The sequence below is a fragment of the Eurosta solidaginis genome, chromosome X (genome assembly GCF_040869045.1).
Source record: "Eurosta solidaginis isolate ZX-2024a chromosome X, ASM4086904v1, whole genome shotgun sequence".
NCBI lineage: Eukaryota > Metazoa > Arthropoda > Insecta > Diptera > Tephritidae > Eurosta > Eurosta solidaginis.
In genome coordinates, this window is record NC_090324.1 from 169,587,389 (window position 1) to 169,659,477 (window position 72,089).

General features: G+C 38.4%; 1 protein-coding gene across 1 annotated transcript; it reads right to left on the reverse strand.

Moving 5' to 3' along the window:
- Positions 1 to 42,066: 42,066 nt before the first annotated feature.
- On the reverse strand, positions 42,067 to 42,846 carry LOC137234730 (uncharacterized). Its single transcript, XM_067758180.1, has 3 exons — positions 42,739 to 42,846; positions 42,463 to 42,650; positions 42,067 to 42,300 (listed from the first exon to the last, which is right to left on the reverse strand). The coding sequence occupies exons 1-3, from the start codon at positions 42,788 to 42,790 to the stop codon at positions 42,067 to 42,069; spliced, it is 474 nt and encodes a 157-aa protein (XP_067614281.1). The 5' UTR covers positions 42,791 to 42,846.
- Between the last annotated feature and the right edge of the window lie 29,243 nt (positions 42,847 to 72,089).

Below are 72,089 nucleotides of genomic sequence, written 5' to 3' on the forward strand. Positions count from 1 at the left end.
GAGCAGTTACGGCGGATAAAAGCCAACGTAGCGTACGCTTTAGAAACTATATGCCTTAAGTGTGTGGTAAAAGTCAGCTTGGTATCAATCGATTTTCACTCATCGTGTTTCTCAAATAGTTCTTAATCAGCCTAAGAGTTGAAAAAGATCTCTCGTTCGTTGCCGTTGTTACTGGAGGCGTACACAAGATTTTCAACAACATGTGAACATTAGGAAAAGCCACAGAATCGCATTCCTGTAATATTAATCATAGATAATTTGATTAAAAAAAAAACCGAAGTACCTCCTTCAGGAATAAGTGGAATTCATGTTTTGAGCCTATGCATGAGATCTAACGTATACGTATATAAAATTCAAAATAAAGAAACTGATCGAATAGAAAAAAATTTTATTTAAAAAAGTCATATCTACACGGAAAACACAATAATGTATTTTTTACATTTTAAAATATGAAAAACACATTATTTTTTCATTTATCAAATAATTTGAATTTTACATTTTTGAAATATGTTTTGGCATAAAAAAAAATATAGATATTACATTATAATAATGTGTTTTCCTCATGGAAAGTAATGTCAAATTTGCATTATATTTCAAAATAGGAAATGTGTACTTCGAAAAAATGCTGTAAATTTAGTATTATTTAAATATGGAGAATAAAATCAAAGCACGAGAATTAGTATCGTTTAGTTCGGCAAACAAACAGAACCGTAAGCAATGTTTATATGTAAGTTTATATGTAGCTTGTCGCCGTGACGTAAGGGCAGAAGAATCATACAAATATTCACACGCATGGAGTTTTCATATTTGCTTTTTCATTCCTGTATAACTTTCAATGGCTCAGCACTATAAAAAAGAAGCGGGACGAGTTATTATTTCTTTTGAATTACGATTTTTATTATTTAAATTGACTACAATATTTTTTTGGCATATACATGTGTATATATATATTTATAAACTCCGATTTGCGGGAACGATCGGTGCGTGATTGCAGGTTGGTAGTTAAGATAAAACTAAACTGAGAGTGAGCGCGGTGGTGGTTGGCAAGCCATAGCTGAGGTGAGGTCAGAACACACTTCTAAATGAACAGCCTTTGTGGAAAAACAGACGAACACACAAACGTAAGCTTTGACATACGAAGCTTGGCGAAGGGGAAACGTTTTTACCATAAATGGTCCAGCAATGTCGACTCCTGTTGTATGAAAGGGTAGGGAATATATTGACCTCTCGGGTGCCAAAGCTGCCATTATCTGCGTTTTCATCTGTTGTTTGTAGATGGTGGAGGTTTTGCAGTGGAAGATGAGCTTTTTGACCTTTTGCTTCAAACGTGAAAAGTAGTACTGTTGCTGTACCATTCGGATCATCAGCTGTTTGTCGGCGTACAGCGGGTTCGAATGGAGGAAGTCCAACAGAAGAGAATAAAATCGAGAATTTTCGGGATTGATAATTGGGTGCCGCTCATTAAAGCTATAGGTGGCATATGCTAATCTTCCAGAAACTCGTATGATTCCTGATTCATCTAGCATGGGGTTTAATGTCAGAAGGGTGTTCTTTTTGGGTAAGGGTCCTGACGTTTGAAGCAGCTCTATCGTCTCTCCGTACTGATTCCGTTGAGTTTGAATGATGATTTTGATTTTGGCATCATTCACCTCGGCGTGGGTGAGGTTGAGCGTGGCTCTTGCTTTCTTGATAAACCGCAACATATAGGCCACGACTCTAAGCGCTCGAGAAAACGACGAAAACCGGTGGAGTATATCTATATTTTCTTCCTGCAGGGTGTGGAATACTTCCACATGTCGTTGTTCGGGGGGAATTGGGTGGTGAGATATATCCTTTTGCCACGAAGTTGATGGACTGACAACCCATTTAGGTCCTTCCCACCATAATGGACATTGGACTAAATCCTGAGGCTTGCAGCCTCGAGTCCCCAAATCCGCTGGGTTATCCTTACTGGAAACGTGCCTCCACGTGGCGTTGTCGACTTTCTTAAGAATTTCGGATGTCCTGTTGGCGACCAGTACGATGGCAGAATCGCACCAGAGGGTGAGTTCATGTGGGGGTAGGTTCAGCTCACTTCGGAGTTCTTTCACTAATTTGGAGAGTAAGACTGCTCCACAGAGTTCTAACCGTGGAAGACTCACGGTTTGAGGGGGTGCTACTTTGCTTTTAGCAGCTAGCAAATGGGATGAAAAACTAGTTTAATGGGTTTGTACGCGTAAATATACACAGGCACAAAATGCTTTTTCGGAAGCATCTGAAAATCCATGCAGCTGGATGAGTTTATCCGGGGAATACTGTACCCACCTAGGGATTTTAATTTCTCTGATGTGAGGTAAATTTTCGTATATTAAGGTCCATTTTTGGAAAGCCCCGGGCTTCACGTATTCGTCCCAATCCGTTCCTTCCATCCAGAGTTGTTGCAGCAACATTTTGGCAAGAATCATTATTGGCGATAGCCATCCTGCGGGGTCAAACAGTTTCGCAACTGCTGATAAAATCTGCCTTTTCGTAGTCGTGTTTTCTACTGATGGTGGATCGTACGTACAGGTGAAGGTGTCGGGCAGCGCGTTCCACTGAATTCCGAGGGTTTTTGTGGAACTCGAATCATGGAATTTAAGGAAGTCGACGTCTAGCAAATCAGGGTCAGGAACGGGTTTTAAATTTCAGGGTGATTTGCCGACATCTTCCTCAAAGGGAACCCTGCCGATTTTAAGGCTTCGATAACTTGAGTTATGGAGTTCAAAGTGGACTATATATTATGACCGCCTGACAAAATATCGTCAACATATGTTTCATTCAATAAAATGTTTTAATCGAGCGGATATTCATCTTGACAGTCGTGGGCGAGTTGGTGTAGGGTTCGAATTGCCAAATATGGCGCGCAATTTACACCAAAGATAACTGTTTTTAGTCGAAAATCTTTTATCGGCAGAGTTGGGTGTTTTCGAAAAACGATTCGATGAAAATCTTTATCTTCTTCATAGATGAGTATTTGGCGATACATTTTCTCAATATCGCCGCTAAAAACAAACTTATAAAGTCGCCATTTAAGTATGACGAGCATTAAGTCATTTTGTAGTATGGGGCCTGTATGGAGGACGTCGTTCAACGAGTTGTCAGAATGCGACATTTTTGATGCGTTGAAGACGACTCGCACTTTTGTTGTTTTGCTGTCGGGTTTTATGACAGCACGGTGGGGTAGATAAAACGATAGATATTTACCATCTCTAATTATGTCTTGTTGGGAGGCGGGTTCCATGTGATCCATGGTTAAATATTCATTAAGGACTTCGAAATATTTATCTCTTAATTCTGGTTTTCTTTCGAGTGTGCGTTCGATGCTGATGTACTGCTGTTGTGCTGCGGGTCGTGAATGACCGAGTGCCAGATTGGCTGGAAATTCCGATTTGAATGGTAGTTTGACTCTGTAGCGTCCATCTTCCTCACGAATTGTGGTTGTCCGGTAGAGTGCTTCGCAGTATTCATCATCTGCTGATCGTTGTTGGGTTTGGTGAACTTCTTCCTGTCCCAAAATTGTCTCAAAAGTTGATTGATGGGGTCATCGGTGCATTCCGTGACATGAGTGCTGAAGGTTGATACCTTTTCAGCTACAGGGCCGCTTAATATCCATCCGAATATTGTGTTTTGGGCAAGTAATGTTCCACTCACATTTCGTAGGAGCCCTTCGGTGAGGATTTGCGGGGTGATGTCGCCGCCGATTACCACATCGACTTTCGATGGTATCGAATACTGTGGATTGACTAACGGTAAATGGGACAGTTCTTCGAGATCGATGCTTGAAACTCTGACTGTGGGCAAGAATTTAGTTAGTTTTGGCAAAATTATTGCTTGCGCGTCTATCATTTGGGTTAAGTCTGCTGAACAGAATGTTATCTGGCAGACTTTATTGGCATTTTTCACAACCGTTCCGCTCATTCCAGATATCTGGTGGAGAAACTCCTATGTGGGTAGACCAAGAAGCTTTTGTACACGGGATGATACAAAAGTTTTTTGTGAACCTTGGTCTATTAGGGCACGAATTTTATGAAATTCGGCAGCATAGTATACTGATACTACTGCTGTTGGTAGTAGGGTGGTTCCATGATTACTCGAAAAGAGTGTAGAAACCGGGTTTTTGTCCTGAGACTGTTGGGAGGAGGTGGGTCTTGCGGCGGCCTTCGATGTTGAGGCTCGCTCGTCGCCCGTTCTCCTAGGGGTGCCGGCTTGGGTATTTTGAGCTCTGGGGTTCGGTTGTGATTGCTGGGGTTTGGGCTGCAAATGCAGTGGTGAATGATGACGATTTTGGCAATAAATGACCGTGAAACTACTTTTACATTCGTTCTTGGGGTGTGACGTTGATAAACGGTTTTCGCAGTAACTATTTTCTCTCACAAATTTGATTCGGTCTGATACCGATAAATTCCTAAACCTGACGCAAGATTTGACAGCGTGGTATTGGTTGCATAATCTACACGAAGCCGTTTTATTGAACTCCGTGTGATATGAGTGGGTTCTGTTATTGTTAGATTGGGTAGAGTTTTGATTCACCGTTCGTGGTGTAAAACTCAAAAATTGGGGTTTCGCCTTGCCTGGTCGATTGGTACTTATTCTCTCTACTACCTCGTATCTGCTGGTCAAAAAATTTATTCATGTCATCTCAAAGTGGGAGTTCTTTTCGGGAGCTAAGGGAAAGGCTTTCACTTGGCAGCTTGGATGAGCAGAGGTAAACGAGGATTGGGTCCCAGTCCGTTGTCGGGATTCCTTGGGTATTAAGGGTTGAGATGCAGTTGTTGATTGTTGTCTGCATCTTCTGTATTTGTTCTCCGTTTTCAGCGAATATTGTGGGCAGGTTGAACAGTGTCTTCAATTGGTTGTCACAGAGTATCCTTTTGTTCTCGTACCTAGATCTGAGCGCTTCCCAGGCAAGATCGAAATTATTATTGCTCAGTGGGTGTTGTTTTACAATAAGTCCAGCTTGTCCTTTTGTTTTCAGGCGTAGGTGGTATAATTTTTGAGCGGGTGACAATTTAGGGTGGTTTTAATAGACTGCCGTGAACATATCTCTGAAGGATGGCCAGTCTTCGTATCCACCATGAAAGACTTCGGTGTCACAGGCTGGTACTTTCAAATAACAACCATTTGAGTTTGAGTCATTTATTGGGTGGGCGGGTATTTGTTGTTGGATGGTGCTAACAATGTTGAAAGTTTGTAAGGCTTCTATAATTTCAGATTTGCATGTTTGATAGGTTTCCATGCATTTAGCGAATTTTTGTTCAACCGAGCCGCTAATATCTGTGTAATTATCTGAGAAACTTACTTCTCGATGGGACTCTAGCACCTTTTCCCATATTTTATCAAGGTCTTCTAATTTGACCTTAAGCATACACTCTGATAAATCGGTAGCTTGTGAGGGTGACCATCTTGAGCAGTAAACCTCTAATTGGTTACCGCCATATATAAATTCTTGCAGGCATTGGTCTGCAGTGGTCAATTTTTGAGTTTCGTTTGTTTTTGGCATTATAATTTAATGTAAATTACCAAAAAATGGGAGATTTTTTTAAGCTGTGAATGTCGAAAAAAATTTTGTCAAAAGGGCAAAAAAAAATGTTTTTTTTGAAACCAGCCTAATGTACGCTTGGTTTTTATTATGGGCTTGTCAGCGCTCCTGAGTACAAATATGTGGGTATATGTATATGTAAATGGGTGTTAACTGGGGTTTTTTTTTTTTTTTTGAGACCCGCCTAATGTATGCTGGGTTTTTTGTTATATGAACTTGTCTCAGCGCTTCTGAGTACAAGTAATATGGGTACATATGTATGTATATATATATATATATATATATATATATATATATATGGGTAAAATATATTTGCCGGTAAACTGTGGTGTACCAACAATACATTTTTGGTTGCAAATGCCAATGTAATTGATCTGTATTAACAAAGTAAATGTATGCAAAATATGTAACCGATGATCTTCTTTGTTGATCCCTTCTATTATGTAGTTACATATGGTCATGCAATTACTTTGTTGAGGGTGGGTTTTTGGCTTATGCAAAAAGATATACAAGTGCGTGTGGGTGATATGGGTGCATATACTTGTAGATTTGTATGCAAAGTTATCTTGGGTGCACCAGTAAAATAAACTTTGAGAGAAGTGAACAAATTTGGCAAAGTTCGTTGCTATGGGTTTTTTATAATATATATTTTATGTAATGTATGTATATATGGGTAAATTGGGCAGCGGTGAATTTCACGCTGGAAAATATATATAGCTCGTGGATGATTACCGAACTAAGTGGGTATATACATATATTACATATATACGTATATACTTTTATAATTAAGTAGGTATTTAGCACAACGAACTTTTTGGGTATATAGAACCGGGCAGTGGGTTTTCCGTTGGTACGGGAATAAAAATGTATGTATTAGGTAGCTGTTTTTTTGGAAACAAAAATCTAAGAGTTTTGTAAGCGACTGTACTTTTTTGTACCAGTGGGTAATAATGTGAAATAATGAAATATTTTGCCGTTTAGGCTTTGTAATATTGTTAATGTAACAAGGGTCCAGGTCTTTAGTTAGGAGGGATATATATATATGAGTATATATATATAAATGTATGTGTGTTTTTACGTGAAAGAGTCCGGATCCTAAGATCGGGGGGATATATATGTGTGTATATATATGGGTAACAAAGTACTCACTCTGACTTGTTATTTCTTTTTACGTGTTTGTGTCCTGGTTTTTGTAGAAATTCTTCCTTGTTGGTGTAGTTATTTAATGTTGTTGTTGTATCTTCTTTGATGTTGTGTGTCTTTGTTGTATTGTTGTGATGATGATGTGTGTTTTTTTCCCATTAACTTTTACAAACAAATTTTTTTAAAAAACTTTTTCTTTTTAGTTGAGTTTCTTTAAAATATATAGTAATTTACCCTTTTTTTGGTTTTTTCTTTTTCTTCAAAAATTTCCACCTGCTTTTATCTTTTCTGCCCTTTTCCAAGGATTTTATTTTTCCCTTCGCTTTTTTTGAATATAACCTTAACGTTTTTTTTCCTCAAATTTACAAATATTTCAATTTTTATTTAAAAAAAAATTTTTATTTTCTTTAAACTTTTCTTTGCCCTTTCACCTTCACGCACTTTTTTGACAACTTAATTTTGTTTAATGTTTCGTGTAAATAAATCTTGTGTTACGTTTTTTTTTTTTTATTTAAATTTTATTTTTATTAGCAAAAATTTTTCTACTTTACACTTTTTTCCTTTTCCGTGTAAATGTTTTTTTGTTTAAATTATTTCCAATAAATAAGTTTTGCTTTTGTTTTTTTTTTATTTTTTTTTGTTTTTTATTAAATTTTTTGAATTCTCAATTTAAAACTTTTTTTTTGACACCTTAATGTTGTGTTTTTGTGCATAAAACTTAATTTTTTGTTATGTTGTTATTACGTTTTGTTCTGTAAAATAATTTTTTTTTTTTATCACACCTTAATGTATTTTAATTATTTATGTATTTATGTATGTGCACATACCGAGCGCGTATTATTTAATGTAAAAAATTTAGTTTTTTCGTTTTTATTTTTGGGTCGTTAGTTGCCTTTTTCAGCACAAAAGGGCCATGTATAACTTTCAATGACACAGCACTATTATTGTTTATAAAAAAGAAGCGGGACGAGTTATTATTTCTTTTGAATTACGATTTTTATTATTTAAATTCACTACAATATTTTTTTGGCATATACAAAATACTCCGATTTGCGGGAACGATCGGTGCGTGATTGCGGGTTGGTAGTTAAGATAAAACTAAACTGAGAGTGAGAGCGGTGGTGGTTGGCAAGCCACAGCTGAGCTGCACTGCCTGCGCTTGGCCGCACTGGCCGGGTGTTGCCAGATGGAGGGGGCGGACTTAATCCGAAAATTGGATCATGTCTTCAACAATTCCGATGAATGTAATCGCGGTTGAGGCAAAAGAGCAAACGCCTGAATTGATTATATTCACGCATGAAATAAGTTAGGTGATTTTAAATCAATGTCGATTATGTTCGTTTAAGTAAGTTGGATCATTGAACATGATCATGTTGCCGAATGTAATCGAACGATGTTGTGTTCGCTTTTTGCTGTTCTCTAATATGTATGTAGATGGTCGTTAGGCAAATTTACAAGGAAACTTCTTTATGAAATTATAGTAAAAGTTAACATGTACATTTGTATATTGAATAAATTGCAGAATTATTATGAAACAGAATATGATTGAAATATAAGTGTTCACTTCGTACATCCATATGCTTGCATATTAAAAATATAATATCACCAACAAAGTAAATGAGAGCATAATTATAAAGAAATTTATTAACATAGATATAAAAACATCAAATATTTGAATTGTAACGACTTAAAAAATCAAATGATCCTAGGGCAAGGGGGGGAGGTGTTTAAACCATTTTTTGTGACAGTGGGTGGATAGACATATAATTTAATATGCGGCCTGAAGATACTGTCTTACGATACCAATCAGTATTGAATCTTCCGTCTTCAGTGTTCCTATGGATTGGTCATATCCAGGAACGGTAGTATATTATTATGTTCCTGTTCATATGTGAACTCGATTCCATTTTCTATATCGTTGAAAATTCCAAATACCGACGGGAGGATGTCTTCTGGTATTACCAATTATAAGTCGTCTACGTATTTTTTTATAATGGTTATGTTACTTTTTTAATGGCACGTTGTAACACGTTATCCTTTACGATTTCTGCTAAGATACAATTTATGGGTGGGCCCATAGAACCATGCTTTTAAGAATAGAATTTGCCATCGAATTGGAAGTAGGCGTTCTTTGTGCAAATGGATATCATTTCTATAAACTCGCTTTGCGACATATAAGTACATGTTTGTATGTCATTTCAGCGTTCGATAAGTACTCTTAGAATGGAATCTACTGACGCATTCTGGCCTGGTTGGTGTGTCTGTGCTGTGATGAAGGTCTTAAAATAATATGAGTTGTGTAGGTGGTACTGAGACTTTGGTATATTTGCCAGAATTGTTGCTGCATATTTTGAAAATGCCATTGTTGGTTCATTGCAGTCAGCGGAGATTGGCCTGAGTGGCATTGGGGTTGTATTTTTATGATGCTTTTGTACAAAGTAAATTCGGGGTGGTGTTGCATTGTATGTTGTAAGTTTTCTTATGGTGAGTACGTCTATTTTTCTTTTCACGAACAGCGTGCTTACAAAATTGTTGTTATACTCAGTTGAGTCCAGTTGTTGTACAGGTATAAAGGAATCGAGATAGATATAGACTTCCATATATCAAAATCATCAGTATCGAAAAAAAATTTGATTGAGCCATGCCCGTATTTGAGTAAATTTTGAGGTATCTCGATGAAATTTGGTATGTAGGTTCCTGGGCACTCATCTCAGATCGGTATTTAAAATGAACGAAATCGAACCATATCCACGCCCACTTTCTCGATTTCGAAAATTTGGAAAAACCGAAAAAGTGCGATAATTTATTACAAAAGACGGATAAAGTGACGAAACTTGGTACTTGGGTTGAATTTATGACGCAGAATAGAAAATTTGTCAAATTTTGGACAATGGGCGTGGCACCGCCCACTTTTAAAATAAGGTAATTTCAAAGTTTTGCAATCTGTAATTTGGCAGTCGTTGAAGATATCATGAAGAAATTTGGCAGAAACGTTACTCCTATTACTGTATGTGTACTAAATAAAAATTAGAAAAATCGGTGTACGAACACGCCCACTTAAAAAAAATGTTTTAAAGTCAAATTTTACCAAAAAATTTTATATCTTTACAGTATATAAGTAAATTATATCAACATTCAACTCCAGTAATGATATGGTTCAACAAAATAAAAATATAAAAGAAAATTTCAAAATGGGCGTGGCTCCGCCCTTTTTCATTTAATTTGTCTAGAATACTTTTAATGCCATAAGTCGAACAAAAATTTACCAATCCTTCTGAAATTTGGTAGGGGCATAGATTCTACGACGATAACTGTTTTCTGCGAAAATGGGCGAAATCGGTTTAAGCCACGCCCAGTTTTTATACACAGTCGGCCGTCTGTCCTTAGGCTCAGCCATTGACACGATAACTTGAGCAAAAATCGATATATCTTTACTAAGCTTGGTTCACGTACTTACCTGAACTCGCTTTATCTTGGTATAAAAAATGGCCGAAATCCGACTATGACCACGCCCAATTTTTCGATATCGAAAGTTACGAAAAATGAAGAAAATGCCATAATTCTCTACCAAATATGAAAAAAGGGATGAAACATGGTAATTGGATTGGTTTATTGACGCAGAATATAACTTTAGAAAAAACTTTGTAAAATGGGTGTGACATCTACCATATTAAGTAGAAGAAAATGAAAAAGTTCTGCAGGGCGAAATCAAAAGCCCTTGGAATCTTGGCAGGATTACTGTTCGCGGTATTGCATATATAAAAAAATTAGCGGTACCCGACAAATGCAGTTCTGGGTCACTCTGGTCCACATTTCCGTCGATATCTCCAAAACGCCTTCACTTATAAACTTAAGGGCCACTCCCTTTTAAAACCCTCATTAATACCTTTAATTTGAAACCCATATCGTATAAACACATTCTTGAGTCACCCCTGGTCCACCTTTATGGCAATATCTCGAAAAGGCGTCCACCTATAGAACTAAGACCCACTCCCTTTTAAAATACTCATTAACACCTTTCATTTGATACCCATATCCTACAAACACATTCTAGAGTCACCCCTGGTCCACCTTTATGGCAATATCTAGAAAAGGCGTCCAGGCGACCACTCCCTGTTAAAATACTCATTAACACCTTTTATTTGATATCCATATCGTACAAACACATTCTGGAGTCACCCCTGGTCCACCTCTATGGCGATATCTCGAAAAGGCGTACACCTATAGAATTAAGGCCCACTCCCTTTTAAAATACTTATTAACACCTTTCATTTTATACCCATACCATACAAAAACATTCTGGAGTCAACCCTGGTCCACCTCTATTGCGATATATCGAAAAGGCGTCCACCTATAGAACTAAGGCCCACTCCCTTTTAAAATACTCATTAGCACCTTTCATTTGATACCCATATCGTACAGACACATTCTAGAGTCACCCCTGGTCCACCTTTATGGCGATATCTCGAAAAGGCGTCCACCTGTAGAACTAAGACCCACTCCCTATTAAAATACTCATTAACACCTTTCATTTGATACCCATATCGTACAAACACATTCTAGAGTCACCCCTGGTCCACCGTTGTGGCGATATCTAGAAAAGGTGTCCACCTATAGAACTAAGGGTCACTCCCTGTTAAAATACTCATTAACACCTTTCATTTGATACCCATATCATACAAACACATTCTAGATTCACCCCTGGTCCACATTTATGGCGATATCTCGAAAAGGCGTTCACCTTTAAAACTAAGTCCCACACCCTTTTAAATAATCATTAACCCATTTTATTGGATACCCATATCGTACAAACGCATTCTACAGTCATCTGTGGTCCACCTTTATGGCGTCCTCCTATAGAACTAAGAATCCCTCCCTTTTAAAATACACATTAACCCATTTTATTTGATACCCATATCGTACAAACGCATTCTACAGTCATCCCTGGTCCACCTTTATGGCGTCCACCTATAGAACTAAGGATCCCTCCCTTTTAAAATACACATTACCACCTTTCATTTGATACCCATATCGTATAATCACATTCTAGAGTCACGCCTGGTCCACCTTTGTGGCGATATCCCGAAATGGCGTCCACCTATAGAATTATGGCCCACTCACTTTTAAAATACTCTTTAATACCTTCCATTTGATATCCATGTCATACAAACACATTCCAGGGTTACCCTAGGTTCACTTTCCTACATGGTGATTTTTATTTTTTTTTTGTCTCCATAGCTCTCAACTGAGTATTTAATGTTCGGTTACACCCGAACTTAGCCTTCCTTACTTGTTATACTCAGTTGAGCAGAGCTCACAGAGTATATTAAGTTTGATTGGATAACGGTTGGTTGTACATATATAAAGGAATCGAGATAGATATAGACTTCCATATATCAAAATAATCAGGATCGAAAAAAAATTTGATTGAGCCATGTCCGTCCGTCCGTCCGTCCGTCCGTCCGTTAACACGATAACTTGAGTAAATTTTGAGGTATCTTGATGAAATTTGGTATGTAGGTTCCTGAGCACTCATCTCAGATCGCTATTTAAAATGAACGATATCGGACTATAACCACGCCCACTTTTTCGATATCGAAAATTTCGAAAAACCGAAAAAGTTCGATAATTCATTACAAAAGACCGATACAGCGACGAAACTTGGTAGATGAGTTGAACTTATGACGTAGAATAGAAAATTACAAAAATTTTGGACAATGGGCGTGGCACCGCCCACTTTTAAAAGAAGGTAATTTAAAATTTTGCAAGCTGTAATTTGGTAGTCGTTGAAGCTATCATTATGAAATTTGGCAGGAACGTTACTCCTATTACTATATGTACGCTTAATAAAAATTAGCAAAATCGGAGAAGGACCACGCCCACTTTTAAAAAAAAAATTTTTTTTAAGTAAAACTTTAACAAAAAATTTAATATCTTTACAGTATATAAGTAAATTATGTCAACATTCAACTCCAGTAATGACATGGTGCAACAAAATACAAAAATAAAATTTCAAAATGGGCGTGGCTCCGCCCTTTTTCATTTAATTTGTCTAGGATACTTTTAACGCCATAAGTCGAACAAAAATGAACCAGTCCTTTTGAAATTTGGTAGGGGCATAGATTTTATGACGCTAACTGTTTTCTGTGAAAATGGGCGAAATCGGTTGATGCCACGCCCAGTTTTTATACACAGTCGTCCGTCTGTCCTTCCGCATGGCCGTTAACCCGATAACTTGAGCAAAAATCGACATATCTTTAATGAACTTAGTTCGCGTGCTTACTTGAACTCACTTTATCTTGGTATGAAAAATGAACGAAATCCGACTATGACCACAACCACTTTTTCGATATCGAAAATTACGAAAAATGAAAAATATGACATAATTCTATACCAAATACGAAAAAAAGGATGAAACATGGTAAGTTAATTGGATTGTTTTATTGACGCGAAATATAACTTTAGAAAAAACTTTATAAAATGGTTGTGACACCTACCATATTAAGTAGAAGAAAATGAAAAAGTTCATTAACACCTTTCTTTTGATACCCATATCGTACAAACACATTCTAGAGTCACCCCTGGTCCACCTTTATGGCGATATTTCGAAACGACGTCCACTTATAGAACTAAGGCCCACTCCCTTTTAAAATACTCATTAACACCTTTCGTTTGATGCCCATATTGTGCAAACAAATTCTAGGGTCACCCCTGGTCCACCTTTATGGCGATATCTCGAAACGGCGTCCACCTATGGAACTAAGGATTACTCCCTTTTAAAATGCTCATTAACACCTTTCTTTTGATACCCATATTGTACAAACAAATTCTAGGGTCACCCCTGGTCCACCTTTATGGCGATATCTCGAAACGGCGTCCACCTATGGAACTAAGGATTACTCCCTTTTAAAATACTCATTAACACCTTTCATTTGATACCCATATCGTACAAACGCATTCTAGGGTCACCCCTGGTCCACCTTTATGGCGATATCTCGAAAAGGCGACCACCTATACAACAACAACCACTCCCTTTTAAAACCCTCATTAATACCTTTAATTTGATACCCATATCGTACAAACACATTCTAGAGTCACCCCTGGTCCACCTTTATGGCGATATTTCGAAACGGCATCCACCTATAGAACTAAGGCCCACTCCCTTTTAAAATAATCATTAACACCATTCGTTTGATGCCCATATTGTACAAACAAATTCTAGGGTCGCCCCTGGTCCACCTTTGTGGCGATATCTCGAAACGGCGTCCACCTATGGAACTAAGGATTACTCCCTTTTAAAATACTCATTAACACCTTTCATTTGATACCCATATCGTACAAATGCATTATAGTCACCCCTGGTCCACCTTTATGGCGATATCTCGAAAAGGCGACCACCTATACAACAACCAAACTCCCTTTTAAAACCCTCATTAATATCTTTAATTTGATACCCATATCGTACAAACGCATTCTAGAGTCAACCCTGATCCACCTTTATGGCTATATCCCTAAATGGCGTCCACCTATAGAACTATGGCCCACTCCCTCATAAAATACTCTTTAATGCCTTTCATTTGATACACATGTCATACAAGCACATTCCAGGGTTCCCCTCGGCTAATTTTCCTACATGGTTATTTTCCCTTATGCTGTCACCATACCCCTCAACTGAGTATGTAATGTTCGGTTACACCCGAAACTTAACCTTCCTTACTTGTTTTTCTTTTGTATTTTGTTTGCGATATGTATTAGCATCATTGAGCATCTCATTAGCACTGTCTAAAAGTTCGTTTTTATACTCAGTTGAGCAGAGCTTTGATTGGATAACAGGTGGTTGTAAAGGTATAAAGGAATCGAAATAGATATAGACTTCCATATATCAAAATCATCAGTATCCGTCCGTGCCCCGTCTGTCCGTTAACACGATAACTTGAGTAAATTTCGAGGTATCTTGATGAAATTTGGTATGTAGGTTCATGGGCACTCATCTCAGATCGCTGCTTAAGATGAACGATATCGGACAATAACCACGCCCACTTTTTCGATATCGAAAATTTCGAAAAATCGAAAAAGTGCGATAATTCTTTACCAAATACGGATTAAGCGATGAAACTTGGTAGGTGAGTTGAACTTGTGACCCAGAATAGAAAACTAGTAAAATTTTGGAGAATGCGCGTGGCACCGCCCACTTTTAAAAGAAGGTAATTTAGAAGTTTTGCAAGCTGGAATTTGGCAGTCGTTGAAGATATCATGATGAAATTTGGCGTGAACGTTACCCTTATTACTATATGTCTGCTTAGTAAAAATTAGCAAAATCGGAGAACTACCACGCTTTAACCACTTTTTAAAAAAAATTTTTTTTATATTCTAATTTTAAAAGAAAAGTTAATATCTTTACATTATATAAGTAAATTATGTCAACATTCAACTCCAGTAATTATATGTTGCAACAAAATACAAATTAAAAGAAAATTTCAAAATGGGCGTGGCTCCGCCCTGTTTCATTTAATTTGTTTAGGATAATTTTAATGCCATAAGTCGAACAAAAATTTACCAATTCTTGTGAAATTTGGTAGAGGCTTAGATTCTAGGACGGTAACTATTTTCTGTGAAAAAGGCCGAAATCGGTTGAAGCCACGCCCAGTTTTTATACACAGTCGACCGTCTGTCCTTCCGCTCGGCCGTTAACACGATAACTTGAGCAAAAATCGATATATCTTTACTAAACTCAGTTCACGTACTTATCTGAACTCACTTTGTATTGGTGTAAAAAATGGCCGAAATCCGACTATGAACACGCCCACTTTTTCGATATCGAAAATTACGAAAGATGAAAAAAATGCCATAATTATATACCAAATACGAAAAAAGGGATGAAACATGGTAACTGTATTCGTCTATTGACGCAAAATATAACTTTAGAAAAAAACTTGGTAAAATGGGTGTGACACCTACCATATTAAGTAGAAGAAAATGAATAATTTTGCAGGGCGAAATCAAAAGCCCTTGGAATCTTGGAAGGAATACTGTTCGTGGTATTACATATATAAATAAATTAGCGGTACCCGACAGATAATGTTCTGGATCACCCTGGTCCACATTTAGGTGGATATCTCGAAAACGCTTTCACATATACAACTAAGGGCCACTCCCTTTTAAAACCCTCATTAATACCTTTAATTTGATACCCATATCGTACAAACTCATTCAAGAGTCACCCCTGGTCCACGTTTATGGCGATATCTCGAAAAGTCGTCCACATGTAGAACTAAGGCCCACTCCTTTCTAAAATACTCATTAACACCTTTCATTTGATACTCATATCGTACAAACAAATTCTAGAGTCACCCCTGGTCCATCTTTATGGCGATATCTCGAAAAGGCATCCATCTGTAGAACTTAGGCCCACACCCTTTTAAAATACTCATTAATACCTTTCGTTTGATACCCATATCGTACAAAATAAATTCTAGAGTCACCCCTGGTTCACCTTTATGGCGATATCTCGAAAAGGCGTCCACCTATAGAACTTAGGCCCACTCCCTTTTAAAATTATCATTAACACATTTCATTTGATACCCATATCGTACAAACAAGTTCTAGAGTCAGGCCTGGTCCACCTTTATGGCGATATCCCTAAATGGCGTCCATCTAGAGAACTATGGCCCACTTCCTTTAAAATACTCTTTAATACTTTCCATTTGATACACATGTCATACAAACACATTCCAGGGTTACCCTAGGTTCTTTTTACAACATGGTGATTTTCCCTTACTTTGTCTCCACAGCTCTCAACTGAGTATGTAATGTTCGGTTACACCCGAACTTAGCCTTCCTTACTTGTTATTCATAAAAACTGTTTTGTTGCCTCTGTCTGACCTAGTACAAATTATTTCTGAATTATTTTCGAAAAAGTTTATGCAGCTTTTTTGATTTTTTATTAGAAATTTTTCCAAGGCTAGGTTCTTTTGACGTTGTTTTTGAATTTGATATTGTTTGTGCTACTGTCTGTCTAATTTTATTTCTGTCTTGTGGTTCTATGTTCAGTTCTGTATAATATATTCTATTTCGGCTACGATTTATTTGTATGGCAATTTTTTTGGCGTTGTTGGTAAGCCAAACTTAGGCCCTAAGCCCATTAAAAGTACTACGTCGTTTGGTATGTTTACGTATGTTGCGTTGTAGATAAAGCTTGTTGTGTCGGATGTGATATGAGTTTGTATTTGGGTTGATTCTAAACGGGCATACTTTGTGTTTAAGCTCTGGATGGTATTTGCGTGTTTGTTGTCGTAGCTTATTTCTTGAGTTTGAAAGAACTCGTTGGGTTTCGGCACGCCGCTGGCTTGGATGGTTGATTACAGCTTATTTATTTCTTCTTGGAGTACGTTGATTTTCCAGAAGGATATTTTGATTTCTACGTTTAGGATTTTTCTTCGAAAGTCTGAAATCAGTTTACCAATTTCTCTATTATATGGTGTTTTTTGTTTGTATATAAAGCAAAACTTGACTAAGAAGAACGCAGAGATTTATAAGTAAGAAACGTTGGTCAATGAATGTCAATATATATATATATAATTTTAATAAGTCTTTATAGAACTGCGAAACTAAATTAAGTTATTTTAGTTCCTTTATAAATTGTACTAGGCCCTGAAGAAGACCACAATAAACGGTCAAAACGTCGGCAATTAAATAATAAAGGCGTTTTTTCGCCACGACGGCCACCGTGGTGTGATGGTAGCGTGCTCCGCCTATCACACCGTATGCCCTGGGTTCAACTCCCGGGCAAAGTAACATCAAAATTTTAGAAATAAGATTTTTCAATTAGAAGAAATTTTTTCTAAGCGGGGTCGCCCCTCGGCAGTGTCTGGCAAGCGCTCCGATTGTATTTCTGCCATGAAAAGCTCTCAGTGAAAACTCATCTGCCTTGCAGATGCCGTTCGGAGTCGGCATAAAACATGTAGGTCCCGTCCGGCCAATTTGTAGGGAAAAATCAAGAGGAGCACGACGCAAATTGGAAGAGAAGCTCGGCCTTAGATCTCTTCGGAGGTTATCGCGCCTTACATTTATTTTTTTTTTCTAATTATTTCGACTGAAAACCCGAATATAGAAATTTATAAAACTAATTAAATACATATGATCATATTGATATAATAATAACAGCGGAAGTATTAAAAAACAAATACTGTAAAAATCCGAACAAATGTTACTAAGCTTTCATAAGCGCGCCTAAAATCATATCCACACCATTAGGAATACACTACATACAGAGTGTATGTGCCTAAATGGTGAATAAAAGGAATAGAAACTAAAAGGCAATTCTTAGAGACCAATTGTTCAGCGAGCAATGGGACATTCATATGGCTGAGTAGCTAAAGGTATCTGCCTTTGTACTGATATGAATGTTGGAGATTCGAGTTCAATGCTCAGCTCCCGAAAGCCTAGCTAATGAAGAAGTCATATTCAGAAACATTTCCTAGTAACCATCGCCGTTTGTAATCTTTACAATTTTTCTCTAATATCAATAACAAAAACAATTGTATAAAGCAATATGAGCAAAGCTCGCAAATTAAATACACTAATGTAAAAAATATAAAAATTAAAATGTTTTTGTAATTTTTTTATTTCACTTGTGCACATTTATATATTATGTAATTGTTACTTTTAGTCATAATATCTATAATATAAACCTGCATACAAGAACTGCACCTTCGCGGGTTATATTTATATTTAAATACTTGTCGATCTGATATATAACTGTAATTTTTGTATTCAATATTTAAATAAATAAATCAATCAATCAATCAATCAATACGAAATATTACCCCTGTCCCATGTCCTTGTACGGAGAGGTCGAAAAACAAATACAGAAATTGTCGGATGACGGAATCATAAGACCTTCATGATCCCCATGTAACTCGCCCATATGGACAGTACCTAAAAAACAGGATACTTCACTAGAAAAAATACAGACTACTAAGTGACTATAGAAAACTTAACGCCATAAAGATAGTTGATCGTTACCCAATACCCGACTATAAAGACATTTTAGCACAACCAGGTAAAAATAGCTTTTTTCAGTAATAGACCTGAAAAGCGGTTTCCTTCAGATTCCATTGAAACAATCAGATATTGAAAAAACTGCTTTTTCAGTTAAAAACGGAAAATGCGAATTTACACGATTGATCAATCAATCAATCAATCAATACGAAATATTACCCCTGTCCCATGTCCTTGTACGGAGAGGTCGAAAAACAAATACAGAAATTGTCGGATGACGGAATCATAAGACCTTCATGATCCCCATGTAACTCGCCCATATGGACAGTACCTAAAAAACAGGATACTTCACTAGAAAAAATACAGACTACTAAGTGACTATAGAAAACTTAACGCCATAAAGATAGTTGATCGTTACCCAATACCCGACTATAAAGACATTTTAGCACAACCAGGTAAAAATAGCTTTTTTCAGTAATAGACCTGAAAAGCGGTTTCCTTCAGATTCCATTGAAACAATCAGATATTGAAAAAACTGCTTTTTCAGTTAAAAACGGAAAATGCGAATTTACACGATTGCCGTTCAGACTAAAAAATGCTACTGTAATTTTTCAAAGGACATTGAATGACACTGTAAGGAATAATTTTGGGAAAATTGTCTATGTTCATATCGATGATATAATCGTTATTCAGAAGGGATGAAAAAACACATGCCAATAATAACCACGAAGTCTTTGAAACCCTACAGGAAGCAAACATGAAGGTAGAGATAGACAAGTGCGATTGTTTTAAAAACGAAACAGAATTTTTGGGATTTCTGATTCTCGATTTTGTATTGACTGTAAGGAAATATATAATACTAATCTACATAAGTGTTTCTTATCACAAAACGGATTTTTACTAATTTTTAATTTTTCTTGCTTTTTACGTTATCACTATATATATTTAAAAATATAAAGTGCTGCTGGAACCGCGCCTGAACTGAAACCCATACGAAATTATCTATACGGCCCAATCAAAATTAAAATATTCACCGATCGCTAACCCCTGACTAACGCCTTGACTAATAAAAACGACAATACCAAGCTAAAATGATGGAAATCAATTTTGCGAGAATACGATTATTAACTCAAATACAAACCAGGCAAAACCAACATTGTCGCCGACACTCTTTCTCGACCTCCAGAACTTTATTCAGTAACCATTGCCACCCATTACAATGACAGTTCAGGACACAATCTAATACCGCCAACAGAAGCTCCAATAAAAAATTAAATTTGGATACTTACTGCACAACAAACTCTTATAATTTCAACATACCGTATGTACATACATATTTATGTATAGACATACAATCACTCAACCACATTACTCCAAATAAGATTTTAAAATCTGTTACAACGATATTTAAAGCCTTCTATAATCAATGGCTTAGAGGAAATAATGGGCCAAATTCTGAAGTTATACACCATACATTTTAATACCTTCAAAATTAGATCCACACAATCGCAAGTAAAAGACTTACAAACAGACCAACAACAGGAACGACAAATTTTGATTGAACAGAAAATAAGCCATAGGAGTGCAAAAGAAAATAAAAAAAAAACAAGTAAGGAAGGCTAAGTTCGGGTGTAACCGAACATTACATACTCAGTTGAGAGCTGTGGAGACAAAGTAAGGGAAAATCACCATGTTGTAAAAAGAACCTAGGGTAACCCTGTGTTGTATGACATGTGTATCAAATAGAAGGTATTAAAGAGTATTTTAAGAGGAAGTGGGCCATAGTTCTATAGATGGACGCCATTTAGGGATATCGCCATAAAGGTGGACCAGGCCTGACTCTAGAATTTGTTTGTACGATATGGGTATCAAATGAAATGTGTTAATGATAATTTTAAAAGGGAGTGGGCCTAAGTTCTATAGGTGGACGCCTTTTCGAGATATCGCCATAAAGGTGGACCAGGGGTGACTCTAGAATTTATTTTGTACGATATGGGTAACAAATGTAAGGTATTAATGAGTATTTTAAAAGGGCGTGGGCCTGAGTTCTATAGATGGACGCCGTTTCGAGATATCGCCATAAAGATGGACCAGCGGTGATTCTAGAATTTGTTTGTACGATATGAGTATCAACTGAAAGGTGTTAATGAGTATTTTAAGAGGGCATGGGCCTTAGTTCTATATGTGGACGCCTTTTCGAGATATCGCCATAAAGGTGGACCAGGGGTGACTCTAGAATTTGTTTGTACGATATGGGTATCAAATGAAAGGTGTTAATGAGTATTTTAAAAGGGCGTGGGCCTTAGTTCTATAGGTGGACGCCTTTTCGAAATATCGCCATAAAGGTGGACTAGGGGTGACTCTAGAATTTGTTTGTACGATATGGGTATCAAATGAAAGGTGTTAATGAGTATTTTAAAAGGGCGTGGGCCTTAGTTCTATAGGTGGACGCCTTTTCGAAATATCGCCATAAAGGTGGACCAGGGGCGACTCTAGAATTTGTTTGTACGATATGGGTATCAAATGAAAGGTGTTAATGAGTATTTTAAAAAGGAGTGGGCCTTAGTTCTATGTGTGGACGCCTTTTCGAGATATCGCCATAAACGTGGACCAGGGGTGACTCTAGAATTTGTTTGTACTATATGGGTATCAAATGAAAGGTGTTAATGAGTATTTTAAAAGGGAGTGGGCCTTAGTTCTATAGGTGGACGCCTTTTCGTAATATCGTTATAAAAGTGGACCAGGGTTGACTCTAGAATGCGTTTGTACAATATGGGTATCAAACGAAAGGTGTTAATAAGTGTTTTAAAAGGGAGTGGGCCTTAGTTCTATAGGTGGACGCCTTTTGGAATATCGTTATAAAAGTGGACCAGGGGTGACTCCAGAATGCGTTTGTACAATATGGGTATCAAGTGAAAGGTGTTAATGAGTATTTTAAAAGGGCGTGGGCCTTAGTTCTATAGGTGGACGCCTTTTCGAAATATCGCCATAAAGGTGGACAAGGGGCGACTCTAGAATTTGTTTGTACGATATGGATATCAAATGAAAGGTGTTAATGAGTATTTTAAAAAGGAGTGGGCCTTAGTTCTATGTGTGGACGCCTTTTCGAGATATCGCCATAAACTTGGACCAGGGGTGACTCTAGAATTTGTTTGTACTATATGGGTATCAAATGAAAGGTTTTAATAAGTATTTTAAAATGGAGTGGGCCTTAGTTCTATAGGTGGATGCCTTTTCGAGATATCGCCGTAAACGTGTACCAGGGGTGACTCTAGAATTTGTTTGTACGATATGGGTATCAAATGAAAGGTGTTAATGAGTATTTTAAAAAGGAGTGGGCCTTAGTTCTATATGTGGACGCCTTTTCGAGATATCGCCATAAACGTGGACCAGGGGTGACTCTAGAATTTGTTTGTACTATATGGGTATCAAATGAAAGGTGTTAATGAGTATTTTAAAAGGGCGTGGGCCTTAGTTCTATAGTTGGACGCCTTTTGGAAATAGCGCCATAAACGTGGACCAGGGGTGACTCTAGAATTTGTTTGTACGATATGGGTATCAAATGAAAGGTGTTAATGAGAATTCTAAAAAGGAGTGGGCCTTAGTTCTATATGTGGACGCCTTTTGGAGATATCGCCATAAAGGTGGACCAGGGGTGACTCTAGAATGTGTTTGTACGATATGGGTATCAAATTAAAGGTATTAATGAGGGTTTTAAAAGGGAGTGGCCCTTAGTTGTATATGTGAAGGCGTTTTCGAGATATCGACCAAAATGCGGATCATGGTGACCCAAAACATCATCTGTCGGGTACCGATAATTTATTTATATATGTAATACCACGAACAATATTCTTTCCAAGATTCCAAGGGCTTTTGATTTCGCCCTGCAAAACTTTTTCATTTTCTTTTACTTAATATGGTAGGTGTCACACCCATTTTACCAAGTTTTTTCTAAAGTTATATTTTGCATCAATAGACCAATACAATTACCATATTTCATCCCTTTTTTGGTATTTGGTATATAATTATGGCATTTTTTTCATTTTGCGTAATTTTCGATATCGGAAAAGTGGGCGTGGTCATAGTCGGATTTCGGCCATTGTTTACACCAATACAAAGTGAGTACAGATAAGTGCGTGAACTGAGTTTAGTAAAGATATATAAATTTTTGCTCAAGTTATCATGTTAACGGCCGAGCGGAAGGACAGACGGTCGACTGTGTATAAAACCTGGGCGTTGCTTCAACCGATTTCGCCCTTTTTCACAGAAAACAGTTATCGTCCTAGAATCTAAGCCTCTACCAAATTTCGCAAGGATTGGTAAATTTTTGTTCGACTTATGGCATTAAAAGTATCCTAGACAAATTAAATGAAAAAGGGCGGAGCCACGCCCATTTTGAACTTTTCTTTTATTTTTATATTTTGTTGCACCATATCATTACTGGAGTTGAATGTTGACATAATTTACTTATATACTGTAAAGATATTAACTTTTCTTTTAAAATTGGAATTAAAAAAAAAAAAAAAATTTAAAAAGTGGGCGTGGTCGTTCTCCGATTTTGCTAATTTTTATTAAGCAGACATATAGTAATAAGAGTAACGTTCCTGCCAAATTTCATCATGATATCTTCAACGACTGCCAAATTACAGCTTGCGAAACTTCTAAATTACCTTCTTTTAAAAGTGTGCGGTGCCACGCCCATTGTCCAAAATTTTACTAGTTTTATATTCTGCGTCATAAGTTCATTTCACCTATCAAGTTTCATCGTTTAATCCATATTTGGTAATGAATTATCGCACTTTTTCGATTTTTCGAAATTTTCGATATCGAAAAAGTGGGCGTGGTTATTGTCCGATATCCTTAATTTTAAATAGCGATCTGAGATGAGTGCCCAGGAACCTACATACCAAATTTCATCAAGATACCTCAAAATTTACTCAAGTTATCGTGTTAACGGACAGACGGACGGACGGACGGACATGGCTCAATCGAATTTTTTTTCGATACTGATGATTTTGATATATGGAAGTCTATATCTATCTCGATTCCTTTATACCTGTACAACCAACCGTTATCCAATCAAAGTTAATATACTCTGTGAGCTCTGCTCAACTGGGTATAAAAACAAATTATCGAAACATTTTACTTCCCCAAAATCTGGCTTAAATAAACAAAATAGTCAAACAGTGCAAAACCTGTGCTGGAAACAAATACATATGATAGGCACCAAGAAATTCCGAAACTAAACCAACCCCAATTCCCGAATATCCAGGACCACTACCTCATATAGACATATTCATAGCCGAAAAAAAATTAGTCTAATCCATTCTACTGCTGGACAGAAACCAATAGAAAGTTTTTCGGACGTAAAGTTTCTATTAATCCCGAACAATACAAAGAAGCTTTGCTAAACAATACATAGAAATTAAAACTTAAACAAAAGGAGGACCTAGAATACCATAGATAAAGTCTATCTGCCTATGCTAACTTCTCACTTGGACAGACTATCTACATAAAAAATAACAAGATATAGAGTACAAAACTGCCAACCCGATACAAAAAAGAAAAAGTGAAAGAAAATAAATCATCCACAGTCCTAACAAAATCTGGTAAAATCTTCTATAAAAGCCTGAAAAAAAACAACAAATAAATAAAAGAAAAAACCTAATAAAAAATTTTTTTTTTATTTTTACCACACACTTCTTTCTTATTTAGAAAGTTAAACTTAGATAAATAATTACTTTCAAAAGGACAAGAAAATTGGAGAAATCATAATAAAAAAACCCAAAACCAAAAAAAATTAGAAGAATAATATAACTAATAAATGCACACAAAAAATTAAATAATGATGACTGTTTACGCCACCAGCTTAAATTATGCGAACCATCCTAACGCGTACTTCATGTTATTGGCGGTAATTCCATAACCCGCCGAAAGCTAATTTTTGGAATTGGAATTTTCTTCTTCACTTCTTTTTCGAACGCTCGTAAGCGACCAGCAGCCACCCCAAGGTAAAGTACACTTATCCCATTTCCTATATGACACATATGATTTAATTAATTCCCAATTTGTAATTTGATTATTTGCACTTTTCATAGAATTCGCTCCCAATTATGTTTTATATTATTTTTCTTAAAATTTTTAGATTGGTTGCAATAATCAGCCCGATATTTGCAAATGTGCAAATATTGGACTACTCAACTAGTGACATAGACCCAGGACCGACAAAGCTACAAACTGGAAATTTCAAAATTATGCATTTAATAGAACTAAAGGACGACACAATGCCAGTAATCATGTAGAGACAACGATGAACGAACGACCAAATAACCACCTAATGAAACCTATCCTTATATCCCTTGTCAATTAATCTAAACATTATTTACATAGAATTAGGACAACCAAACATAATATTAAAAGGTCGTTAGACTTTATAGGATCCGTGTGGAAATGGACAGCTGGAAATCCAGACCACAGCGACTATAATTTTTTAATATAAAAAATGAATACCGTTTTAGAAAGTCCCAACATACAAGTTGTAAGAAAAAGGTTTACGATTGGAAAAATTGATGAAATAATCGAAAAAACTACATAATAACTAAACTTTACAGGAAGAAAATAAAAATCAAAACGATTTAATCTTGCAAATAAAATTCAAACTAGAAATAATAAAGGAAAAACTTATCAACGTAGCTTATGCTATACATTGGGCATAGTCTAATATAGTAAACTCATATATTTTATCTAACAAAGTAATGGAAATTACAAGGAAATTCTAAGAAAACGAAAACACTTACTTACTTACTTAATTGGCGCTTAACTATTTAAACGATTATGGCCATCCAACAAGGCGCGCCAGTCGCCCCTTCTCTCTGCCAACCGACGCCAATTGGTCACACCAAGGGAGTTTAAATCGTTTTCACCTCGTCCTTCCAACGGAGTGGGGGCCGCGCTCTACCCCAGCTTCTATAGGCGGGTTCCGATAGCAACACTTTCTTGGCCGGAGCGTCATCTTTCATTCGCACAACATGTCCTAGCCACCGCAGCCGCTGCGTTTTAATTCGCTGGACGATGTTTATGTCTGCGTATAGCTCGTACAGCTCATCGTTAAATCTTCTAAGTTACTCGCCATCGCCAACGCGTAGAGGTCCATAAATCTTTCGAAGAACTTTTCTCTCGGACACTCCCAGAGCCGCTTCATCTGCTGTTGTCATGGCCCATGCTTCTGACCCATATAGCAGGACGGGTACGATAAGTGACTCGTTTGCGTTTGCCAAGAAAGGACTTTACTTTTCAATTGCCTACCTAGTCCAAAGTAGCCGTAGTGCCAATAAATGGTAAGAGTGATTCTTCGCTGTATTTCAGAGCTGATGTTATTGCTAGTGCTGACACTGGTTCCCAAATAAACGAAGTCTTTTACTATTTCGAAATTATGGCTGCCAACAGTAGCGTGGTGGCCAAGGCGCATATGCACTGACTCTTTGCTCGATGACAACAGGTACTTCGTTTTGTCCCCATTCACCATCAAACCCATTTTTACCGCTTCTTTTTCCAGTTTGGAGTAAGCAGAGCTAACGGCGCGTGTGTTTGGGCCGATGATATCAATGTCAGCAGCATACGCCAGTAATTGCACGCTTTTATAGAATATTATTCCAGAGCGGTTAAGTTCTGCAGCTAGTATAATTTTTTCCAGCATCAAATTAAAGAAATCGCACGATAGGGGGTTACCGTGTCTGAAACCTCATTTAGTTTCGAACGGCTCGGAGAAGTCCTTCCAAATTCTGACTGAGCTGATGGTGTTGCTCAACGTCATTTTTCACAGCCTTATAAGTTCTGCGGGGAAACCAAATTCAGACATAGCGGCATATAGGCAGCTCCTTTTCGTGCTGTCGAAGGCGGCTTTAAAATCGACGAAGAGGTGATTTGTGTCGATTATTTTTTCGCGGGTTTTTTTCCAAGATTTGGCGCATTGTGAAAATCTGGTTTATGGTAGATTTACCAGGTCCGAAGCCGCACTGATAAGGTCCAATCAGCCTATTCACGATGAGCTTCAATCTTTCGCATTGATTCCGCTATAGTTGGTGCAGTTTGCTGTAGCCCCCTTCATGTGGACTTGGCAAAGAACACTTAGATTCCAATCATCGGGCATGCACTCGTACGCCAATATTTTGCGAAGAAGCTGATGCATGCGCCTTACCAACTCCTCGCCGCCGTATTTGAATAGCTCCGCAGGCAATCCATCAGCGCCCGCAGCCTTGTTGTTTTTCAATCTGGTTATTGCTATTCTGACTTCGTCATAATCAGGTGGGGGGACATTTATTCCATCATCATCGATTGCAGGATCGGATTCGTCATCTCTGTTCGGTAAATCGTTGTCTGCATTTAGGAGAGCAGAGAAGTGTTCCCTCCATTATCTAAGTAGTCCCTGGACATCAGTTACAAGGTCTCCGTTTTCGTTCTTACAGGAGTTTGCACCGGTCTTAAAACCTTCCGTCTGTCGCCGAATTTTTTGGTAAAATTTTCGGGCGTTATTCCTGGTGGCTAGCAGCTCAAGCTCCTCGCACTCACACCTCTCTGCCTCCGCTTTTTTCTTCCTGAAAAGGCGTCTCGCTTCCCTTTTTAAACCGCGGCAGCTTTCACACACTCCTCTTGTTGCGCTCGCTTTTAACGTAGCCCTGTAAGCAGCGTCTTTTCTTTCGGTTGCAACGCGGCATTCTTCATCGTACCAGTTGCTTTTCCGTGGCCGCCGGTAACAATTTTTTTTCCTCGGCGGCAGTATGAAGTGCTTTGGAGATATGTTCCCACTGCTCGTGTATTGCTTCAGGCTGAGTTGTGCTCTCAGAGAGCAGGTGTGAGAGTCGAGTTGCGAAATCATTGGCAGTCTGTTGCGATTGCAGCCTTTCCACGTCTAGCTTTCCTTGTGTTTTTTGTTCCTTGGTTTTAGCAGCGAAGAGGCGGGTGCGTATTTTGGCTGCAACGAGATAATGGTCCGAGTCGATGTTAGGCCCTCGTATCGTGCGCAAATCTAAAATACTGGAGGCATGCCGTCTGTCTATCACAACGTGATCGATCTGATTGCGAGTATTTCGATCGGAGGAAGAAAACGAAAACATACCTTACATAAATATAGACAAGGCATTTGGAATTTGCAGAAATAAAGATTACTTTATATAATTGATTTTCCAACAACGGAAAAAGACGGTTGCAAATGATTAGAACTAAGGCTAGTAAAGAAAGGCGAATTTATGAATAAAATTAAATAAAACTCAATTTTAATTTGTTAAAATAAAATATATGGAAAAAATGGAAAATGTAAATCTTTTAATCCCTCGCGAAGGACAGATATCTTGCCGCGATGCGAGGGCTTAGTCGCTGACCACGGCACTATGCCACCCAGTAGGATGCAGGTTCATATGGATCTCCATGAGTGCGGTGGCCTAGTCCTAGGGTAAGCGATGACCAAGATCTGCCCCTCCCAATCCAGGGTGTTATGCGGCACCGTGCTCATTGGATGGTTTGCAGCCGGGAGGTTAATCTGGCTGTATTTGTACGGAGCCCTCTGCCACCGGGCCGCTCCCGAGAGTAGAAATGGTCTTACCGCGGTAAGGGGCTCTGCCGCGACGAACGACACTTTTCCCCCTTTTCAATAATTTGACCCTAAGCTGGCCTCGTCTAGCAAGGGGTCTTACGAACAAGATGAATAAAAAACAAAATAAACAAGTAAGGAAGGCTAAGTTCGGGTGTAACCGAACATTACATACTCAGTTGAGAGCTATGGAGACAAAATAAGGAAAATCACCATGTAGGAAAATGAACCTAGGGTAACCTTGGAATGTGGTTGTATGACACGTGTATCAAATGGAAGGTATTAAAGAGTATTTTAAGAGAGAGTAGGCCATAGTTCTATGGATGGACGCCATTTAGGAATATCGCCATAAAGGTGGACCAGGGCTGACTCTAGAATTTGTTTGTACGATATGGGTATCAAATGAAAGGTGTTACTGAGCATTTTAAGAGGGAGTGGGCTTTAGGTCTATCGGTGGACGCCCTTTCGAGATATCGCCATTAAGGTGGACCAGGGGTGACTCTAGAATGTGTTTGTACGATATGGGTATCAAATGAAAGGTGGTAATGAGTATTTTAAAAGGGAATGGGCTTTAGTTCTATAGGTGAACGCCTTTTCGAGAAATCGCCATAAAGGTGGACCAGGGGTGACTCTAGAATATGTGTGTACGATATGGGTATCAAAGGAAAGCTGTTAATGAGTATTTTGAAAAGGAGTGATCCTTAGTCCATAGGTGGCCGCCGTTTCGAGATATCGCCATAAAGGTGGACCAGGGGTGTCTCTAGAATGTGTTTGTACGATATGGGAATCAAATGAAAGGTGTTACTGAGCATTTTAAGAGGGAGTGGGCATTAGGTCTATAGGTGGACGCCTTTTCGAGATATTGCCATTAGGGTGGGCCAGGGGTGACTCTAGAATGTTTGTACGATATGGGTATAAAACGAAAAGTGTTACTGAGCATTTTAAGAGGGAGTGGGCAATAGGTCTATAGGTGGACGCCTTTTCGAAATGTCGCCATTAGGGTGGGCCAGGGGTGACTCTAGAATGTGTTTGTATGATATGGGTATCAAATGAAAGATGGTAATGAGTATCTTAAAAGGGAGTAATCCTTAGTTCTATAGGTGGACGCCTTTTCGATATATCGCCATAAAGGTGGACCAAGGGTGACTCTAGAATGTTTGTACGATATGGGTATCAAACGAAAGGTGTTACTGAGCATTTTAAGAGGGAGTGGGCATTAGGTCTATAAGTGGACGCCTTTTCGAGATATCGCCATTAGTGTGGGCCAGGGGTGACTCTATAATGTTTGTGCGATATGGGTATCAAACGAAAGGTGTTACTGAGCATTTTAAGAGGGAGTGGGCATTAGGTCTATAGGTGGACGCCTTTTCGAGATATCGCCATTAGGGTGGGCCAGGGGTGACTCTAGAATGTGTTTGTACGATATGGGTATCAAATGAAAGGTGGTAATGAGTATTTTAAAAGGGAGTAATCCTTAGTTCTATATGTGGACGCCTTTTCGAGATATCGCCATAAAGGTGGACCAAGGGTGACTCTAGAATGTTTGTACGATATGGGTATCAAACGAAAGGTGTTACTGAGCATTTTAAGAGGGAGTGGGCATTAGGTCTATAGGTGGACGCCTTTTCGAGATATCGCCATAAAGGTGGACCAAGGGTGACTCTAGAATGTTTGTACGATATGGGTATCAAACGAAAGGTGTGACTGAGCATTTTAAGAGGGAGTGGGCATTAGGTCTATAGGTGGACGCCTTTTCGAGATATCGCCATTAGGGTGGGCCAGGGGGACTCTAGAATGTTTGTACGATATGGGAATCAAACGAAATGTGTTACTGAGCATTTTAAGAGGGAGTGGGCATTAGGTCTATAGGTGGCCTTTTCGAGACATAGGGTGGGCCAGGGGTGACTCTAGAATGTTTGTACGATATGGGTATCAAACGAAAGGTGTTACTGAGAATTTTAAGAGGGAGTGGACATTAGGTCTATAGGTGGACGCCTTTTCGAGATATCGCCATTAGGGTGGGCCAGAGGTGACTCTAGAATGTTTGTACGATATGGGTATCAAACGAAAGGTGTTACTGAGCATTTTAAGAGGGAGTGGGCATTAGGTCTATAGGTGGACGCCTTTTCGAGATATCGCCATTAGGGTGGGCCAGGGGTGACTCTAGAATGTGTTTGTACGATATGGATATCAAATTAAAGGTATTAATGAGGGTTTTAAAAGCGAGTGGCCCTTAGATGTATATGTGAAGGTGTTCTCGCGATATCGACCAAAATGTGGACCAGGACCAGAAAATCATCTGTCGGGTACTGCTAATTTATTTATATATGCAATACCACTAACAGTATTCCTGCCAAGATTCCAAGGGCTGTTGATTTTGCCTTGTAGAACTTTTTCATTTTCTTCTACTTAATATGGTAGGTGTCACACCCATTTTACAAAATTTTTTCCAAAGTTATATTTTGCGTCAATAAACCAATCCAGTTACCATGTTTCATCCCTTTTTTCGTATTTGGTATAGAATTATGGCATTTTTTTCATTTTTCGTAATTTTCGATATCGATAAAGTGGGCGTGGTTATGGTCGGATTTCGGCTATTTTTTATACCGAGATAAAGTGAGTTCAGATAAGTAGGTGGGCTAAGTTTAGTAAAGATATATCGGTTTTTGCTCAAGTTATTGTGTTAACAGCCGAGCGGAAGGACAGACGGTGGACTGTGTATAAAAACTGGGCGTGGCTTCCACCGATTTCGGCCATTTTCACAGAGAACAGTTACCGTCATAGAATCTATGTACCTACCAAATTTGAGAAGGATTGGTAAATTTTTGTTCGACTTATGGCATTAAAAGTATTCTAGACAAACTAAATGAAAATGGGCGGAGCCACGCCCATTTTGAAATTTTCTTCTATTTTTGTATTTTGTTGCATCATATCATTACAGGAGTTGAATTTTGACTTAATTTACTTATATACAGTAAAGATATTAAATTTTTTGTTAAAATTTGAATTAAAAAATTTTTTTTTTTAAAAAGTGGGCGTGTTCTTCATCCAATTTTGCCAATTTTTATTTAGCATATATATAGTAATAGTAGCAGCGTTCCTGCCAAATTTCATCATGATATCTTCAACGACTGCCAAATTACAGCTTGCAAAACTTTTAAATTACCTTCTTGTAAAAGTGGGCGGTGCCACGCCCATTGTCCAAAATCTTACTAATTTTCTATTCTGCGTCACAACGTCAACCCATCTGCCAAGTTTCATCGCTTTAATTGCCTTTGGCAATGAATTATCGCATTTTTTCAGTTTTTCGAAATTTTCGATATCGAAAAAGTGGGCGTGGTTATAGTCCGATATCGTTCATTTTAAATAGCGATCTGAGATGAGTGCCCAGGAATCTACATACCAAATTTCATCAAGATAGCTCAAAATTTACTCAAGTTATCGTGTTAACGGACGGACGGACGGACGGACGGACATGGCTCAATCAAATTTTTTTTCGATCCTGATTATTTTGATATATGGAAGTCTATATCTATCTCGATTCCTTTATATATGTACAACCAACCGTTATCCAATCAAACTTAATATACTCTGTGAGCTCTGCTCAACTGAGTATAAAAAGAAACTTCGTCCTCCTCCACAGGGAGAAGGACAACACAAAAGGTATCCATACGCCCTATTGAACTAGGGAGATCTACCAATGCTACAGGGAAGAGCGACTTGGTGGGGGTCGGCACTAGTATGGCGGCGAAGGGAGTTGCGCTGGCAACGGCGAACCCTGACGCGCTTGCTGTTGCCGGACACCGACCAAGCGCCGGAACGGCAACCATTTTTCCCACGGCTGTGGCAGGGGTCTCTGGACCTGACTCTCCGAGCCAAGGGAAAACAGGGCCGCAACAGCTACTTCAACCGGGGGAGCGACTGCGTTGGAAACGACGGTTCGGCTCCCTATGGACGACAAGAGGGCAACCTCAGGCAGTACGGTCTTAGGCGATCTGACGGGGGCAAGCACCAGTATGGCAGCGAAGGTAGTTGCGCTGACAACGGCAAACACTGACGCGCCTGCTGATGCTAGGCGCCCGTCTGACGCCGGTACGGCGACTGTTCTCCCCACGGCTGTGACAGGAGTCCCACGATCAGGTCACACTGAGCCAAAGAAGAAAAGAGCCTAAAGAAGATATCATTCGGGGGTACGAACGCGAGGGCAACTACGGGCCGGACCCCTTCTCAACAAGAGTCCCACAAGGGATCGTTCGACAGGAAGAAGAGAAGGGCTGCAAAAGTCCTGTCAAGGTATGAGGACGTTCCGGATATTAAACCACCGCCGAAAAGGCACCAGAATCACCCCGAGGTACCCCCGACCCAGCTTTGCCGAGGTAGCCAAGGGCCGAATTCTTATAGGAATCCTGGACCGTGGGAACGACCGTGGTGCAATCCCTAAAGACCAGTGGCCGTACGTCCGGAATGAAATCAGTAACGCCGTTCTCGACGTGCTGATGGAGTCTCCGGGTAGTCCGCCGCGAGGTTCTGATGCAGGATAGTACCAGGGCCAAATCAAGGTACTCGCTTGCGAGAACGCAAGTCTGTTGCGCTGTACAAGTCAGCAGCCGCAAAGCTGGGATCCCGGAGCGATTATTGAGGTCGTCGACTGGAAGGACATTCCGGCTCGGCCAAGGGCCAGGGCATGGGTTCTAGCAGTTCCAGCAGATCCTGGACATTGAGGCACCCGAAGTGGAAGCGGAAATCTCCGACGCCGAAAGCCTGGTTTCCGCGACGTCAAATTGGGCAGGGGCTCTGGGCAATTTGTCGATGGAGGATGCTCTGCTGGATAGCGACGGAGAGGACATCACGGTGATGGAGGCAGGGGAGTCTGAGCAAGCTCATGCTGAGGTTTCTCCAGATAAACCTGCACAAAAGTAAGGCAGCCTCGGCTGCTCTCATCAGTCGCCTTTATATAGGCGACGTCGACGTGGTCCTTATCCAAGAACCCTGGGTGAACAACTCAAGGATTTGTGGATTGGGGGCCATTGGGTTTAAGCTCATCCGAGCTGCAGATGAAGGTAAGGTTAGAACCAGCATTTTGGTAAAGTCTGAGCTAAATATCTTTCTCTTACCTAATTATAGCAATGGTAACGTTACAACGGCCAGCTTGGCAAGCGGAGGCACCCAATTAACGCTAGCCTCCGTTTATATGCCGTACGACGCAGAGGAACCTCCTCCGCAAAAGACGGTAAAGGATCTGGTGGCCGACTCAAGCAAAGGCCATCTGCTAATCGGGACAGTGGGGGTAGTTCCGACATAAACACTCGTGGTGAGTCACTTTTTGATTACGTTTTAACAACTAACCTGTTAGTTTGCAATGTAGGTAATGAACTTTTATTACTAAAACGCGTAAAGAGGTTATTGATCTCACTATTTGTAGCGAAAGCGTTTTGGGTGGGTTAAAAAATGGCGTGTTCTTGAGGAACATTCCTTTTCAGACCACCGGTATATTGAAGTAATGTTAGAGTTCTTCGTCGATAAGCCCATTGCGAGACTTAACCCAAGTAATACAAACTGGGAACTACAAAATGTCCTATTAGCAAGAGAACTACCAGCACTGCCCCCACAAACCCCCTCATCAACGGAGGAGCTAGACGGTCTGGTGGAAACCTTCACATCGGCATTCTCAAATGCCTTAGAACAGGCTTGTCCAATGCCAAAACCACGCGGTAAGCGTAAACCTCACTGGTGGTCCCATGATCTGGACCTACTTCGTAAATCCTGTAGAGAACAGTTTAACAAAGCCAAATTCCTTGATAACGGGTCACAATGGCTAGAATACAAGGACAAACTAAAGACCTACAAAAAAGTCCTGAGACATGCGAAGAGAAATTAATGGAGAAATTTCTGCACTGGAGTCGAAAGTGTCGTTGACACATCAAGGCTACGGTGCGTGCTTTCTAAGACGCAAAAAGTTATTAGCTTTCTGCATAGACCGAATGGTACCTGGACCAGCACAGAAGGGGAAATCCTAGAACTGCTCCTGGACACACATTTGGCGGGAAATATGACCAACGCACCGGAAGTTCATGCAGCAAACCAAACTTGTGAGGAGAGGGTGAGGTGGGCAATTAAAAGTTTTAAACCTTTTAAGGCTGCTGGATCACACGGGATTGTCCCCGCTCAACTTTCTACGCTTCGGAGTTATCAGCCAACTGGCTGCGGTACATATATACCGCTTGTTTGGCTCTGAACTATATTCCGTGTGCATGGAAGAGCGCCACGGTCATATTTGTTCCTAAGGCAGGCAAAAACTCTCACTGCGAGCCGAAGGACTACAGACCTATCAGTCTTTCATCCTTCGCACTCAAGCCCTAGAGAGAATAGTTAGCTATTTTCTCACTACAAACATTGATAGGAACCTCAACACGCGTACACCAAAGGTAAATCTGCCGAGACTGCGCTACACAGCCTAGTCTCTACTATAGAAACATCCTTGTTCGAAAAGGATTACTGTCTTGTGGCCTTCCTAGACATTGAAGGAGCGTTCAACAATATAAGCCCAGACACCGTTAACAATGCTCTAACTGGTCTGGACATAAATAGACCCCTAGTGGGACTGATTTATCTACTGCTCAGGGGAAGGGAAGTGCTTTAATCACTGGGGAAGGTTGATATAATAGGATTTGTCGCAAGGGGAACGCCCCAGGGTGGTGTCCTTTCCCCTCTACTATGGAACCTAACGGTAAACTCGCTATTAACAGATACTAGGTGGGGGAGCGGGAAGGTTGTGGCATATGCTGATGACCTAGCGATTGTCTACAGAGGCAAGTTCCCTCAAATTTTATGCGACTTGATGCAGGCAGCATTGCGAGAAGTTTCCCTGTGGGCTTCCCGATGTGGACTCAGCGTCAATTCCGACAAAGTTGAGCTTGTCTTATATACCAAACGATGCGAAATACCATCGTTAAACTTACCAGAACTAAATGGGGTGCGCCTAAGCCTGGCAGATAAAGCCACATTTCTAGGCGTAGTTTTAGACAAAAAGCTGAACTGGAAGGACAACGTTATTCAGCGACAAAAGAAAGCGTACATTGCATTATATACGTGTAAAAGAGCCATTGGAAAAAAATGGGGACTCACCCCCAACATATGCAGATGGATTTATACCGCGATTATAAGACCCATACTGCTGTATGGGGTAGTCGTTGAGCAAGGCGTCAAACCTTAACTTGTTGGGTAAAGTTCACAGATTTAGCATGATAGGTATAATCGGGGCTCTAAGAACAACGCCTAGCAAAGCCCTTCAGGTCATTCTTGACATCCTTCCATTGGATCTGGCTGGCCATCGATCAGCGGCAACGTCAGCCCTGCGTCTAAGGGAGTTGTCGTGTTGGAACAACAAGACCACAGGATACTCAAGTATACTAAACAAATACAGTTTTCTTCCTCCTAGCACGGATCGCTGTGCGACCACAACATTTGCGGGAACCAACTTTAAGATAAACATACCCAGCAAGGATGCCTGGACGGAGTAGGATAAGTGCCTTGCTATGGGCAGCAGCATTTCCATATACACGAACGGCTCCAAGCTAAACGGTAGAGTTGGAGGTGGAGTATACTCAAGGGACCTTGACCTCCAGCTCTAATTCAGACTACCCGACCACTGCAGTGTATTCCAGGCAGATGTTGCAGCCATAATGGAAGCCGCAGCTAGGATAGGGACATATAATGTCGGCAAAGAAATTTGTATCTTCAGCGACAGCCAAGCTGCCACAAAAGCTCTTGGTTCCCACTCGTTTAATTCTGAACTAGCACTAAACTGTCGCCGATCTCTTCAAGAGATGGCTCAACAGAACCGTGTACGCCTCACATGGGTCCCTGGACATAGGAATATCGAGGGAAACTGCATTGCAGATGAACTCGCTAGGCAGGTTACAACAAGACAGGTTCTTCCTGGGCAAGAACGCTTAGGTATGCCCCTGTCCACATGCAAGCTAATGCTAAAAGAGCACATCTACCGTCAAGCCGGCGAAAGATGGCTACAAATACCGGGGTGTCGAACATCGAAATAAACCTGGACTAAATGGGATCCTAAAAGATCCCGTCACGTGTACAACCTAAGAAGGGATACAATTTACACACTTGTGGGGGCACTGACGGGTCATTGCCTCATAGGTAGGCATGCAGAAAAGTTAGGAGCGCCTTATCGTCGTTGCTGTAGGAGTTGTAAAGAGGATGAGGCTCCTCCTCACGGTGGTTCACCTCATTTGCAACTGCACAGCACTAAGCGGAGCACGGCAGCGTTTTCTGGAAGCACCATTTCTTGATAATATGAGCCAGGTTGTGGAGCATGACGTCAAGGACCTGGCAGCTTTCATCAGGTCCTCAAAATGGTTGCAATAGGAAAGGTAACGGTGTTTTTCGTGGTATCACAACGGGCCTAATACTACTGGCCTAAGTGTGCGCTCGGGCAGCCACCCTAACCTAACCTAACCTAACCAAATCTTTTAATAATCTTTCCATTTGCTTACGAAATATAGTGGAAGATATAACAAACGGCACGTGCAAAGCACACCTGCCAACTAGTGAACCGATAATTGTTCTGAAATAAATAATCAACACATTAAAACGGTAGAAGAAATAGCAAATAATTTATTATTTTTAAACAAATATAATGGCTTTATAAAATTCGATACTGAAAATATGAAAATTAAGGGAACATACTTGGGGAACTAACTTGTGTTATAAGTATTGAAGTAGATCAGAGCTGCTCAACCCCTATACACTTGTAGCACTTTTGTTTTTGTTTTGCCCTGAATCATAGGCACAGATTCAAATTCACACTTTGAATATAAAAAAAAGTTCATGACACTCCCATATGCCCTTACATATAATTTCGAATCATATGAAAATGCTTGAATTTCTTATGAAGGTGCGAACAAAAAGCACTCCCGTATGAAGCTTAACCACTTGTGTATGATAAAAAGATTTACACTAACGATTTGACAACTAAAAATTATTCAAAAACATTATAGCACTGAAAAAAATTTGTTATCAAAATTGATTCATAAATAAAATTAAAATAGATAATTGACCGCGGAGCTGAAATATACATATGGGGCATATGACCAAAGAGCAAAACTGTACCAAAACAAGAGGAGCCTATTCTAACTTCATATGATATTAGTTAATTACCCTCAAGGGAAGTCAGTAACTAGTGATACAAAATTCTGGTTGAGAACTAGACCTAGAGTGCCAAATAACTATTAGTTCGTTAATAGCTAGATTTTCAGTTATAAAATCGACAAAAACTGCTACCAGCTTTAACGAGCTGTGGCTACATATGAGTATGCCTCTTTCTCAACACTATTCCACCAGTACGTAACTATCGAAAAAGTACCAAAAAGAAATTTGTATATAGTTAGGAACTAGTGAAAAATTAAAGCAGTGGGGACAATTTCCACCGCCTAGGACATCGCCAGTTGAAAACATGTAAAAGAGATAGATGGCGAACTATTAGTGGTTCAGAATGCAGTAAAAATTCACTTATTTTGAACTAGAGATTCTCTTTACGGGGTAGTTTCTGTGACTTTTTATTTCAATTCGGTATAATATTTTGATTGGTTATGAGACATTTTTTGACTGGAAGGGGCGGGGGGGGGGGGGGCGTAAAGTAACCATGCCTATCATTTACTTGTTAAATATTTTATTAAATCCAAATTCAGCACCTCAGTAATCTCTGTTGCTAATATTTGTATGTAAATTTGAACACAAATTTAAAACAAACCACCAGAACCCTCTAATTAAGCATTTCAAAAGTTGTAACACTCAATTTCCAATGCAATATTCGGGGAAATCTCTACATTCACTCTTAGTATGATTATTGAAACCCAAATTCCGACTATATATGTATGTATATAGAATATGTTCCCACAAAACTTGAGGCGAGAGGTCAACGTAATTTCTCGCTACTTTCAGAATTAAATTTATTGGCTCTTGTATGTTGGTGATATTGACGTAATATTTTAAGCAAATATTTTGTAACTTGAAACCAAATATTTAACTTTTTCCGACCTCAAACAATTAAAATTTTTTAAATATATTTTTTTAAATACAAAAAAAATTTTCAATGCGCATACAATTTTGTACATGTATTCGCACTTTCATATAAAAAATTTTGGGCAGCACTGAAGTAGATAATACGACATATTTCAAAATAGAAATTACTTTTTGTTTTTATCGGCCTATTGAACTCGAATCGAACCTTATAATAAAACACAATGTTATCTTTAAATTCTATCAAAGAATTGCAATCAAGTGAAATGAATTTCCCTTCTGAAAACAAGAAATTACATTAATGTCTCTTTTAAAGTAACATTTATTTTAGTTATTTTGCTTATTAGTACAACTGCATTGTTAAGATTTAAAAGAAATAAATTGAATAAAGTTGAAATAGCCAACCAAAACACTATCGAGATGGGGATTAAAGACCTACCTAGATTTACGTAAACGCATCGATCGAGGACGCTCGAGTTTAAGGGCGGAGGATTTAACACATTATAAGCTCACTTACAGTTTTGCGTACATTACAATAAAGCTTCTAATTATTTTTTTGATTCCCATAGTGAATAAAGTTTGGCCTGTTTTTGCCCTGGGCAGTGAATCCAGTGACGTCTGAATTGTTTAGTTTCCCAGTTACTTATAGTTTCCCTAGTGTGTGCTTTTGTGGGTTCACAAAAGGGCTCTGGACCATAGAATGTTGCTATTGCGCCCAGCTTTGCTGGGAAATCTGCATATTCATTACCTTCATGCCCTTATGATGTCCGGGAACCCATCCTACCAAAACCTTGTTTTTGGCTACCAGGTCATTAAGGATTACAGTGTAGGATTGTCAGGTGCGCAGGGCCGCCTGGCTGTCCGACATAATGTAGATTCTCTTCGATGTTTAGCCTCTCCGCAGACATTCTCTACCGCAGACTTCTGTTGAATGGATTTCTGCCCGAAATATGCTGGGGTAGCATCGCATCGTTATCGATTTTTAGTTATTCGGCCCATAGATGCCAGCTCCCGTACTTCCGTCATAGAATTTCAATCCATCCGTGATCTAGACCTCTGAGTCAGGGTCATTTTAGGGCTTCCCTGTTTCCCAGTTGGTCCTGTACACAATGGACCCTTCACAGTTCCGTGAGGTTATGAGCTTAGGGCACATTACGTCACGCAGTTGTAATGGGGGATTTCCTATGAATTTTATTATGTTTCCTGTCTTCAACTCCGAAATATTTGAGAGTCTTAGCAAGCCTAGTGTTGTTCTCTTCTCTATCAGATTAGGGGCCTCCCTTCCCACTAAACCACTAAGTGCATCAGCAGGGGACGTCCTCATTGTACCCGTTATGCCAATGCAAACTAGTCGATGCAGTTTCCTTAGTTTTGCTGTTACCGTTCTTTGCGTGGCCTTCTGCCTCCAATAATATAATTAATACGGAGTTGATGTTTAAGCGTTTGATCAGTCAAAGTGATTCTTTGTGATTCTTGTTTATTTTGAAAATGCTTCTCTTTTTATACAAAATATTCTTATTCTGCTTATACCTATTTACACTAATACTTATGAACTAAAATGTACATATTTACTGTATGTAAAGTCAGCATATTGGCTTGACCCTATTTCGGTACTTGAGCACATATGTGTGTATATGGCCAACATCATCCCCTGCTAACCATGAGTGGATAAAAATTCGGGTAATCGTATACTGACGCTATCCAAAAAATTGGATAATAAGTTGGATAATTTTGTTCGGCGAGGCGCCGATATTATCCATGGTGAAATGGGATATTTCGTGTACGTGTGATCTTTCAACTCTGTCGCACTCATTCAGAACCATCATATCAAAAGTGAATAGCTGAACTGCTCTCACAATGTAATTTTAAAAAGGTTGCATACTTTTAGGCGCTCCAGAGTTGCCAGCCCAATGATAAATTAATCCATAATGCGAATTGAAAATACCTAAAAAATTGCAAAAACCCCACAAAATAACCAAAAACCCCCCAAAAAATGACCAAAATTTTTCATTCTGTGTTTTTATTGAGAAATTACGATTTTCAACTTAAAAATACAGCAAATTCATTTTAAGTAAGTATGAATAATTTAGATAAATGCATATTTTGCATATTTACATTAAAAAATATTTACAAAAATTCGTTTCAGTTCATTCATTATGTTAAAATACATTTATGTATTAATACATTTCATTTTTCTATTAACTAGTGTTACATTTTGCTTTTCATTTAAAATCCAAATAAATATTTTTCTTATTTAAAATATAGTTCAACTTAAAAATACAACAAATTCATTTTAAGTATGAATAATTTAGATATATGCATATTTTAGATATTTACATTAAAAAATATTTACAAAAATTCGTTTTACTTCATTCATTATGTTAAAATACATTTATCTATTAATACATTTCATTTTTCTATTGACTAGTGTTACGTTTTGCTTTTCATTTAAAATCCAAATAAATATTTTTCTTATTTAAAATATAGTTCAACTTAAAAATACAACAAATTCATTTTAAGTATGAATAATTTAGATATATGCATATTTTAGATATTTACATTAAAAAATATTTACAAAAATTCGTTTTACTTCATTCATTATGTTAAAATACATTTATCTATTAATACATTTCATTTTTCTATTGACTAGTGTTACGTTTTGCTTTTCATTTAAAATTCAAATAAATATGTTTCTTATTTAAAATATAGATTAGATATCATTCTTTCAATTAAATTTAATAATATAAAATTTAATAAAATAAAAAAAAAATAAAAACTAAATACTTGGCATAAGTTGATCATAATTCAATATTCAACGAACTTTGTACAGCAAAATTTATATCGAAGAAAGCGAGGGACGTTCTATGTAAATCGGTATTGGGAATTGGAGGTTATTAACAAAAGAACAATATTATCATAAATGTTGGACTTGACTATTTATTATATTATAAATAATTTAACGTAATATTCGGAATCGGAAGTTTGAAAAAAAAAAAAAAACAAAACAAAGTATAAATAGAAAAAGTGGATTTCACAACTTATTGTTAGTTAACTATACTAATCTTAAAGTAAATAATATAAAGTAAAGAAATATTAGGAAGTTATTTACACAGTTAAAGAATAAAAAATATTTTTGTCTAATAACAGCAACTATCGCTACTTTTATTCATTTGTCTTCAGTTCAGCAGGTGATTTCATTTAATACTTTGTATATTTTACTCTCATTTACGCCATAGTGAATGCGATAGTCGCTGTTATTACACAAAAAATTGCTATGCATTAAAAATTAAATAGTAGTCAGCAATTTAACCCCAGATTTTTTTTTTCGTCTGACATGCTTAAATCTATTGCGACTTAAAAGTACATAATGCCTAATAGCTAAAATCTTATCACTATGTATACTTGCGAATGCCCCTATTGATTATTAAAAAAAGCAAATATTAATATTTAGCGACAAAAAATTACTAATTTCAAATATGTTGATACCTACCCAGAACCATATCTACGACCTTTAGACTTGTAAAGGATTTCTTCCCTAATCCGCCGTAGCAGTTATACTCCCACGCCAACTCGTCAGTAAAGAGTGACTGCATGACACTCTCGATTGAGCCTTTTGTGCCTTTTAGCCGAAAAATGATGGCCTACTATAAAATTATAAGATTATATATATATATATATATATATATATATATATATATATATATATTCAATTGTAGGGTGCTTTATTTATATATTAGATCTAGTAAAAATAGGGGCATATCATAGCATCAGCGTGAGCCTTATTGGTACGGCACTCTTCCACCTTCAGCAAAGTTTCTTCTGATGACATAGGGAGCAAACTTTGTAAAAAGGTTTGTTCCTCGCTGCACACGTCTCCGGAGATACGGCCGATGCTTCTTTGCGTTTTGGCGGAAAGCACCTTAACCTCACGCAGAACTTGGCCTTGAGTCTGCACCTCTGCACGTTCGGGCATCTAAAATTTAAGTTGAGTTTCATTAAACTAAAATTTGACTTACGGACAAATCAGGATAGCGGTAGACCAAAGCATTAAATCAAACACCAAAGATTTATCAATTGGTTGTGAATTAATGCCAGCACTACCACTCTATGGACTGAATTTATTAAAAAAACCCACCTTGTCGGCAATCACTTTTTCTAAAGCGGCTAGTCGTTTCAACATTTCTTCCTGCCGGGCCTCTATCCTTGAAACTGCAGCCAAAAGGCGTTCCATTTGAGTGACCTCTTCAAAGTCACTCTTTTCAGCCAGTGGTTGGGTGGCAGCACGTTCGTAAAATGTTTGGGAAGTTTTAAAGCGTCGTGATACTAAAAAACAAGAAGCATACAATTATAAAGAATTTAATGAGAATAATCATTATGATAGGCAGAACTAAGAATAAAAAAATTGCATTACCATTTGCCTGACTGGTTCCCGGCTCCTCTTCCTCGACAAAATTTGAATCCATATTTGACCTATGAAAAATTATAAAATAGATTATGTAATAATGGCACTAAAATAAATTTATTACCTATTGGGATTGCAAAATACTTAAAGTCTAGGTCTTCCTTACTTATGCTATAAATGCTCTCATCTATAATCTGACCTACTAAAATACCTAATCCAGATGAGGAAACAATGGGCTCTCTAAAAACGTCTGCAACTTGTGTCAAAATTACAACATTAAAAGTGTTTCCTTCGCTCTGTTGGTTGACTATTTTTAGGGAACCCATTTTACTGCTATAAAAAAAACTATCCCTGTCTTTGGTAGAACTTATAACAAATTTATCCATACTTGAAATTTTGCTGAAATCCGTAAAATTGCGCCTTTCTTCAATTCTTAAAAATAATTGCTGCAGTATATTATTTGGACTATTAATCATTTTCTTAATTTTGCATATAATTTTCGAATTTATATGCTGAAAAGTTATCTAGTGGACCGAACTGTTTAACGCAATCAGTTAAATGTAAAAGCCCGTGAACATTAAAACTAACAAAATCCGCACCGTATAATTCAGCAAACACTCTAACAAATTCTTCTAACATTTCATTCGCGACATTGGATTCTACTCTACAAGACTTCTCACAAGAGAGAAGTCTAATACCGCAATGTAATAGCAAAAAGTGAGAATACAGGTTGTCTGGAATGCAGTCTTTTAAAACGAACAAGCCTGAATACAATAAAAATTGGCGGTATTCTGTTGACTTCCAGTTTTTTACTTGATCTAAATCTCGGCTGCGTCTAGGGAATTCAGAGGGAACGTAACTGTTGAGAAACTTCAATTTTGCATTCATTCTTGTTACGTTCCCTCTTGTTACAAGCTTTTCAAGTAGTTTCTTCATTACTCCTAAGTCCATTAAATGCATAGGTTCTAAAGGGAACTGAGAAACCATGTCAATATTTACGGATTCTAACACATTTTCATTATCCCTAAATTGATCTAAATGATGTTGCATATCTACTCTATTCTTAAAAGAAATATCTGTTCTGGGTTCTGCTACAACTTGAGAAAAGCTCATCCTAGCTCCGAACCTCTGACCTACTTTTTCACATTTAGGGCAGCTTCTTGCCCCCGTGTGCGACTTGACACCAGTTACAAAAGATCGTGCTGGTGAATCGCAAGTGAAAAGCCTTATATCAAATTCTTTTAAAACTTCAACGGATCCTGCCTTTACTCCGTTTTGACGTAAATTATTTACTTCTGCGCAAAATTCCAATAAAAAACTATTTACGTCCGGCGGCTTACTCATTCCTGAGTAGCAAGCCATGAAAAAGGGCCTTGATTTGGGAAACTCTACTACGTGACCTAAAATTGGCCATAATGCCCTATTAGAACTTTTGAAAATTTTCAGTCCGTCTATGCCTACATCTATGGAAATCCGTTCCAAGTCTTGTAAAAAATTAAATTCTTCAAATGCGAAATTGTACTGTATTCCCAAATACAATAGCTCCCCCTCGGGAAAAGGTCTAATATAAACTGCTTCCCTACTTGTTCCCATAACTGTTCGAGCATCTAACGGTAGTCCTTTGAGTCCGGCGCCCTCCAAGGAACGTAGAACGTCGGTAAGGCTGATTTGAGTTGTTTTTTGCCGGATCGCCCAACCTTTCAACGCTGATCGTATTCTGTCTGTGAGGCTTAATGTCTCCTCCAAACTTTCTACCAACTCATCGTCGTCAAATAAAAACCTCTCATTGTCGCTATCGCTATCGATATATTCTTCATCAATATTTAAGTCAAAAGTAGTGGGCTCCGCATTGGGAAGTGGCTCATCATCGCTTGCTACTCTGAGAATAAAAGTATCCCTGCTAGTAGATGGTATATCATCACTGCCTACTTTGGAAGATTCGTTAAGGCCTATATGTGCTTCCCTACTAGTTGATGGTATATCATCACTAACTACTCTAGAAGAGTCGTTGAGCCTACGAAACTTGTTTACAGTTTCATTATAAACTGTCTTCTCCTTCCTCAAAAGTTTGTTAAATGTTTTCCTATTCATTTTTGTTTTAATGATAAATAGCTAATAGTTATATAAAAAAGATAAAAATAACTATGATTATAATAATGAAAATAAAACTAGTAATATTATTAATAATAATGATAAGAATAAAATAACAAATATAATAATGGCTAATATAATAATATTTGTAATAAAAATTGAAAATGTGGTGTATGTCCTTTATAATTGACCCATAAATGAACTGCAAATAAGAAAATTAAAAGAAAAAATTAGTAAAATTTACAAATAAAACAGAAACAAACACATAATGAAAGCTACAGATGAATTAAAATAAGGTCAGGAAGTCTAAGTTGGGGGAAACTGAACATTTTATACCAAGCCGATTTTAGGCACAAAAAAAAACTGAAATTGTTCAATAATATACTACTTACGGTCTAATTCTGATAGTAATCGGTAACATAGCAATGCATAGTTTCGCGATTGAAATAAAATTAAAAATTAAATAAATGCTTCTAAACTACACCGGGTACTCCAATGCTTACCCAAGGACGTCCTGTCCCAGGGCAGCAACAGCGTCCTCACCTACCACAACTCAGGCGTAGTCACCCGTCACTTACCCCTAGCGTGCTGACGCCTCCCCCGCTGCCCTTCAGAATTCTGCCGTTAAACTGTAATAGATAACTGTGAAGATCACTGAGATAGTCGATTTCATGAAGCGGTACAACATCTGCATTGCTGCGATTCAAGAGACTAAACTAACAGCAAGATCTGCATTGCAGACCTGTCTTGTGTATAATGTCCAGAGAAAAGATCGCGAGAGCGGAAATGGAGGCGGCCTTGCGTTTGTCATACACCACTCTGCGCAATATCATCTGTTTGATTCCGACATCGACTGCAAAGACAGTGTCTTAGAACGTCATGGCCTATCTGTCCGGTCAGGCGATGCAAACCTAGAAATCACCAACATCTACATCCCCCATAAAATAAAATGATAAAGTTTCCATCGCCTTTAGCAATGCGCAAGCGTTTTCTGTGGGCATTTAGTAATGCATCTTTCTGTAGGCAAGGTTATAGACGTCGTGCAAGCAGACGGACGCATTAACAAAAACAAGACTCACCCATTACCATCACCTCCACAAGGCCAAGCCCTCTAAATCAATAGGCCCAGGCGAAATAGTCATACCCGTGCAAAAAACCTTCGCGCTGAAAAAATAAACAACATAACGCACGTTTTCAACCTCTCGCTGAGGTCCTTCCCGAACAATGGAAAATTGATAGTATATTTCCACCACTAAAGCCTGTGAAAACAGCAAACGAAGGCGGGTCATATCGACCGTTCTCACTCTTTTCGTCAGTCTTTGCAAAGCCACCCATAAATATTACTTCCTCAAAAAGCATAACACTACCCGCGTTAAACGCCATAAACACTCAGATAAGTTACTGACTGAACCAGGAAAAACCGCAGCATAGGATGGTGCTCGTGGCACTTGACCTGTCCAAAGCTTTTGATACAGTGAACCACGACATGCTACTCGAACACATAGAAGGTCCACACCTTCCCCTTTGACTTTACAGGAACAAAACCGGTAAACAGGTGGTGGGGTTGATGGTGGTGTCGTATCCCCGCTTATGTTTAATTTATACATACCAAAGCTCCCTTACCCACCGTTGTAACGACAGCCGTTTAACAACCTACGCCCCTGTGCACCTACGCACACGCGCACCACTGTCTCTGCAAATAACAATGCCAATTGTCTGCAGAGCTACTGCGTATTATATGTGTATGTGTGTGAGTATAGAACCAATCGTTGTAGCTAACTTGCTGGAAGCCTTCCAGGAACTTTGAGTGACTTTGGGATAAAGTGTGTTGACAGTAAACCGAAAACGGTAGTGGCAACAGGAAAAAGTTGTCTATAAAAGGGCCAACATCCCGTTCTTCTCGATCACAAAGCCTTGAATACGGTGCCCACAACGCGAGTGCAGTGAAAGTGAAGACAAAAAAAATAAAAAAAAATTAAATTAAAAGTGTATAAAGTGATAAAGTTTCAAAGTGCGAAACCGTAAGCTACCGGTTCGGTGAAAAGTGCCGCATCCAAGAGAGAAATAGTATTCCTGCCAACACCAGATCCAGCACCACCAGCAACGGTAAGTACCACCACCATTCCCGAGTATCTAAATCCCCTACAGTAGTACAGTAGTCCCATGCCTATAACCCTCCATTAACGCCCGCATAATTTATCTCATTCCCCTCTTGTCATCCATAGTTTACATTGAAGGAATCCCCAAAGGAAACCAATCACCACCGTCGGTGCTAGGCACCAAAATCCACCAACGGTAAGTAAACACATCTACCTTAGTGACTAGCCCAAAAGTGATATTGAATTTAGTGCCATTTTCTCAAGTGAACTTCATAGTTTGTCTGCTCCGTAAAGAAAATGATCTTGAAAGAAAATTGATTTATGTTTGGGCGGATAAACATTAAAGTTCGCCGGAGAAATGGCCTATAAATGCTATACATGACATTGTTATGCCCAGCTTCATATTTTTATTGTTTGGTTTTCCTTTTCTTAGCATCACCACAAGGAGACTCGCTTAAAGGAACGGTGCGAGGCACCCGAACCACCAACTACAAACCACACCGCGTCACAGCCACCAAAAGACACCACACCGAGTCACAAACACCAATAGCTACAACAACCCACACCGAACACGTAAGCCACCAGTACAACATAAAACACTCTCACTCGTCCAAACCACAAAAAAAAAAAAGGAAAAAGTAAGAAAAATCGCATCTGCACCAAAAGATTGCATACATCCATATTCACAACCACACGCATTTGCAACCAACCACCGAAACATAGATAAGCTACTACACCGCAGATCCACATTCAAAACCACAACCTCAGAAATACACGCATAACCTTAACCACGAAACATCCAACCAGCAACCACACCTGCCGATCACAAACACACCGGCGACCACCACACAACCACACCAACAATAACCACGCAACACTCAAAAACACCACACAACCACACCAACAATAACCACGCAACACTCAAAAACACCACGACCACATTTGTACATACTTTCTGATACAAAACATTCAAACACGGAAATAGTAAAACCAACATCAAGCAATTCCAGCTATCCATCAAAATACACGGTAAGCACAAACACAACCAAAGCTATTAGCAGGTGAAAGGCTATTATCCCAAAACACAACTTAAACACACGCAAAGAGAGGGCTGCACATCACATCACACCACACCGAACAAGAGCACGCAACATATCACATCACATCAGAGCACATCACTTCACGTTGTATCACATCATATCACAAACTACAATCAGCGGTGAGTTATACATAGCTGGTCGCTGATGTGGATTGCTACATCAGCGGGGCTGTGGTGAGAAGACATCTCAAAGGTAAAGAGTACACTCAGCACATTATTCGAATTCGCCGCAAATACGACAACACCAAACTACCACGGAGGGGACCGACAATATCGATTTAGGTTTTTTTTGCTGTTTAAAAATCATGTTTTAGATTGTAAGATTTATGCCCTGAATTTCCCTGTAACTCCTAAGCCTGAAATATTGTTGAATTGTAGTTTAGTTTTTTTTTAGAGTTTTCTCATTCTTATATACCTACATATTCTTTCTTTTTTTTTTAACATATTTCACTTACCGAAAAACACACATACATACATAGTATTCACTTCACACACACTTTTCATCACATTTATGTATATATGATTTTTTTGCATAATTACTTAAGTTAGTATTTTAGTATTCGCTTAATTTTTTTTCTGAATTCCTTTTTTTGCGAGCTTGATTTTTTTTCTTCCGTATTTTTTTTTTTTTCTTATACTTCGCTTTCTTAATTAAGTATTTCTATAAGAAAAAAAAAGGATCTGCCTCAAACACGCGTGGCACCTTCCTTGTTCTTTCCTAAGAAATTTGGTCGTTGGTAAACCACTTTTCGTGGTAACCACTTGTGTTCGTACCGACCAATATATTTCCACTGTACACTTCACACTTACCCCGTGATTATTTTTAATTTTTTTTTACTTTTTTAGCAAATATTTCCTTTTTTTATTTTTCTTTATCAATTACCACGAGCGCACCAGAAAAAAATGTGCATGCGCATTTTAACATTCATAAACCGGAACTGAAAGTTCCATGAGGTAATAATATATAATAGTACAAGTACATGGAATAGGGTTTTTTTTTGCTCTTTATTTCTATTTTTTTCAGCTCCCGCTGCTACAGGCTTGGTACCTAGACTGCAGATGAGCGTGAGGAGATGAGTAAGTGGATGATTATATACATATAATGAATGGTAATATTTATATAACATGGTCGTAATCTCTCCTTTTTTTGATTCTTTGCCTAACCTGTTATCGTATGCACATATTTAGGTGAGCGTTTTAACTATTTCTTAATATAAGCAAGAAATAGAGATCTTAAGTAAAGGGTGTTCCCGTCGGGGTTATTTTATGTTCTTGTTATCTATTTTATTCTTTTTCTTTGAATATTGTATGCAGTAATTGCAGTATCTTTTCTTTGTTATTTTGATTGAGTGTAGATCAGGATAAAAAAGAATAGAATTTAGAATTACCAATACAAATCACTAGATATAAGTAAACATAGAATTTGTGAAAATAAACTTGTATGAAGAGTAAATGAGTTATTTCGAATTTATTGGCTGAAACAGTGTTAGGAAAAATGCAGGCCCTCTAAGTTTTCTTTTGTGTTAGTGTGGGTGTTGCCCTTGTGGCACATTAGGAATGAGTTAGGTGTTGCAACCCACTGACGGACGGTGATTTAGACTAGACAACTACAGACGGACGAACGTCAGGACAAGGGAACTCCACTCGGTTATCGGAGTCAAAGTGGAGTTCAAGGTTGTTCATGCCTCATGAACAAGAGGGTTGGGATGACTCCACCTGACACGGACGGTCTTCTCCCGCTTGCTCTCTTCTCCTTTTCTTTCTCCTTATCTTCTACAGGTCCCTATGTTTTTCTCCCTAGGCATGATAATTATAATTTTGTTTTTGTGACTGTGGGTTGAGGAAGGTGGCAAGAACCGCGCCTCAACGCCGACGAGCCTCAGCCGGGCTACCACCATGCCTAACCGCCACCCTTCTCGCCCCGGACCAAGCAGTTACATTAAAATGGCGCCCAACGAAAATAGCCCGATCACATTTTATTTCCCATATCTTTTCATTTCTACTATACCTCTCATTTTCCGAAATTTTTTTAAATTCTTCTGACTATCCTTCAAATATCAAACGAAATAGCTATTGTAAGTAACCTTACTTCTTGCTTACCAGTTTGCTTTCGCCCTACTTTTTGTCTCTCTTAATTCATCAAATTCCACATTAATTTCAATCTCCGTTTACAGCCTACTACCTTAATCTTAATTAATTTGTTTCTATGGCTATTTTGTTAATTTTCCTGGTGGTTTTCTTTCTAATGAATTTTCCTTCTTTCGGACAGGTTAGGGTTACGAAGGTAGCATCACTTTCAAAGTCGGTGAAGTGATTTGTGCCTAAGTGACATTTAGATAGACGGGGGGTAGTGTTAGTCCGACTTCGAAGTTCCCTTTCTTCGATTTCAACGTCTTGATAAGGTGGTATTCGAAGTCGAGACTAGCACAGTCCAAGACGTTTTTTGTTTGTGGCAAAGCTGCTCAAGCTGCATGTAGATGTTCCAGCAACACCTACATGTGAGGTTTGCAGCTTTTGACCACTGGGGGTAGCATAGGGTTTTAAGAAAGAATGATGTTTTGCAACCACGGCTGGAGCAGGTGCTCTGACCGTAGATGTGCCAAACAGGGTCATTAAAGGGGAATTAGCTGACATGACCTCGGACAGGGAACAGACGGACGTTAGCAACACCGACCTAAATTTCGATTCCTTCGCAAGGTCAACACCAATACACACTAACCACTAACACATACATATTCAATTTATATATTTCTTTGCATTAATTTAAAGATTCAGAGAGCAGCTTAAATTTAGATTTAAATCTGAATTTGATTAAGTTTTAAGAAGAAGAAAACACCAGTTTCTTTTTGCATTGTAGCTTTTTATTTAAATTTTAATCTACTAAAAATAACAGAAAAAAAAAGGGGAAAACAAATCCAAAATTGTGGAGAGTCTACTTATAAATTTTTTGTGGTAAAAGGAAATATAAGTTTTTGAGTTAAATGTCAAAATACATTTAGGCTAAGATCAACATTTGAAAAAAAAAAAAACACAATTTGAATTTTTATAGCATTGCTTTTCCAGTTTTTTTTTTTACATTATTCCAATAAGTTAGTTTCTAGGAAACTATAAGCCACCGAAGTGGAGTTAAAGGTGGATATTTAGTTTTGATTTCCTCATTAATTCTCTTTACTACTTTTTTTTATAAAATTTCTTAATCATAACAATGGAGTCTAATACCAATAGAACTAAGCGAAACAAATATAGAGTTTTAGAACCAGTACTGAATTTTAATTGTTATTTTTTTTTTTTTCTTTCTTGTATAAATTTAGTTTTTTGTTTTATTTTTCCTACCACGTTTTGAATTCTGTAGAGGATACTGAATTTTCAACCTCGCTAAATTTTAATAGTCCATACGTTTAAGAAATCGACACACACACTTGCGCGTACATATTTATATTCGAATTCTATCAGAACACACATACATATATTATTCCACATATAGTAATTCATTTTATATTTTGATAGTGAACTGATTCCTATATGTAAATTTTTGAATTTTTTTATTTACACATATTTCTTTACACACACGTACATTTATATAAATAACAACGGTCAAATATAAATCCTTAGAAGTTTTAATTTACAGCTTGTTTTTTTGCGTTAATTTTAAAATTTTTGGGATTTTGTACATCGCGATTTTCGTTGTTTGATATAAAGAATTATTTTTTTTTGGGAATTTTCAATCCTATTAATAACCTTTTTTGTTTTTCTCGTTGAAAGCAAAAGTTTGAATAATAGCTTAAGACCATCTTCGGCAAATTTTCTTTAGATTGCTTTTTGTGTACCTCATCTCAGTGGTACATGGATGGGCAACAAGAGGAAGAAGAAATACGAAGGCCTGGATTAGGGATTTTTAATAGCAATAGACGAAGGCCGGTCACTCGAAGCATCTCTAGAGCACTCGAGAACCAGGTAGTTGGGTCTGTATTCACACAGATAGACACGGGCATTGAGATTCCGGTAGACTTCCTGCCAACCGATTTCCTTAACCGTTGTTCTGCCAGAGTTTTTGGAAATTTTGAGCAGATTGACAGGGGGAGGAAAGAGTTCGCTGTGACCAACACGCTAGTAGTAGAAGACACCGAAAGGTCCCTTAGTTTTTCTCGAAAGTTGTCTATGCTGGAGATGTCCGAACAGGGAGAGGATCAGCAGGCGGGAGGAGCATTCGGGGGAGCTAGACCACGGAGACCACCTGGAAATGAAGAGCAGGAGGGACGACGAAATACTGCACCGCCTGCAGATCGCATGGACAATTTGAATGCGATCATGGAAACTATCTCACAGCAAAACCAAATCGTACTAGAAGCAATGGACGAGTTCCGTAAGATGAGAGCCGACGTTTCACGTCTAAGTAACCGAGTAGCAGACGTGGAGTCGTCGATGCAAGCACCAGCAGCAGCACCTCCTCCAGCGTCTACCTCAACACCAGGGCATAACAACGAAAGGGCAAGTAGAGAAACTAGCGGCAACACTCAGCTGAGGGAAGATAGGCTTAGGGACAATTACGGCAGAAAGCGGATCGATCTTCATAAGTGGAACCTTAAGTTTGATGGGTCGCCGAAGGGAATGACGGTCGAAAGTTTTGTTTTTAGGGTAGAGAGGATGAGATTGCAGTACCAGTTGAGTTACGAGCAGATACTTGCAGATTTTCATTGTTTAGTGACTGGCTCGGCGCTCAAATGGTACTGGCAGGTCTTAGAAGATAACGCAGATGATCCACACTTCGACTACTCTCGCCTGAAAACGGAACTTTTGGCCCAATTCAAATCGGCAGACTCCGATTACGAGGTGATCCGCGAGATCATGGAGAGGAAGCAACTCCCGCAAGAGAGTTTCGACGAGTTTTACGCCGATATCCATGATCTCACCTTCCGCCTGGGAACAAGAATTCCAGAGCCAGAGTTGGTGAATATAATAAAAGGAAACCTTAAGCCATTCTTGGCAAATTTAACTTTTAGCTCCAAGTTGACGACCCTAGCTGAACTGAAACATGAGTGCAAGCGAGCAGAGAAGCTCATGAAAGAAAATAGGGCCAGGTTTAAAGCAGTAAGCGAAGTGGGGGTCGATTATGGGGAAACAGGGGCAGAAGTAGAAGCTTTCAATAGGAACACTAGGGACATGACAGGGTCAAATAAAATGAAGCCCGGTCCCGCCTCTTCGCGTGATCTGTCGAAACCCAACCCTCCTTCCTGCAATCCTTCGTCGTACAGCCACGATCTAAATGTGTGTGGATCGTCCGATAATAATAGTAAAAGTGTTAGTAGTGTCCAAAACCAAACTTTTTGTTCGTCACCATTTCACCTTATGTTGTGCTTTGCTTGTGGAATGCCGGTGGACTACTATATTAGAAACCCAGCTGAAGCAGCAAAGGACAGTAACTGTAAGTCCTCTTTCCACCTGATGAAGTGGTTTGCATGTGGTAGTGACTCGTCCTTCTGTGTGTTCAAACCAGAGGCGGGAAACCGGGGTCTGGAAGAAATGTCCGGGCACTCTGTCCAGAAGAAAGATCACCCGGAAGGCCGAGAGATAAATTAGATAAAGAAGCAATCAAGATTTTGAAACGTGAAGAAATAGTAGGAGAACAGGATAAAGTAGGAAAAGAAAAGAAACCATGGATAGGAAAAGATAGTTTGCACATCAGGAAATTAAGGTATGAAGAAGCCCGTAGGCGCATATTTTGCGAGGAGTTATTAAAGCGGAATAATAGAATAACGAATAGGAATTTCACCAAAATACAGAAGATGAGAGAAAAGAAAAACAATTTTAAGAGGATTAGGAATAAGATAATAGCAACCATAGTGACAGTTAAAGGAGATAATCGATTTTTTGCAAGGACTGTGATAGGAGGTCAAGAGGCATTAGCTTTGTTAGACTCAGGTGCAGGAGCTTGTTGCTTAGGCAAAAACGCAGATATAATCTTAAATGGTAAGGAGCATTTGATATTGCCAGTCAAGGGTCAAAACATAAGAACGGCTAATGGGGGCGAAACACCCGTGCAAGGGGTTATTACATTGCCAGTTGTGTGGGATGGTATGACTCGGGATCTGGAGTTCTTGATTGTCCCTGGTCTACAGCAGGAGGTCTACCTAGGTGTTGATTTTTGGCAGGCTTTTGAACTTAGTGTTGTTGGTAGGGGACGAAGTGACACGTCTAAGAGTGCTGTCGTATCAGAACTTGCACCCGCCGAGGGTGATCTGTATTTTGATGCGGTGCAACATACGCTAAGTCCCGAGGAAAACAAAGCGTTAGAGGGCATCAAGGCGCAGTTTCCGTCGTTTGCGGTTCTGGGACTGGGAAAAACCGACATGGAGGAACACATTATTGAAGTCACTGATGAACACCTACCCGTGAAGCAAAGGCATTATCCTATTTCACCCGCAGTACAGAAATTAATATACAACGAGCTCGATCGCATGCTAGATATGGGAGTAATTGAAGAGAGCAACAGCTGCTGGAACTCACGTGTGTCCCTCGTAATCAAAGGAACCAAAAACAGACTGTGCCTCGATGCCCGAAAAGTTAATGAACGCACCATTAAAGATGCCTATCCACTCCCACATATTGATGGTATTTTAAGCCGACTACAAAATACCCGCTATATATCTGCCATCGACTTAAAAGATGCGTTTTGGCAGATACCATTAGAGAACAAATCAAGAGAAAAGACGGCTTTCACTGTACCTGGGAGACCCTTGTACCATTTCACGGTAATGCCTTTCGGGCTGTGTAACGCTGCACAGCGCATGTGCCGACTAATGGACAAGGTGATACCCGCTTCCCTTCGTGAATCAGTGTTTGTGTATCTAGACGATTTACTTGTTTATTCAGAAGATTTTTCGTCTCATTTATATTTGTTATCTGTTGTAGCTAAATGTCTTCGTGATGCGAAATTGACGATCAACGTTGAGAAGAGCAAATTTTGTTACAAGGAAGTGCGCTATCTCGGGTACGTGGTCGGGGACGGATGCATCCGTACAGACGATAGTAAAATAGCGGCGATGCGAGACTTTCCGGAGCCACGAACTCCGAAACAGCTTAGAAGGTTCCTGGGGATGACGGGATGGTATAGACGATTTATACAGGACTATGCCACGATTGCTGCACCACTACACGACAGACTGACGAAAGAAAACTTAAAAAAGTTTTCAATGACGGAGGATGCAAAGACGGCGTTTAACATCCTAAAGCAGAGCCTGATATCGGCACCAGTGCTGACTCACCCGGACTTCAACAGACAGTTTTACATACAGTGTGACGCATCGACAGACGGGGTGGGTGGAGTACTATTCCAACTGGACGACGAAAACAACGAACGACCGATAGCGTATGTGTCAGCTAAACTAAATAAAGCGCAACGCAACTACAGTATTACGGAACTGGAATGTTACGCTGCTGTAATCAGCATAAAGAGGTTCAGGCCATACGTGGAGGGTCTACCTTTTACGGTGATAACAGATCACGCTAGCTTGAAATGGCTCATGGGTCAAAAGGATCTTTCAGGTCGATTGGCTAGATGGAGCCTAAAACTACAGTCATATGATTTCAAGATAGAACACCGTAAGGGGACCCAAAACGTAGTGCCTGATGCTCTCTCACGAATGGACATGGATGAAATCGACGTCAATGACAGAAGACTGGACATCGACATTAACTCGGAAGCCTTTAAGTCGATTGAATACGTCGAGCTACAGAAGACAATAACGGAGAATAAAAACAGACTACCAGAGCTTTGCGTTTCAGACGGCTACGTGTACAGACGAACACAATTTAACAGGGGAGACGAACTACAGGAAGACCATACCTGGAAACTCTGGGTTCCAACTGAGCCGCGAAGGAGTTTGGTAGAAACAGCACATGGATCGCCTTCATCTGGACACGGTGGAATCCATAAGACCCTATCACGTGTCCGAGAAAGATATTATTGGCCCGGTATGGTTGCAGATGTGCATGCACATGTAAAAGCATGTGAAATATGCAAAGGAAACAAAACTCAAAACGCCTTCCACAAACCAACAATGGGAAATCAGCACCTCACCGAACGCCCTTTTCAACGTCTGTTCGTCGATTTCATGGGTCCATACCCACGTACTTGTGATGGTAACGTTTATATATTTGTATGTTTAGATCATTTTTCAAAATTTGTCTTTCTTAAGCCAATGCGAAAAGCCACCTCTGCCGAAGTCGTGAAATATCTAGAGAGAGACGTGTTCCATATTTTCGGAGTACCTGAGTATGTGCATTCAGACAATGGAAAGCAATTTACGTCAGATATATTTACCTCCTTCTTGAAGAAGTATGGTACGACGCACATAAAGACCGCATTTTACTCGCCACAAGGGAATGCCGCAGAGAGGGTTAACCGCTCCGTGTTGCAAATCATCCGGTCATACATTAAAGGAAACCAAAAGAATTGGGATAGAGCCGTAAGCGACGCAGCATTTGCCCTTCGCAGTGTCGTACATACGGCAATAAGTACGTCGCCATATGCAGCTGTGTTTGGAATCCCGATGATGCAACACGGCGCGTCATACGAATTATGCAGGAAATTGAGTGCCCTGAAAGATACTGACGTGGAAGTAGAGACAACAGAATATAAGATGCACATACTCAGGGAAAAGATCATGAAGGAACTTAAATTGGCACACGAGAAAAGTAAGAAGACGTACGACCTCAGAAGCAGAGAAGTAGTTTTTAAAGTAGGGCAGATGGTATACCGCCGCAATTTTAAACAAAGTTCAAAAGTAGATAATTTTAACGCAAAACTTGCACCAAAGCAAGTTAAGTGCTTTGTACTTAGGGTCGTTGGCAACTCGATGTACGAGTTAGGAGATACTTGCGGCAAATCAATCGGGGTATACCACGGAAAGGATATTTTCGCGGCTTAAGATATATGTTCTATGTAGTCCTTGTAACCAATGTAAAGTGTAGCTTGTTCTCAAATCATGTTGTATGTTATTTGTTAGTAACGACGGTAGAAATTCTCTAGGCCAACAACACCTCTGACTACGTATCCGACTTGACCATGTATTTATTAACCATTTTGTTTATTTATTGATCGATTCATTTATTTATTTATTTATTTGTGTGATTATTTTAGTATTTATACATTTAAATTTGTTTTTTTTTTACACCGACGATGGACACTATCGCCTAACAACACTAACCTGTGATATAGAATAAGATTAACCTGTGATATAGATTTAGATTCATCTGTGATATAGATTTAGGCTAACCTTCAATATAGACTTAGATTTTCTTAACCAGTGATACATTAGATAAGTAGTGTTAAGATCCAGTGATTTTAGTAGTAGAATAGTTGTCCCTATGTCTATATGTATTAATATGAGCGTAAAGTGTACAACTCTGTGAAGCCCGGCATTGGGAGTGGGTCGAGGCCACACGTTGGGCCAGAATAAAGAATAATCGGCGGCTGCGTTATGAATTCTTCTTACGCACACGCTCCATGACGCAGGCATCATCGGCGGATGCGAGCCTGTAACGACAGCCGTTTAACAACCTACGCCCCTGTGCGCCTACGCACACGCGCACCACTGTCTCTGCAAATAACAATGCCAATTGTCTGCAGAGCTACTGCGTATTATGTGTGTATGTGTGTGAGTATAGAACCAATCGTTGTAGCTAACTTGCTGGAAGCCTTCCAGGAACTTTGAGTGACTTTGGGATAAAGTGGGTTGACAGTAAACCGAAAACGGTAGTGGCAACAGGAAAAAGTTGTCTATAAAAGGGTCAACATCCCGTTCTTCTCGATCACAAAGCATTGAATACGGTGCCCACAACGCGAGTGCAGTGAAAGTGAAGACAAAAAAAATAAAAAAAAATTAAATTAAAAGTGTATAAAGTGATAAAGTTTCAAAGTGCGAAACCGTAAGCTACCGGTTCGGTGAAAAGTGCCGCATCCAAGAGAGATATAGTATTCCTGCCAACACCAGATCCAGCACCACCAGCAACGGTAAGTACCACCACCATTCCCGAGTATCTAAATCCCCTACAGTAGTACAGTAGTCCCATGCCTATAACCCTCCATTAACGCCCGCATAATTTATCTCATTCCCCTCTTGTCATCCATAGTTTACATTGAAGGAATCCCCAAAGGAAACCAATCACCACCGTCGGTGCTAGGCACCAAAATCCACCAACGGTAAGTAAACACATCTACCTTAGTGACTAGCCCAAAAGTGATATTGAATTTAGTGCCATTTTCTCAAGTGAACTTCATAGTTTGTCTGCTCCGTAAAGAAAATGATCTTGAAAGAAAATTGATTTATGTTTGGGCGGATAAACATTAAAGTTCGCCGGAGAAATGGCCTATAAATGCTATACATGACATTGTTATGCCCAGCTTCATATTTTTATTGTTTGGTTTTCCTTTTCTTAGCATCACCACAAGGAGACTCGCTTAAAGGAACGGTGCGAGGCACCCGAACCACCAACTACAAACCACACCGCGTCACAGCCACCAAAAGACACCACACCGAGTCACAAACACCAATAGCTACAACAACCCACACCGAACACGTAAGCCACCAGTACAACATAAAACACTCTCACTCGTCCAAACCACAAAAAAAAAAAAAAGGAAAAAGTAAGAAAAATCGCATCTGCACCAAAAGATTGCATACATCCATATTCACAACCACACGCATTTGCAACCAACCACCGAAACATAGATAAGCTACTACACCGCAGATCCACATTCAAAACCACAACCTCAGAAATACACGCATAACCTTAACCACGAAACATCCAACCAGCAACCACACCTGCCGATCACAAACACACCGGCGACCACCACACAACCACACCAACAATAACCACGCAACACTCAAAAACACCACACAACCACACCAACAATAACCACGCAACACTCAAAAACACCACGACCACATTTGTACATACTTTCTGATACAAAACATTCAAACACGGAAATAGTAAAACCAACATCAAGCAATTCTAACTATCCATCAAAATACACGGTAAGCACAAACACAACCAAAGCTATTAGCAGGTGAAAGGCTATTATCCCAAAACACAACTTAAACACACGCAAAGAGAGGGCTGCACATCACATCACACCACACCGAACAAGAGCACGCAACATATCACATCACATCAGAGCACACCACTTCACGTTGTATCACATCATATCACAAACTACAATCAGCGGTGAGTTATACATAGCTGGTCGCTGATGTGGATTGCTACATCAGCGGGGCTGTGGTGAGAAGACATCTCAAAAGTAAAGAGTACACTCAGCACATTATTCGAATTCGCCGCAAATACGACAACACCAAACTACCACGGAGGGGACCGACAATATCGATTTAGGTTTTTTTTGCTGTTTAAAAATCATGTTTTAGATTGTAAGATTTATGCCCTGAATTTCCCTGTAACTCCTAAGCCTGAAATATTGTTGAATTGTAGTTTAGTTTTTTTTTTAGAGTTTTCTCATTCTTATATACCTACATATTCTTTCTTTTTTTTTTAACATATTTCACTTACCGAAAAACACACATACATACATAGTATTCACTTCACACACACTTTTCATCACATTTATGTATATATGATTTTTTTGCATAATTACTTAAGTTAGTATTTTAGTATTCGCTTAATTTTTTTTCTGAATTCCTTTTTTTGTGAGCTTGATTTTTTTTCTTCCATATTTTTTTTTTTTTTCTTATACTTCGCTTTCTTAATTAAGTATTTCTATAAGAAAAAAAAAGGATCTGCCTCAAACACGCGTGGCACCTTCCCTGTTCTTTCCTAAGAAATTTGGTCGTTGGTAAACCACTTTTCGTGGTAACCACTTGTGTTCGTACCGACCAATATATTTCCACTGTACACTTCACACTTACCCCGTGATTATTTTTAATTTTTTTTTACTTTTTTAGCAAATATTTCCTTTTTTTATTTTTCTTTATCAATTACCACGAGCGCACCAGAAAAAAATGTGCATGCGCATTTTAACATTCATAAACCGGAACTGAAAGTTCCATGAGGTAATAATATATAATAGTACAAGTACATGGAATAGGGTTTTTTTTTTTGCTCTTTATTTCTATTTTTTTCAGCTCCCGCTGCTACAGGCTTGGTACCTAGACTGCAGATGAGCGTGAGGAGATGAGTAAGTGGATGATTATATACATATAATGAATGGTAATATTTATATAACATGGTCGTAATCTCTCCTTTTTTGATTCTTTGCCTAACCTGTTATCGTATGCACATATTTAGGTGAGCGTTTTAACTATTTCTTAATATAAGCAAGAAATAGAGATCTTAAGTAAAGGGTGTTCCCGTCGGGGTTATTTTATGTTCTTGTTATCTATTTTATTCTTTTTCTTTGAATATTGTATGCAGTAATTGCAGTATCTTTTCTTTGTTATTTTGATTGAGTGTAGATCAGGATAAAAAAGAATAGAATTTAGAATTACCAATACAAATCACTAGATATAAGTAAACATAGAATTTGTGAAAATAAACTTCTATGAAGAGGAAATGAGTTATTTCGAATTTATTGGCTGAAACAGTGTTAGGAAAAATGCAGGCCCTCTAAGTTTTCTTTTGTGTTAGTGTGGGTGTTGCCCTTGTGGCACACTAGGAATGAGTTAGGTGTTGCAACCCACTGACGGACGGTGATTTAGACTAGACAACTACAGACGGACGAACGTCAGGACAAGGGAACTCCACTCGGTTATCGGAGTCAAAGTGGAGTTCAAGGTTGTTCATGCCTCATGAACAAGAGGGTTGGGATGACTCCACCTGACACGGACGGTCTTCTCCCGCTTGCTCTCTTCTCCTTTTCTTTCTCCTTATCTTCTACAGGTCCCTATGTTTTTCTCCCTAGGCATGATAATTATAATTTTGTTTTTGTGACTGTGGGTTGAGGAAGGTGGCAAGAACCGCGCCTCAACGCCGACGAGCCTCAGCCGGGCTACCACCATGCCTAACCGCCACCCTTCTCGCCCCGGACCAAGCAGTTACATTACACCGTATCTTATGCCTACAACCTGGAACCATTACCGACTAATTCCTAGGCCACTCTGTTTACGACGTGGAAGAAATAGATGACACATTGGAATGGGGTGAAGCACTAGTAACACAACAAAATAAAACCGAAGATCACGATCGCAATGTTGAAATAGTGTCCAACAATGGTTTAGAGATAGAAACTATATTCGCGAAAACACCTTTCAACACAACTTTTTTTTTCTGTGTACACAGGAAACAATTTTTTGTACAAAAGGATTTTGCACGGATTAAATTTTGATTGCACCCCATTGGGGGACCGGCCAGCGTCTTTTGACACCCTTCCCGATATTATTGGACGCGTATAAAGAGTGTCATGCTTTCGTATAGAATTGCCATCATTTGAACGCCTCAAACATTTTTTCCCGTTTTCGGATTCGCATTCTGGGTCCTAGGCGCATATTTTGGTAATTCTATACGACAGTATGACACTGCTAATACGCGTCCAAAAATATCGAGAGAGGTGTGAAACGACTCGTCTTAACATCAGTACTAATAATCCGCAACCGGAAAATAAAAATTTTAACTCGTTCAAAAGATATTAACGAAAACCCGAAAAATGTCCCGAGGGTCCCTCAGAAACCGGGGGTGGTATCCATAATATTTCTCCGCAGAACACCTTTCTGCGTTGGCGGCCTTCGGCTGCGCTTATAAAAAATTACCCTGGGTGGGTCCAACACCGGTTTGGAGACCAAAAATAAAACGCGCAAAACACTTATGTTCACATTTTTTTTTGTGGGTAGGAATAACTAATAATAACGAGAACTACCCATCACACTATAAACACACGTCCAAAAATGTCGGGAGATTTATCAAAAGATGGGTAATTCTATACGACCGCATGACACTGCTAATACGGGTCCAAAAATATCGGGAGACGTGTGAAAAGACGCTTATTGACCTCGACAATAATAATCCGAAGGCGGAAAAGAAAAATTTAATCTCTGTCCGGATATATTTGCAGTTGAAGTTGGCGATTTTCATGTGGGTGTTGTAATGTTATTCTACCCACAAAAAAAATTGTGAACATAGGTGTTTTGCGCGTTTTAGTTTTGGTCTCCAAACCGGTGTTGGACCTACCCAACGTACTTTTTTATAAGCGCGGCCGAAGGCCGCCAACGCAGGAAGGTGTTCTGCGCAGAAATACTATGGATTCAACCCCCGGTTACGATTACCTATAGGCTCATCTTCATCAATACCGTATCCTTTTCATCAGCTTCTAGTACGGTTACTTCACTTATTTCCTCGATGATTAAACTGCAGATTATCTAGACGCGTATAACAATCGCCACAGGTATTCACTGGGAATCCGTCATGAGGCTGCACTGCAATTGTTGTAAATTTGGTCAGCTTTTTGGGTAAACCGGGTATGACGAACAAACCGTAGCTAGATCCATTCTGCATCTTTTTTAGGCAATTCCGACAAATCGAATTTATGGTACACATTTTTTCTTCCTTCATTGTGCATTAATTGTTATTAATTTTTACTTCTATTTATTTACAAATACGCTATCTTTGCAAAATTTTCTGCGCTGTCAATAACGTCAATATCGCACGAATTTAAGTCAAAGAATAATAAGGAAAAAACAGATGTTGCGATGTTGCGAGTTACCAGAGAACTGCTATTTGGAACAGTTGCCTATAATATTACCTATGCAAGGTTCAGTTGGTCTTTCTTATACATACATATATTAAAATATCATTTGTAAAGATATGAGCGGTTGACTTTCAATAGAAATTTTACGTGACCCACGCTTTTTTTTATGTTTGACCCTTGATTGATGAGGAATGTGATGATTGATGAGGAATGTGATGACTAGTACCTACCTAATTACTTCCTAGGTAATTCTTTACGACAGCATGACTCTGCTATTACGTGTCCAAAAATATCGAGAGAGGTATCAAACGACACGGCTTGACGTCAGTATTGATAATCAGAAGGCGGAGAAGGTATAGTCTAGTTGATGGGTCGACTGCTAATACGCGTCCAAAAATATCGAGAGAGGTGTCCAGCGACGCGTCTTGACATCAGTATTAATAATCCGCAGGTGGAAAATAAAAATTTTAACTCGTTCAAAAGATATTAACGAAAAACCGAAAAAAGACCCGCTGGTACCTCCGAACCCGGGGGTGGAATCCACAGTATTTTTGCGCAGAACACCTGTCTGCGTTGGCGGCCTTCGGCCGCGCTTATAAAAAATTACCCTGGGTGGGTCGAACACCGGTTTGGTGGGTACAACATTTTGATGTTTTTGGGTACAACAAAAACATCAAAATAACAACCACATGAACATTTTCAATTTTGTTTGCAAATATCTCTGGAAAGAAATAAAATTTTTTATTTCCGCTTCCGGTCCAGGGTCAAAAGCGTGTTTTGGACACCTCTCCCGATATTTTTGAACGAGTTTTAGTTAAAGTAAAGAATTACCAAATTTTAATTTCCGCTTTCGGATTCGTTGTCTTGGATCCAAATCACGTCTTTTGAAACCTTTCACGATATTTTTAGACGAGTTTGAGCAGTTGTGTGCTAAAGTAATGAATTACCGTCGATATGATCTGGCAAAGTTGATTTTGCGTAATTGATCAGCTGATTTTTGTTTACTTTTTACCAAGATACAATGTGCAACTCATTGCAGTCTCCGGGCTAATAAATAAATAAATTAACAATTGAACAAACTAGTTTCGCTAAAACTAAGAAAAAAATTAGATGAATTTTATTCAGTTTATTGAAAATTCAAAAAAATATGCTATCGAAAACTAAAATAAAATTAAAGAAAAAAAAACTTTTTTAAAAATAAGCTTTTATTATTTTGGTTAATAAAATTAACTAAAAAGTAAACAATAAATTGACTCTAAAGAAATATAACACTTTATAAGTTCATTGTAAGCTTAAACGATAATTAGGCTTTTTCGTCTGCGACAAAAAAATCTATATTTTTATTAATTATATATTTTTAACATTAAAACAATTAGGACTGTGATATAAACTGTAAGATTTAATAATTTAGGTGTAAAGTTTTAATGTTAAAAATATATAATTAATAAAAATATAAATTTTTTTTGTCGCAGACGAAAAAGCCTAATTATCGTTTAAGCTTACAATGAACTTATAAAGTGTTATATTTCTTTAGAGTCAATTTATTGTTTACTTTTTAGTTAATTTTATTAACCAAAATAATAAAAGCTTATTTTTAAACAAGTTTTTTTTTCTTTAATTTTATTTTAGTTTTCGATAGCATATTTTTTTGAATTTTCAATAAACTGAATAAAATTCATCTAATTTTTTTCTTAGTTTTAGCGAAACTAGTTTGTTCAATTGTTAATTTATTTATTTATTAGCCCGGAGACTGCAATGAGTTGCACATTGTATCTTGGTAAAAAGTAAACAAAAATCAGCTGATCAATTACGCAAAATCAACTTTGCCAGATCATATCGACGGTAATTCATTACTTTAGCACACAACTGCTCAAACTCGTCTAAAAATATCGTGAAAGGTTTCAAAAGACGTGATTTGGATCCAAGACAACGAATCCGAAAGCGGAAATTAAAATTTGGTAATTCTTTACTTTAACTAAAACTCGTTCAAAAATATCGGGAGAGGTGTCCAAAACACGCTTTTGACCCTGGACCGGAAGCGGAAATAAAAAATTTTATTTCTTTCCAGAGATATTTGCAAACAAAATTGAAAATGTTCATGTGGTTGTTATTTTGATGTTTTTGTTGTACCCAAAAACATCAAAATGTTGTACCCACCAAACCGGTGTTCGACCCACCCAGGGTAATTTTTTATAAGCGCGGCCGAAGGCCGCCAACGCAGACAGGTGTTCTGCGCAAAAATACTGTGGATTCCACCCCCGGGTTCGGAGGTACCAGCGGGTCTTTTTTCGGTTTTTCGTTAATATCTTTTGAACGAGTTAAAATTTTTATTTTCCACCTGCGGATTATTAATACTGATGTCAAGACGCGTCGCTGGACACCTCTCTCGATATTTTTGGACGCGTATTAGCAGTCGACCCATCAACTAGACTATACCTTCTCCGCCTTCTGATTATCAATACTGACGTCAAGCCGTGTCGTTTGATACCTCTCTCGATATTTTTGGACACGTATTAGCAGAGTCATGCTGTCGTAAAGAATTACCTAGGAAGTAATTAGGTAGGTACTAGTCATCACATTCCTCATCAATCATCACATTCCTCATCAATCATCACATTCCTCATCAATCAAGGGTCAAACATAAAAAAAAAGCGTGGGCCACGTAAAATTTCTATTGAAAGTCAACCGCTCATATCTTTACAAATGATATTTTAATATATGTATGTATAAGAAAGACCAACTGAACCTTGCATAGGAAGTAATTAGGTAGGTACTAGTCATCACATTCCTCATCAATCATCACATTCCTCATCAATCAAGGGTCAAACATAAAAAAAAAGCGTGGGTCACGTAAAATTTCTATTGAAAGTCAACCGCTCATATCTTTACAAATGATATTTTAATATATGTATGTATAAGAAAGACCAACTGAACCTTGCATAGGTAATATTATAGGCAACTGTTCCAAATAGCAGTTCTCTGGTAACTCGCAACAACAGCAACATCTGTTTTTTCCTTATTATTCTTTGACTTAAATTCGTGCGATATTGACGTTATTGACAGCGCAGAAAATTTTGCAAAGATAGCGTATTTGTAAATAAATAGAAGTAAAAATTAATAACAATTAATGCACAATGAAGGAAGAAAAAATGTGTACCATAAATTCGATTTGTCGGAATTGCCTAAAAAAGATGCAGAATGGATCTAGCTACGGTTTGTTCGTCATACCCGGTTTACCCAAAAAGCTGACCAAATTTACAACAATTGCAGTGTAGCCTCATGACGGATTCCCAGTGAATACCTGTGGCGATTGTTATACGCGTCTAAATAATCTGCAGTTTAATCATCGAGGAAATAAGTGAAGTAACCGTACTAGAAGCTGATGAAAAGGATACGGTATTGATGAAGATGAGCCTATAGGTAATCGTAACCGGGGGTGGAATCCATAGTATTTCTGCGCAGAACACCTTTCTGCGTTGGCGGCCTTCGGCCGCGCTTATAAAAAAGTACGTTGGGTAGGTCCAACACCGGTTTGGAGACCAAAACTAAAACGCGCAAAACACCTATGTTCACAATTTTTTTTGTGGGTAGAATAACATTACAACACCCACATGAAAATCGCCAACTTCAACTGCAAATATATCCGGACAGAGATTAAATGTTTCTTTTCCGCCTTCGGATTATTGTCGAGAACTACCCATCACACTATAAACACACGTCCAGAAATGTCGGGAGATTTATCAAAAGATGGGTAATTCTATACGACCGCATGACACTGCTAATACGGGTCCAAAAATATCGGGAGACGTGTCAAAAGACGCTTATTGACCTCGACAATAATAATCCGAAGGCGGAAAAGAAAAATATAATCTCTGTCCGGATATAGTTGCAGTTGAAGTTGGCGATTTTCATGTGGGTGTTGTAGTGTTATTCCTACCCACAAAAAAAAATGTGAACATAAGTGTTTTGCGCGTTTTATTTTTGGTCTCCAAACCGGTGTTGGACCCACCCAGGGTAATTTTTTATAAGCGCAGCCGAAGGCCGCCAACGCAGAAAGGTGTTCTGCGGAGAAATACTATGGATACCACCCCCGGTTTCTGAGGGACCCTCGGGACATTTTTCGGGTTTTCGTTAATATCTTTTGAACGAGTTAAAATTTTTATTTTCCGGTTGCGGATTATTAGTACTGATGTTAAGACGAGTCGTTTCACACCTCTCTCGATATTTTTGGACGCGTATTAGCAGTGTCATACTGTCGTATAGAATTACCAAAATATGCGTCTAGGACCCAGAATGAGAATCCGAAAACGGGAAAAAATGTTTGAGGCGTTCAAATGATGGCAATTCTATACGAAAGCATGACACTCTTAATACACGTCCAATAATATCGGGAAGGGTGTCAAAAGACACTGGCCGGTCCCCTGTTGTTGCTGTTGTTGTAGCGATAAGGTTGCTCCACGAAGGCTTTGGGGAGTGTTATCGATGTGATGGTCCTTTGCCGGATACAGATCCGGTACGCTCCGGTACCATGGCACCATTAAGGCGCTAGCCCGACCATCTCGGGAACGATTTATGTGGCCACATTAAACCTTCAGGCCATTCCCTCCCTCCCCACCCGCAAGTTCCATGATGGGCTTGGGGTCGCCAGAGCCTCGTCTGTTAGTGAAACAGGATTCGTCACGGATAGGTGAGGTTGACAATTGGGTTTGGAGAAGCTATATATTGCGCAGGCAACCTGAAGGGTTGCGCTACACAGCCCCTTGAATATGATATTTTAGTCGCCTCTTACGACAGGAATACCTACCGCGGGTACATTCTGATTCCCTAACCCGCTGGGGGCCGGTCCCCTAATGGGGTGCAATCAAAATTTAATCCGTGCAAAATGCCTTTGTACACATAATTGTTTCCTGTGTACAAAAACATTACAACAACCACACAAAAAATTGCAATTTCTTTTGCAAGTATCTCTTCACAGACTAAAAATTTGTGTTTTCATATTCGCGTTTCCGGGTCCAAAACGCATATTTTGATACATCTCCCAATATTTTTATACGTTTATATAGAGTTTTGTTGTTGTTGTTGTAGCAGTGATTTATTTAGAGTGAATAGAATTACCTAAATTAATTAACATACATATCTTTAAATATGTCCACATACTTTTTCTTTGCCAACAAGATCATAAACAAATGGCACCATAGTATCCGCTTGTTACCCCAAGCAAACCAACACTTTCGAGGGTGGTATAAAAAGGCGAGCGTTTGCTTTCGTATTAAATAAGCGGAACATAATAACTATTTATTTCACATTTATATAAAAAAAAAATTTTTTTTTCTTTAGCTCACAACTGCTAAAACTAGTCATAAAATATCGGGAGAGGTGTCAAGAGGGCGTCTTTGAATCAGGACAACGAATACAAAAACGGAAATTTAAAATTTTATATCTCTGCAGAGATATTTTTAGTTGAAGTTGGCGTTTTTCATGTGATTATTGTATTGTTGTTGTTCACAGGAAAACATTTTGTATACGAAGGTAATTTGCACTGATTTAATTTTGATTCCACCTCCTTGGTGGTATATTTTTATCAGCGCGGCCGAAGGCCAAAATTCTATGCATCACACCGCCGGTTTCGCAGGGATCGGGGATCATTTTTCGTGTTTCCGTTAATACATTTTGGGTAACTGCAAATATCTCTGCACAGATATAAAATTTTCAATTTCCACTTTCAGATTCGTTGTTCTGAGTCCAAAGCTCTTTTATTGACACCTCTCCCGATATATTTTGACTAGTTTTAGCAGTTGTGAGCTAAAGAAAAGAATTACCAGCAAATATTCTGCCATCAAACACTTCAACTAATTTGGCTATCACCATAATACCTGTATTTACTCAGAACCATTCATATTATGACAATACCAAACAATATTCCTGATCTCGGTCAGGTCCATAATATGTAACACTGATTTGGTATCTTCATAATAAGGGCAAGTTCTGCAATATATTTCCAAATTTGCACTCCTACAACAACAAAAAGTTAGTTATACTAAAATAACTAAACATTTACTTACCTCAGATAATCCAACGTTGAAGTGGCGTCTTGGAGAAGCCCTTTTGTGACTGATGAAAGCTGGTTTATTACGTTGGAGGTTTTTTTTTTGAACGTTCACTTTTCTGTTATATTTTTATTTTTTTTATTTTTAATGTCCTTACTCACTTGAGCACTTCTAAAATTCAATTTTTATTAAATTATTTTGAAATTAGACGCGTTTTGCTTAAAAAATTTTCAAAAATGGTGGCGAAATGTGTAGTATCTTATTGTTTCATTCCCACATCATACTACTGTTTCATTCGCACATCTTAGAAATTTACCACAATTATGAAAAATGTCCCACAAATGTGAGTTGGTGTTAGTTGTGTCCAAAAAGAAGTTGAGATAGTATTGGTTTTTGAGGTGAAAATAGCAAAATGTGGTTAGCCATGGTTAGCAGGGCAATTGATCGACATAAACAAATATGTGTAGTCAATACATACATAAGTGTTTGCTCAGCAATATGATATTAATAGTTCTTGACGTGTGAGGTCTGCATGTGTGTAAAATGTAATGAACAATTGAATATAGTGAAGGCGTGACTAATTCTAAGTGCACATTACACCACCGGCTTTTGGAGAATGGTCATATATAATTTGCGCGGCAATTATGTGTGACCATGGTTATAGACATTTAAAGGGCATTGACATAATTAAATTTTAAGTGTGCCGTGCTTTATCATTTTACGTTTAATGACCCGTTTAACTTGCTTTGGGTTAACAAATTCCAATTGTCTCTCATATTCAATTGTTGTGTGGTCGTAATTTTTGACATATTGACATAATGGCAAGTTGATGCCAGAAGTAATGAGTTTGTTTGTTTGTGTGGTTGTTTTTTTTTTTTTTTTTTTGATTTGCTTAGATTTGTTTTACATGTGTACCTACTATGCTGACTTTTGTTTGTTTATCATTCTTAAATGTGAACATATCATGCTGGTTTTTTTTCTTTGCATGTGTATACATTGAGTTAACATTTGTATCTTGTTTTTTTCCTTTTTTTTGCTTAGTGATAATTGTGAGTAAAGTGGAATGCTTTTAGTGATATTGTTTTCCTTTTTTTTTTTGTTAAGTTATTTTGGTTATTACTAAAGGTTTTGTATTGGTTTAAGCCTATTTTTATGAATTATTATTTCCTTATCTTTATTGATCCTATCGCTATATCCTACTCTATGTGGTATTGATATAAAATTGTTGTTCTCATCAATATTTTTTACTCTATAGGGTATTAGTGTAATTATTTTTCTTACCGTTTTTTCTACTGTGTGGAAAATTGAAATATGTGTTATAAGTAAAACTACTTTTCCTATCAATATTTTTCGTCTACGGGGACTAGGGTTAAATATATTTTCTATTGATATTTTTTATAAGGGCCCCATATGTCTGTTATCTAACTTATCTAGGTATAAATGTCCTATTATCTAAAATTATGACCTCTCTAATAGGGTGAGGTTTTCCTAAACGAACCCGGCCAAACCTATATTTATAATATTTCTAAAAAATAGTAAAGATAAATGATTTATATTGTATTTGTTGGCGACCTTATTCTTCAAATAACTATCTTATTAAGCTGGCTCGAGGTCTGTGTTTTAAAATAAAACACCGTTGATGATTTTTTCTTTTTTCTCAACCAATATATTTCGACTGCTCTGCGGCAATCGTCATCAGGGTTACAAAACTAATAAAACAAAAATAATAGTAAATAAACAATTAACAAATTATCACAAAAAATTTTATCATTTTACATTTGCACATACGTTTCTTAGCACGTCTGCCCTGTGCGACGTGGAGTATGGTACTGTCTTCCTCTAAGCAAATGTTTGTATATATGCGCGGAATTGTCCACGTCGCTCTTAAAGTTGAGTCGTGTGTTAGTCGGTACGTTGATAATGTGTAACATTTCAAGAGTGAATCGTTTACTGTAGTGTTGTTCTTGTTGCAGTATTTTGGTCTCGTCAAAGTTAGGTATGTGCCCACTAGCTGCACAGTGTGCCATAAGTGCTGTTTTCTGGTTATTTTGTTGATGGCATTGTTTTAGATCGGATTTATGTTGTGATAGTCTTGTTTTTAGTTTGGATTTAGTTGTACCGACATAAATACTATTGCAAGCTTCCTCAACCTTGCCTTTACAGGGAATTTTATACACAATGTTGCTTTTGTCCATATTTGGTATGGTTGACTTCGTTTTATTGAAAAATTGTTTTAAAGTATTGGACGGCTTATGTGCTATTTTTGTGTTATCCTTGTTGTAACAATCAGATTTAACCAAACGTTCTGATAATTGAGGTACATAGGCCAGCGACTTAAAATTTAATGGTTTTCCGGGTTTTTATGTGTTATTTGGCAATTTAGCTTTTTTGATTAACTTTCTTATTGTGTGTTTAGGAAAATCATTATTTCTTAACAATGTGACTATTTCTTTCTTTATTTCCTTGTGGTACACTTCGTCTGAAGTAAGTAGCATTTTCCGTATACAGCCCAATGCTGTATTTACAATCATGGATTTGGGATGCTTAGAATTAAAATTTATAATTCGTCCTGAAGCTATTTCTTTTTTATACCACTTAAGTTTTAGTCGATTGCCTCGTCTGTTTATTTCAGAGTCTAAATAAGCTAATTTTCCGTTGTTTTCTACTTCTACAGTAAATTTTATATTCTTGTCAAAATTGTTGAGTGTGTCAAGTGTATTTTGTATCTCGTTTTCACGTACTATGGCAAAGAGGTCATCGACGTATTTCGAAAGTATCCTAGGTTTATACCGCAATTTTTCCATACTACTATCCAAAAGTTTCTCCATTATTATATCCGCTATGATTGGGGATGTGGGCGCTCCCATCGGCATTCCTTTCAATTGCGTGTATATGGTATTCTTAAACTTAAAATATCTGCTCTCTTTTATACAGAATGTTGTTATCTCCATAAACAGCTGTTTGGGTATCTTTGTGAACTCTTTAATCATTACCCACTTTTCTTGTATTGTATCGAGTACCAGCTGTATTGGTATACTCGGAAAAAGTGATAACACGTCGAACGAAATAAGTTTTTCGTCGTCAAATATATAAGTGTTATTTATCCTTTCTTTAAACTCGAGCGTGTTTTTGATGTTATATGTAGAATTTGACGTTATGTTTTTTAATATTTCAGCAATATATTTGCACAAACCATATGAGGGTGATCCAATCGCTGAACAAATTGGCCTTAATGGAGTGCCTTCCTTATGGATCTTAGGGAGGCCATAGATTCTGGGTGGAAGCGCAGTTGTTGTTGTAAGTCTATTTCTCTCAGACTTCGTGATTAAATCCAT

What these genes read in the sequence shown, in the direction of transcription:
- LOC137234730 (XM_067758180.1), bottom strand. Translation starts at nt 42,790, where the DNA reads ATGGATTCAAATTTTGTCGAGGAAGAGGAGCCGGGAACCAGTCAGGCA. An exon ending in GGGAACCAGTCAGGCAAATG is followed by an intron (nt 42,651 to 42,738) that starts GTAATGCAATTT and finishes CTTGTTTTTTAG; the next exon opens with TATCACGACGCTTTAAAACT. An exon ending in AAAAAGTGATTGCCGACAAG is followed by an intron (nt 42,301 to 42,462) that starts GTGGGTTTTTTT and finishes CTTAAATTTTAG; the next exon opens with ATGCCCGAACGTGCAGAGGT.